The sequence below is a fragment of the Amblyraja radiata genome, unplaced genomic scaffold (genome assembly GCF_010909765.2).
Source record: "Amblyraja radiata isolate CabotCenter1 unplaced genomic scaffold, sAmbRad1.1.pri S117, whole genome shotgun sequence".
In the NCBI taxonomy this organism is placed as follows: Eukaryota; Metazoa; Chordata; class Chondrichthyes; order Rajiformes; family Rajidae; genus Amblyraja; species Amblyraja radiata.
In genome coordinates this window covers 56,545-128,633 of record NW_022630103.1, presented here as the reverse complement: position 1 = coordinate 128,633, position 72,089 = coordinate 56,545, and the positions used below count along the sequence as shown (strand labels likewise).

Here is a 72,089-nt window from a genome sequence, read left to right as displayed (position 1 = left end):
TAGTCACCTGCCTCCAACCCGACAAACAACCATCCACCATTACCCTCTGGTAATATACGGCTCTGGTGAGACCACATCTGGAGTATTGTGTACAGTTTTGGTCCCCTAATTTAAGGAAGGACATCCTTGTGATTGAGGCAGTGCAGCGTAGGTTCACGAGATTGATCCCTGGGATAACAGGACTGTCATATGAGGAAAGATTGAGAAGACTAGGCTTGTATTCACTGGAGTTTAGAAGGATGAGGGGGAATCTTATAGAAACATATAAAATTATAAAAGGACTGGGCAAGCTAGATGCAGGAAAAATGTTCCCAATGTTGGGCGAGTCCAGAACTAGGGACCACAGTCTTAGAATAAAGTGGAGGTCATTTAAGACTGAGGTGAGAAAAAACGTTTTCACCCAGAGAGTTGTGAATTTATGGAATTCCCTGCCACAGAAGGCAGTGGAGGCCAAGTCACTGGATGGATTTAAGAGAGAGTTAGATAGAGCTCTAGAGGCTAGTGGACTCAAGGGATATGGGGAGAAGGCAGGCACGGGCTATTGATAGGGGACGATCAGCCATGATCACAATGTATGGCAGTGCTGGCTCGAAGGGCCGAATGGCTCCTCCTGCACCTATTTTCTATGTTTCTATGTTTCTATCCCAGAAAAGATCCAAATTGTCTAAACTTCTGAAACTCTGACTCTTCAGTCGGGCATTCATTTTAACTGTTCATGCATTAACGTTGCATATACCAAAGTACTGTGAAAAGCTTGGTTGGAGCAAAGGTGGAGATACAGAGTGCAGAATATAGTTCGCAGCATAGTAGCGCATCAGTTCCTCAGACAAAGTGCAATGTCCTTGATGAGGTAGACGTAAATAGGTAAAAAGGTAAATTGGGAGAACAGGAATACATCCCTATCATCTGAAGGGCCCGACCCGAAATGTCACCCAGTCCTTCTCTCCAGAGATGCTGCCTGTCCCGCTGAGTTACTCCAGCATTTTGTGACTACCCTAGCTTCTGAGATGTTCGTTCACGAATTTCACAAGAGTGTGGAAGAAATGGCCCTCGAATCAGGTGCGAATTCCTCGATTCACTCAAGCTCTCTGGATTACCACCACACAAATTGTAGTTGAAAAAAGGATCTCCAATCATATTAATGAGAAACTTGGAGCCGCCTAACGATGCAATGGAACGAGGATGATTGTGGAAGAGCTGCACAATAATCTGATCGTTGCAAGAATCAACATAGGAGCCTTCAAAGATGACATTGTTCTCATTCCTAGGGTAGCACTCATTTTGACAGAAGGTGAAGACATTCCCCTTCAGCGGACCCAATTCCCCATTCAATCAAGTTTTGCTAATGACAATCCATAAAGCACAAGGACAAACAATGCAGAAGGTGTTGATCTACCTCGACAAGCATAGAAAACTATATGTTGCTCTTAGCCAAGGAAAGATGAAGGGAAATGTCAAAGTTTTCCTGAAGGATGGAACATTGACCAAGAATGTTGTCATTAAAAACGTGCTTCGTTGAATGATGACTTCTGAGATAAATTCTCAGAATTCCTTTCTTAAAATGTGTCCGCTGAATTTCTCTATATCAAAATTGTCTCTTTTTATCAACAGAAAATAGTCATAATGGAATATTGAGGTTGAAGGGTGATCTTATAGAGATGTAGAACATCAGAGGAGGAGCCATCTTGGTGAACGGCTGCTAGCCAGCAGCTGTCCGTTTTAATTCATTTTTTTAATAGTTTTTAGTGAGTCCTGTTTTTTGTTTGTAGGGGATATGGACTTTTTAATGTGGGGGGTAGGAGTAAACTTTATTTCTAGGTCCCTACCTGGTCGGTGTGGCAGCCTTTTCTCCGGGCTGCCCGTCAACCCGTCCTCGTGGCCTACCAGCGGGCTTGGAGCGCCGTTTCCTGGCGGGGACCGCCCAGCACCTCGGCCTCGGTGGCGGCACAGCGCTGGAGCGGAGTGGAGCGGAGCGGGCGATGCCTTGACTGAGTCGCCGCGCTGGAGCGACGCGCTGGAGCTCTGGTGAGCTGGACCGCCGAGAGCAACATCTCCGGGCTGCGGGTCTGCGGAGCGGAGAGGCGGCGTGCGGAGAGGCGGCAGTGCGGAGAGGCGGCGCCGACTTTATCATCGGGAGCCCAGGAGCACCAAACCGGCGCGGCCTTGTCGGCTCCGGAAGCCGCGGTCTCCAGCTTGGAAGCGGCCATTCCAGGTGGCCCAGCCACTGAGAGGACTCTCCCAACGTCGGGGCAAGACCACCCGGTGAGAACGGCCAGGAACATCGGGCCTCCGTAGAGGCAATTGCGGTGGCCTCAATAGGCCTGACTTTGGGGTGAACTTGGGGTGGGGACTGGACATTGTGCCTTCCCCCACAGTGCTATCCACTGTGGGGGGATGATTTTTTTGTCTAATTGTAATCCTGTAAGTCTGTGTCCTAGATGGCTGCCGTGAAGAGAGAGTGGACGCTGGCGCGCTTTGGCTGCCGCTGCTCTCTCTTCACACTGTGTTTTTGATTTTCTGTTTTTGGATTGAAATCTGTTTTTAATTTGTGTCTCTGTGATGTCTTTATTACTTATTTTATTCCGATTATATGTTTTTATTCCGATTAATCTATGTAAGGTGTCCTTGAGATGTCTGAAAGGCGCCCATTAAATAAAATTTATTATTATTATTATTATTATCAAGAGGCAGTGAGCAGCAGAACACAACAAGAGACACAACAAGAAAGAACTTAATAATTCTCCTCTTTAACATTTAAATTGTTCTTATATTTTAATAGTCATTCACATTTTAAACTTTAATAAATCCTTTTAGCACTATTGATGCCTGTGTGTTCTTCATCACAATGCTCTGTGGGAGAGCCACTAAGAGTGCATGGGGGAGGTTGTGGGGAGATGCACTGAATGTGTGGGTGGGAGGGGAATGGTAAGGAACAGAGTGTGGGGGGGGGGGGGGCGAAGGTAGGTGGGGTGACTGACCGAACTGCCAGCGTACCAGGCGTGAGTGGCTGCACTTCCAGCCCACGAGCCATGAGTTAGTCAACTGCCAGCCCACCAGCCTTAAGTGACTGAACTGCCAGTCCAATAATCCATTCAGTCACCCTCACCGCCTTCTCTCTCTCACACAGTCTGTCACCTGTTTTGGGCATAATTTCTGGCAGTTTCTCAGCTGCCAGCCTGCCAGGTCTGAGTGATTGTACTGCCAGGCCTCAGTGACTGAGCTGCCAGCCCAAAAATACATTCGGCCCACAAACTCCATACTAGCCCTTTGGAAACCAGTACCTTCAGCCCACAACACTCATACTAGCACAACAAATTTCAATTATCAGCAGAGGCTGGCGTGATTTAAGTCGTCTTCCTTGAAGCTGGGGGTGGACAATCAGTGATCTGATAGACGTACAGAAAACTATGAGAAGTAGCGTCGATGGCAAAAATAGTTTTCTCCATAGTAGAGATGGCTAACACCAGGGGGCATCGATTTAATGCGGAGACCTTGAGGTTTACAGGGTGATCTTTCAGGAAGAATCTTTCAGTAGTGATGGCTGCAGTCTGGGACACGCTGCCTGAGGTGCTGTTGGAGGCAGGTACTCTGTCACAACATTGTAGGGGCACCTGGATGTCCATTCGAACTGTAAATGGATAGTAGGCGACAGACCAAGTGCTCAGAAATGGGATTAGTGCAGAGAAAATAACAGGTGGTATACGGGTCAAAAGCTTATTTCTGCGCAGAATCTGATTCTGGACTCTGATATTCTGACAACTTTTGCGGCAACTTAAATCATTTGTTTCCAAAAAGAGTGCTGATTTATCGGACAATTCCTGCATCCGCCCACCTGTGATGGTGATGTCCCTGTAGATGTCAACTCTCTGGGCTCAGCCCCTTCCCTATTCCCACTTCCGTGTCAACCTCACTTCATGCATCAGGTGCACACGCACTGTCAGGGCAACATAGATATGCCACAGAAGGCTCACAAACCTTTTTGTTCCTTTGATGTAGAGGCCACTGAATCACCTCCCCAGTCACCACCTTCAGCCATGATGTTAACAGGTGATCACAAACTCTGTAGCTCTGGGATAAACAATATTAATAGAGCCATCAGGTGACAATTGAATGTGAAGGACATTGCCTTGTGAACCAACAAACAGCATTACAGTGCAGCGGAGATGTGGAAAACACCCCATCCAAACAAGATGGTATCCCCTGTAAATTAACAAACAATCAAAACAGGAGTAGACCACCAAGTCTGCCCTGTCATCCATAACACTTTGTCTGGTCTATCTAAGGCAGCAATTCATCATTTGTGCCAGATCCCTGAAACTTTCAAACATCCTGATCTCTGTATCGCTATTCCAGACCAAACCGGCCAATCCCCAACATCCACCTCACCTGTTTGGAGGCTTCAACTCACAGAGAAAGAGGAAAAATACACACTGTGGGGAATTAGTCACACTCTGTTCTGGCCCTATTCTTATCACAACCCTGCCATCCAGGGCAAAAGCTTCCACACCACGATGTTACCCATTGCCAAATTCCCCACTAACTGGAACGGGAAATAAACCATTTCATGGGCCAACTGCAAACGTCCCAACTCTGCTGGAAACTGTAGTCCCCACTACACCCATGGCACATTCCACCACATCCCTGGAGTTCCCATTCCAGAATAGAAGGATTATATCCCAGGCCTGGACTCTGCTGGGTCTCCATAATGTCAGTTATCCGACTGCAGTCTCACCATCAGTCCCACTTCACAGGAGAATCATCCGTCTCATTTCTACAGGACACTGCCCAAACCCGCCTAAAAGGGTCATCGGACAGCATTATCAGGAGGGAGCTGGAGACGTCAGGTGCGAGGAGTGGCCCAGTAGGAACTGGGTTCATGCCTACATCGCATTCAAGGTAGGTGGAGTTGCCCCACGGGACACAAAGATGGGTGAGGAGATGGAGGTCAGTTCACAGGAACTGCACCAGGACATCGAGCTCGCGGGCGGATCGGATTTGGTCTTTGAAAATGACGATGCCTACATGTGTCATATGTGCTTTAAGAATTTCACTGTACAGTTACATATTGGACTACTGAACTGTTGAACAAACATCTGTTCCTCTCAGCACTCAGCTCTCCAACTGATTCATCCTCAACAAACAGGGATTATCCTTTGCTATCTTGCAGACATTCTCTATTATCATAGCTGAAAGATACAATTCTGCATTAAATGGTACTACTTCTGGTCCTGAACTATCCAAATTGTGGACAGGTGATCTCTACCTTTAATTAACCTCTAGCATCTAAAACAAATGTATTTGGTTATCTTACTACTGTGCGGGATCGGGCCAAGCACAAATCATTACTATTTTTCCTACAGTAATAAAGACAAATTGCATTTACTTCATTGATGAAAATAGTAAATACTGAAAACAGTGGAAAGTGCAATGGTGGATGATCCATTATAACAACTGGGAATGTGATCAAATGCTGCTCAATCTGCTGTGTGTTTCCAGCATGGCAACATTTTATCTTATTCCTCAGATCTTCTGGAATAGCAATGTTTCTTTAAATTTCCATGCCCCAAAAAAGTTGCAAAAGTCACGTGTTATCCTGGTCAATAGATTTGTTCCACTCATATACCCGACAGACAGTCCCAACTCGTTAGTTCTCATTTCATTATTCAAATATGTACAAAATGCCTTCCATGCTACAAATCCTCAAAGTATATTTTCCTATTGTTACCATTCTGCTGCACCGTCTCCTGGGATCACTCTCTCCGCTGTGACCAGGGGGTGATAAAACCGAGCAACACTCCTTTACTCTGGCAACAGAGCAAGTTGATCGCCAAAAATAAATGAAAACGGAGAAAACAAGTTCTGATGCCTGAATCTCATTATAAAAAATACCGTGAACGTTGGGCCATTTAGTAACTGAAACAAAGTCCAACATTTGCTTTACAACTTTACAGATCTGTGTCCTTGTGCAACATGAATCTACACAAACACATCCAATGACAAAATACAACAGCAGCAGCTGTTGCTGAATATTTCCGCTTCAAACTATCACTGGGACACATGTAGTCACAACAATAACTTCAATGTCCCCACAGACAAGAGGGAATCAAATTCAATGGCCAAATATAACCCAAGTCTCTCCCCAACAAAATACTCACCGATGGCAATCTGCTGTCGCCGCTCCCCGGGCCCTGAGTATCCCCGGCCGGACAGTGGGGTGGGGTGGGGTCCCTCCCTCCCCTCCCCTCCCCTCACCTCCCCTCCCCTCCCCTCCCTCCACCTCCCCTCCCCTCCCCTCCCCTCCCCTCCCCTCCCTCCCCACCCGCCGCTGCAACCAAAGATCCTATAGGATCTTTGGCTGCAACAGGAAGGAAGCACCGCCCATCCGGTGACTTTCCAGACTCTGCACATGCGTACTGCGGCCAGTGCGTCATAAGGGGATGCTCCAAATCTGAAATAAAAGCCCACAGATGCTGTAAACCTGAAATCAAACACACAGTCAAGTCACGAATGGGAGGCAGAAAAGGGAAGCACTCGGACACAAGAGGAGAAAGAAAAAAAAGGAAACAAACAGAGAATAAGAGACGAGGGGTTTCTTAAATGTGCATATTTTAATGCTAGGAGCATTGTAAGAAAGGTGGATGAGCTTAGAGTCTGGATAGACACCTGGAAGTATGATGTTGTGGCGATCAGTGAAACATGGTTGCAGGATTTTGTTGCTTCAGGTGTGATAGAATTGGAGGGGCAAGAGGTGGAGGTGTTGCATTGCTAGTCAGGGAAGATATTACAGCAGTGCTTTGGCAGGATAGATTGGAGGGCTCGTCTAGGGAGGCTATTTGGGTGGAACTGAGAAGTGGGAAAGGTGTAGCAACACTTATAGGGGTGTATTATAGACCGCCAAATGGGGAACGAGAATTGGAAGAGCAAATATGTAAGGAGATAGCAGATATTAGTAGTAAGCACAAGGTAGTGATTGTGGGAGATTTCAACTTTCCACACATAGACTGGGAAACACATTCTGTAAATGGGCTGGATGGTTTGGAGTTTGTAAAATGTGTGCAGGATAGTTTTTTACAGCAATACATAGAGGTACCTACTAGAGGAGGGGCAGTGCTGGACCTCCTGTTAGGAAATGAGACGGGACAGGTGGCGGAGGTACACTTCGGGTCCAGTGATCACAATACCATTAGTTTCAATATAATTATGGAGAAGGTCAGAACTGGACCTAGGGTTGAGATTTTTGATTGGAGAAAGGCTAACTTTGATGAGATGCGAGATGATTTAAAAGGAGTGAACTGGGACATTTTGTTTTATGAGAAAGATGTAGAAGAGAAATGGAGGACATTTAAAGGGGAAATTTTAAGAGTACAGAATCTTTATGTTCCTGTTCGGTTGAAAGGAAACAGTAAAAATTGGAAAGAGCCCTGGTTTTCAAGGGAAATTGGACATCTTGTTCGGAAAAAGAGGGAGATCTACAATAATTATAGGCAGCATGAAGTAAATGAGGTGCTTGAGGAGTATAAGGAATGTAAAAAGAATCTTAAGAAAAAAATTAGAAAAGCTAAAAGAAGACATGAGGTTGCTTTGGCAAGTACGGTGAAAGTAAATCCAAAGGGTTTCTACAGCTATATTAATAGCAAAAGGATGACAAGGGATAAAATTGGTCCATTGGAGAGACAGAGTGGACAGCTATTTGCAGAGCCAAAAGAGATGGGGGAGATAATGAACAATTTCTTTTCTTCGGTATTCACCAAGGAGAAGGATATTGAATTATGTGAGGTAAGGGAAACTAGTAGAGTAGCTATGGATACTATGAGTTTCAAAGTAAAAGAAGTACTGACACTTTTAAAAAATATAAAAGTGGATAAGTCTCCAGGTACTGACAGGATATTCCCTAGGACATTGAGGGAAGTTAGTGTAGAAATAGCCAGGGCTATGACAGAAATATTTCAAATGTCATTAGAAACGGGAATAGTCCCCGAGGATTGGCGTACTGCGCATGTTGTTCCATTGTTTAAAAAGGGTTCTAAGAGTAAACCTAGCAATTATAGACCTGTTAGTTTAACTTCAGTGGTGGGCAAATTAATCGAAAAGATACTTAGAGATAATATATATAAGCATCTGGATAAACAGGGTCTGATTAGGAACAGTCAACGTGGATTTGTGCCTGGAAGGTCATGTTTGACTAATTTTCTTGAATTTTTTGAAGAGGTTACTAGGGAAATTGACGAGGGTAAAGCAGTGGATGTTGTCTATATGGACTTTAGTAAGGCCTTTGACAAGGTTCCTCATGGAAGGTTGGTTAAGAAGGTTCAACTGTTGGGTATAAATGCAGGAATAGCAAGATGGATTCAACAGTGGCTGAATGGGAGAAGCCAGAGGGTAATGGTGGATGGCTGTTTGTCGGGTTGGAGGCAGGTGACTAGTGGGGTGCCTCAGGGATCTGTGTTGGGTCCTTTGTTGTTTGTCATGTACATCAATGATCTGGATGAAGGGGTGGTAAATTGGATTAGTAAGTATGCAGATGATACCAAGATAGGGGGTGTTGTGGATAATGAAGAGGATTTCCAAAGTCTACAGAGTGATTTAGGCCATTTGGAAAAATGGGCTGAAAGAGGGCAGATGGAGTTTAATGCTGATAAATGTGAGGTGCTACACCTTGGCAGGACAAATCAAAATAGGACGTACATGGTAAATGGCAGGGAATTGAAGAATACAGTTGAACAGAGGGATCTGGGAATAACCGTGCATAGTTCCTTGAAGGTGGAATCTCATATAGATAGGGTGGTAAAGAAAGCTTTTGGTATGCTAGCCTTTATAAATCAGAGTATTGAGTATAGAAGCTGGGATGTAATGTTAAAATTGTACAAGGCATTGGTGAGACCAAATCTGGAGTATGGTGTACAATTTTGGTCGCCCAATTATAGGAAGGATGTCAACAAAATAGAGAGAGTACAGAGGAGATTTACTAGAATGTTGCCTGGGTTTCAACAACTAAGTTACAGAGATAGGTTGAATAAGTTAGGTCTTTATTCTCTGGAGCGCAGAAGGTTAAGGGGGGACTTGATAGAGGTCTTTAAAATGATGAGAGGGATAGACAGAGTTGACGTGGACAAGCTTTTCCCTTTGAGAATAGGGAAGATTCAAACAAGAGGACATGACTTCAGAATTAAGGGACAGAAGTTTAGGGGTAACATGAGGGGGAACTTCTTTACTCAAAGAGTGGTAGCTGTGTGGAATGAGCTTCCAGTGGAAGTGGTTGCGGCAGGTTCGTTGGTATCATTTAAAAATAAGTTGGATAGGCATATGGATGAGAAGGGAATGGAGGGTTATGGTATGAGTGCAGGCAGGAGGGACTAAGGGAAAAAAGTTGATCGGCACGGACTTGTAGGGCCGAGATGGCCTGTTTCCGTGCTGTAATTGTTATATGGTTATATGGTTATGTCAAGTCAAGTTTATTTGTCACATACACATACGAGATGTGCAGTGAAATGAAAGTGGCAATGCTCGCGGACTTTTGTGCAAAAGACAAACAACCAAACAACCAAACAAACTATAAACACAATCATAACACATATATTCTTTTATATAATAAATAATGGAAGGAAAAACGTTCAGTAGAGTTAGTCCCTGGTGAGATAGGCGTTTACAGTCCGAATGGCCTCTGGGAAGAAACTCCTTCTCAAGCTCTCCGTTCTCACCGCATGGCAATGGATGCATTTGCCTGACCGTAGCAGCTGGAACAGTCCGTTGCAGGGGTGGAAGGGGTCTCCCATGATTTTATTTGCTCTGGAGTTGCACCTCCTGTTGTATAGTTCCTGCAGGGGGGCGAGTGAAGTTCCCATAGTGCGTTCGGCCGAACGCACTACTCTCTGCAGAGCCTTCTTGTCCTTGGCAGAGCAATTCCCAAACCAGATGGTAATCAGATACTGTAAATCTGAAATCACACCCACAGATGCTGTAAATCTGAAATCAAACCAGCAACCAAAACTGAGTCACGTGACGGTGGTAAAGAAAGCAAGCTCAATGCTTCCATTTATTTCAAGAGGGTTTGGATACCAAAACAGAGATGTAACGTTGAGGCTCTATAAGGTGATGGTAAGGCCGCATTTAGAATATTGTGAGCAATTTTGGGCACCGTATATGAGGAAGGATGTGCTCGCTCTGGAGAGGTTCCAGAGGAGCAGGGCTGGCCTTAGGAGGTGCGGGGCCCAATTGGGAACAATTTTCATAGAAATAGAAATAAATAATTTAAAATGAGTCACGTGTCATGAATAATATAACAGTCAGTCGGCTTTAAAAAAATCTTCAACGGCGCATGCACAGATTGTTCTCTCTGTAAAAATAAAAATAAATAAAGTAACAATTCAAATTGCCCAAGGCTTTCACATCTCCTTCTTTCTGAATTACTGAATGGGTGGGGGGTGGAGGGTGACGGCAGGTGGAAAGAAGGTGGGAAAATCCAAAGATCCTATAGCAAGCAAGATAGATCACTCGACGAAAAATACGTAGTACGGTCATGGGCAGATTCATGGGCAATTTTCGGCCACATTTCCGTAACCGGCTTCTGTCTCCACACCAAAGATCCCATAGCGGAGCAAAGATACTAGTGCGGAGACGGAAGCCGGGTTACGGAAACATCCTCGTAGAAATAAAAGTTATTTGGTAAAAATCTTCTCCTCATTTTCAGAATTATAATTTATTACGTAGTAATAACTTGTTTATTACTTGTTTATTGTTTATTACTTGTTTATTACCAAGATAGGGGGTGTTGTGGATAATGAAGAGGATTTCCAAAGTCTACAGAGTGATTTAGGCCATTTGGAAAAATGGGCTGAAAGATGGCAGATGGAGTTTAATGCTGATAAATGTGAGGTGTTACACCTTGGCAGGACAAATCAAAATAGGACGTACATGATAAATGGTAGGGAATTGAAGAATACAGTTGAACAGAGGGATCTGGGAATAACCGTGCATAGTTCCTTGAAGGTGGAATCTCATATAGATAGGGTGGTAAAGAAAGCTTTTGGTATGCTAGCCTTTATAAATCAGAGCATTGAGTATAGAAGCTGGGATGTAATGTTAAAATTGTACAAGGCATTGGTGAGACCAAATCTGGAAGGTGTACAATTTTTGTCGCCCAATTATAGGAAGGATGTCAACAAAATAGAGAGAGTACAGAGGAGATTTACTAGAATGTTGCCTGGATTTCAACAACTAAGTTACAGAGATAGGTTGAATAAGTTAGGTCTTTATTCTCTGGAGCGCAGAAGGTTAAGGGGGGACTTGATAGAGGTCTTTAAAATGATGAGAGGGATAGACAGAGTTGATGTGATCAAGCTTTTCCCTTTGAGAATAGGGAAGATTCAAACCAGAGGACATGACTTCAGAATTAAAGGACAGAAGTTTAGGGGTAACATGAGGGGGAACTTCTTTACTCAGAGAGTGGTAGCGGTGTGGAATGAGCTTCCAGTGGAAGTGGTGGCGGCAGGTTCGTTGGTATCATTTAAGAATAAATTGGATAGGCATATGGATGAGAAGGGAATGGAGGGTTATGGTATGAGTGCAGGCAGGTGGGACTAAGGGAAAAAAAAATTGTTCGGCGCGGACTTGTAGGGCCGAGATGGCCTGTTTCCGTGCTGTAATTGTTATATGGTTATATGGTTATATGGTTATTACAGTCTTCCTGATATAGTAGTGGCCAGAGAATCTGGGGTGACGGAGGAACTGAAGGAAATCCACATTAAGCAGGAAACGGTGTTGGATAGACTGATGGGACTGAAGGCTGATAAATCCCCAGGGCATTGTTGGTCTGCATCCCAGGGTACTTAAAGAAGTGGCTCTAGAAATTGTTGATGCATTGGTGATAATTTTCCAATGTTCTATAGAATCAGGATCAGTTCCTGTGGATTGGTGGGTAGCTAATGTTATTCCACTTTTTAAGAAAGGCGGGAGAGAGAAAACAGAGAATTATAGACCAGTTAGCCTGACATCGATGGTGGAGAAGTTGCTGGAGTCAATTATAAAAGATGAGACAGCTCAACATTTGGATAGCAGGAACAGGATCGGTCCGAGTCAGCATGGATTTACGAAGGGTAATTCATGCCTGACTAATCTTCTGGAATTTTTTGAAGATGTAACTAGGAAAATGGACAAGGGAGAGCCAGTGGATGTAGTGTATCTGGACTTTCAGAAAGCATTTGATAAGGTCCCACATAGGAGGTTAGTGGGCAAAATTAGGGTACATGGTATTGAGGGGTAGAGTGCTGACATGGATAGAGAAGTGGTTGGCAGACGGGAAACAAAGAGTAGGGATTAACGGGTCCCTTTCAGAATGGCAGGCAGGGACTAGTGGGGTACCGCAAGGCTCGGTGCTGGGACCGCAGCTATTTACAATATACATCAATGATTTGGATGAAGGGATTCAAAGTAACATTAGCAAATTTGCAGATGACACAAAGCTGGGTGGCAGTGTGAACTGTGAGGAGGATGCTATGAGAATGCAGGGTGACTTGGACAGGTTGGGGGAGTGGGCAGATGCATGGCAGATGAGGTTTAATGCGGATAAATGTGAGGTTATCCACTTTGGTAGCAAAAACAGGATGGCAGATTACTATCTAAATGGCATCGTTGGGAAAAGGGGACCTGGGGGGTCCTTGTTCATCAGTCTATGAAAGTAAGCATGCAGCTACAGCAAGCAGTGAAGAAAGCGAATGGCATGTTGGCCTTTATAACAAGAGGAATCGAATATAGGTGCAAAGAGGTCCTTCTGCAGTTGTACAGAGCCCTAGTGAGACCACACCTGGAGTATTGTGTACAGTTTTGGTCCCCTAATTTGAGGAAGAACATTCGTGCTATTGAGGGAGAGCAGCGTAGGTTTACGATGTTAATTCTCGGGATGGCGGGACTGTCATATGCTGAGAGAATGGAGCAGTTGGGCTTGTACACTCTGGAGTTTAGAAGGATGAGAGGGTATCTCATTGAAACATATAAGATTGTTAAGGGTTTGGACAGGCTGGAGGCAGGAAACATGTTCCCGATGTTGGGGGAGTCCAGAACTAGGGGCCACAGTTTAAGAATAAGGAATAAGCCATTTAGAACGGAGACAAGGAAACACTTTTTCTCATAGAGAGTGGTAAGTCTGTGGAATTCTCTGCCTCAGAGTGTGGTAGAGGCGGGTTCTCTGGATGCTTTCAAGAGAGAGCTAAATAGGGCTCTTAAAAATAGCAGAATCAGGGGATATGGGGAGAAGTCAGGTACGGGGTACTGATTGGGAATGATCAGCCATGATCACATGGAATGGTGGTGCTGGCTCAAAGGGCCGAATGGCCTACTCCTGCACCTATTGTCTATTGTCTATTCCCCCGCAACATTAATTACACTGCGAGTTGGGTCGGGTTACAGAAATGGATGAAGAAAAAGGTCCACGTTCCGCTCCGTTGCGTACCACGTGTCAGCCCATTGCATTTAGAAGGAGTGGTCTATCTTGCTTGCTATAGGATTTTTAGGGAAAACGGGAGCACACATGAATCAGTTGTCATGTTATTGAATGACTATACTAGTTCAAGGGACCAATTGGGGGGATGAGGTCCTTTCACAGCGTGTGGGGTGTCTAGCCAGGGATAAAGTTGCGGGGAGAGTAGGAACGTTGAGAAGGAGGGGATCGGGTTCATGCCAGTAACCCTCTCACCTACCGCTGCTGCGGCGCTCCGGGCGCGGAGCCACCGCATTGTGGCCGGGGAGGGAAGCAGCTCGCGTGGCTACGAGCGGCCGCCATCACCGGACAGCAGAACCGACTGCCATCTCAGCGCCTTCTGCCGGTCCGCTCACCTCTGGCAGTGCTCTCCATCTGAACAGTGAGGGGACCAGCTCAAGAGCAAAGATCATAGAGCGGAGTGGGTCAGCGGGTGATGGATAACATCACAGCGGGCGGTGGAGCTTACTCCTGTGTCAGCGCGAACAAGGGATCAATTGGGGTTACTCACACTGACACATGGAGTAAGCTCCACATCGCCCGCTGACCCGTTCTTGAACTGGATGCCGGCATGATCCCCGACCGCCTCCTACTCAACGCTCCGGCCCTCCCCGCAACTTTACCCCTAGACAGACTACCCGCACGCTGTGAAAGAAACTCTCTCTCCCCCCCCCCCCCCCCCCCCCCCCCCCCCCCCCCCCAGCAGCGCTGTTCTTTTACAGCCGCTTCCCATCAGCTACTAGCAATGAGGGATAGAATTGGCTGTCCATCAGTACAGCAACATCGTTTTTGATGTTGCTGTACTGAGAGATAACGAAGTCTATCTTTCTTGGGTAACAACCTAACCTTCGGCCTCCAAGATACAGGTACATTTTCTAGCAATGTTACAAAATTTTGAGATTTTAAAAATCAAGTCTGCAATTTATCCCATCAGATAAAGCATAAAAAGAAGTTTAAAGGTACACAAAAAGCTGGAGAAACTCAGCGGGTGCAGCAGCATCTATGGAGCGAAGGAAATAGGCAATGTTTCGGGCCGAAACCCTTCTTTAGTCTGAAGAAGGGTTTCGGCCCGAAACGTTGCCTATTTCCTTCGCTCCATAGATGCTGCTGCACCTGCTGAGTTTCTCCAGCTTTTTTGTGTACCTTCGATTTTCCAGCATCTGCAGTTCCTTCTTAAATAAAAAGAAGTTTAATTTTTACACCTAATTCACTTTGATATCTTCAGTATTAAAAAAGTTATGGCCATTTTCATACTCGGAAATTAGCATCTTGTTTCTCCATTGACTTAACACCAAAGCTGTGATCGAGGACAGTCAAAAGCCCATAACTTTCTTAAAAATTAAGAGAACTGAATGAACTTTTCAGTTATTATAGATTGAAGCATTCTGAAACAAATATAAAACATCTTACTTGGATGACCTGAAATTAAAGCATATCATTAGTTAATTACCTAATTGTAGCTAATTACAAATTTGACCGTTGTGACGGAAAAAGTAATAAACACCCAGACTGCCTTGAAGATTTTAAAATGTGATATTGTCAAGATCAGAACTTTAATATTATTGTATTATATGCTGTAAGTTCGTAACAGATAGGTAAATAAATTACAATTTCTAGCAATAGACCAGGTCTTTATGGAGAAGATCAGTTGCTAGCTGGTACATTGGCATATCATAATCAGTAGCATCATCATGCTCCTCAGATTGTAACCAATAAGCAACTCTGTACACCTTGTTTTATCTCAACTTTTCAATTTTGGCATTGTAAACACAAGTTTTTGCTCTTCAAACCATGCATGACATGCCTTTCTGCCCACTACTTTCCCATTATGAATGTCCTGTAGATTCAATCTCTTAAGAAAAGGATAATTTAAAAGAATAGCCTAAGTATTCAAATAACAAACTAATCCCATTCACACAAGAATTCACAATATAACACGATTTTTAAATCTCATTGTCATGAATATATATGCTAGATGGAAGGAATTTAATGTATAATTCCCATAAATTAATCTAGAAACATCCACTCAATAAAACATCCACTCAATATAATCAAAATAATCTGTAGAACCTGCAATGTGAGGATAGACAAAAGCTGCAGTAACTCAGCAGGACAGGCAGCGCTGTGACTCTGGAGAGAAGACCCTTCTTCAGACTGAACTGAACTCTCGTCGGTGAGAGTACTTGTGATTGTCTGAAGAAGGGTCTCGACCAGAAAGGCAACCCTCTCCCCAGAGCCCCTGTAAAACCTGCAATGTGGTGTTACATATATATTGCAATCAGTGATGGGATTGGGTTTTAGGAACTAGGGGTAAGCTAAGGTCCGTGAGGCTGAGGTTGGGAAGGAAGGAGGGGGCGAGGTGGGGGGTAGACGCTATAAGCCCCCCATGAGAAATTTTAAAATTTGGCAAATTTGTATTTCCGTACAATATACGGAAAATTAACGCGGGGGCCCCCCTTAGGCGCTGGTCCCAATTGGGAGAAATCGGTCCAATCGGCTTAAGGCCAGCCCTGCAGAGGAGTTTTACAAGAATGATCCCAGGAATTAGTAGGTTGACCTATGGTGAGCGTTTGTCGACACTGCCCCTGTACCTGCTGGAGTTTAGAAGAATGAGGGGGGGGGACCTCATTGAAACATACAGAATAGTGAAAGGCTTGGATAGAGTGGATATGGAGAGCAGGTCCGGTGCTAGGAATTGCGGGGCCCAATTAGAAAACTGATGGCGGGGCCCCTACTCTCAGGGCCGGCCTTAGGATGTGCGGGGCCCAAATGGGAACAATTTTGGTGAACCACAGATTCCCAGCCAAGGTGTGTCAGCCCAGTTATTTAGTATATATTATGAAATTGTACACTAGGTGCTATGGATTATACACTGTGTGAATCTCTCCTGCTCCCTCCCGTTTGCCTGTCAGTAGCTCCGCTGGCTTCCAACCTTTACCGTAGCTGCTATTTACCATTAAACTGCATTATGTGATTGGACACAATGCCCCTTGGAGACAGCGGCTGATTGGACGGGAGGAGACCTATTTGTTGATTGGACGGGAGGAGACCTATTTGTTGATTGGACGGGAATTTTAAAGCAAGCTGGTTGGTGATTGGATGCAACCCCCTTAGAGACAGCGATTGATTGGCCGCCAAATAAAATTGTCAAATCTGTAACAAAAATCGCGGGTCGGTGCGAACTCAGTGGACTATCTGGTTGTATCTCCAAACTAAACTGGTTGTATCAACCAGACTATCTGGTTGTATCTCCAAACTAATCTGGTTGTATCAACCAGACTATCTGGTTGTATCTCCAAACTAAACTGGTTGTATCAACCAGACTATCTGGTTGTATTAACCAGACTATCTGGTTGTATCTCCAAACTAATCTGGTTGTATCAACCAGACTATCTGGTTGTATCTCCAAACTAAACTGGTTGTATCAACCAGACTATCTGGTTGTATCTCCAAACTAAACTGGTTGTATCAACCAGACTATCTGGTTGTATTAACCAGACTATCTGGTTGTATCTCCAAACTAATCTGGTTGTATCAACCAGACTATCTGGTTGTATCTCCAAACTAATCTGGTTGTATCAACCAGCCTATCTGGTTGTATCTCCAAACTAATCTGGTTGTATCAACCAGACTATCTGGTTGTATCTCCAAACTAAACAGTATAATATGCAGGTACATTCATTTAAAATTCAGTGATTATTTCACATGATTTCTCACTGTGTAAAGCTCAATATCTGGCCAATTTCTGTTTAACACGTTTGGTCTGCCGTGAGCATTTTTCTCTCACAAAATAGTTCACATCTAGCAAACCGATCAACGAACCAGACAGCAGTTGGACGCAGTCATAGAACCATAGACAATAGGTGCAGGAGTAGACCATTTGGCCCTTCGAGCCTGCACAGCCATTCAATATGATCATGGCTGATCATCCAACTCAGTATCCTGTACCTGCCTTCCCTCCATACCCCCTGATTCCTTTAGCCACAAGGGCTACATCTAACTCCCTCTTAAATATAGCCAACGAACTGGCCTCAACTACATTCTGTGCCAGAGAATTCCAGAGATTCACCACTCTCTGTGTAAAAAATGTTTTTCTCATCTCAGTCCTAAAAGATTTCCCCTTTATCCTTAAACTGTGACCCCTTGTTCTGGACTTCCCCAACATCGGGAACAATCTTCCTGCATCTAGCCTGTCCAACTCCTTAAGAATTTTGTAAGTTTCTATAAGATCCCCCTCAATCTTCTAAATTTTAGCGAGTACAAGCCGGGTCTATCCAGTCTTTCTTCATATGAAAGTCCTGCCATCCCAGGAATCAGTCTGGTGAACCTTCTCTGTACTCCCTCTATGGCAAGAATGTCTTTCCTCAGATTAAGAGATCAAAACTGTACGCAATACTCCAGGTGCGGTCTCACCAAGACCCTGTACAACTGCAGTAGAACCTCCCTGCTCCTATACTCAAATCATTTTGCTATGAATGCTAACATACCATTCGCTTTCTTCACGGCCTGCTGCACCTGCATGCCTACTTTCAATGACTGGTGTACCATGACACCCAGGTCTCGTTGCACCTCCCCTTTGCCTAATCGGCCACCATTCAGATAAAAGTCTACTTTCCTGTTTTTGCCACCAAAGTGGGTAACCTCACATTTATCCACATTATACTGCATCTGCCATGCATTTGCCCACTCTCCCAGCCTATCCAAGTCACCTTGCAGTCTCCTAGTTTAAACAGTTTAGAGATGTTTAGAGGGCTTCAGATGGGTTCAGAAGTGTTGTAGAGGGAAATAGGGGGGAATAGACGGGGTTTAGAGGTGTTCAGAGTGTCCCAGAGGGGTTTAGAGACGTTATAAGCCCCCCCGTGAGAAATTGTATTTCTCTGAAATTGAAGATAGACATAAAGCTGGAGTAACTCAGCAGGACAGGCAGCGCAGCGACTCTGGAGAGAAGACCCTTCTTCAGACTGAATTGAACTCTCGTCGGTGAGAGTACTTGTGATTGTCTGGAGACGGGTCTCGACCAGAAACGCAACCCTCTCCCCAGAGCCGCTGCCCGTCCCGCTGAGCCACCTTCAACTTCAGAGCCAAACAAAAAACACAGAGTGCTGGAGGAACTCAGCGGTCAAGGCGGCTGCCTCACCCGCTGAGTTTCTCCAGCATTTTTGTCTACCGCTAAACGTCAATGATTCCGGGAATGCTGAGGAGACAGGGTGATAGAGAGGGAGTGGGAGAGCTAGAGAGAGACGAGATGGGGAGCGGGAGGGAGGGAGGGGGAGAGCAAAAGACAGAGAGACACAACGTGGGTCGGTAGGTGAATGACTAACCTACACACCAGGAAGAAGCCCCTTCCGTGGCCCTCACTCATGATGGTGAGTTTAAAGAAATTCTCAACGTGTCATCGATCTACATTCCTCAGTAAATGTAATTGTGTTTTAAACAAGTATTATTGACGCCGCGTGAATTTTATACAAAGGAACACGGCGTCATTAATACTCATTCAAAACACAATAACATTCACTGAGGAATGTGGATGGTTGCAGATTGATATAACAACTTGTTAACTACTTCATGTTAAGAAGTGCTAACAGTACTAGTTAACAAATCGTTTGTGTCTGATGGCCGTGCAGCGGTTGTTATACATGGTCGTTTAAAAAAATAATCCGCATGGCGAATTAAAAAATATAAACTTTATTTAACAAAGAGAATTCGTATTTCCGTACGAAATACGGAACATTAGTGCGGGGCCCCCATTAGGCGCGGGGCCCAATTGGGGGCAATCGGTCAAATCGGCTTAAAGCCGGCCCTGATGGAGAGTGTATTTCCACTAGTGGGAGAGTCTCAGGACTAGAGGTCATAGCCTCAGAATTAAAGGGCGTTCTTTTTTTTAAAGAGATGAGGAGACATTTTTTTGGTCAGTGTGTGTTGAATCTGTGGAATTCTTTGCCACAGGATGTGGAGGCCAAGCCAGTGGATATTTTCAAGGCAGAGATAGATGGATTCTTGATTAGTACAGGTGTCAGAAGTAATGGGGAGAAGGTAGGAGAATGGGGTTAGGACAGAGAGATAGATCAGCCATGATTGAATTGCAGAGTAGACTTGAATGGCCTAATTCTGCTCCTATCCTTATGATGTGCCCGGTGGAGTGGGTCTCCAAACTGATCCAGTAACTTAGCTCCTCTCTCCACACACGCCTCTCGCCCTCAGTAATGGTTAATCATTGTTGTGTGCAGAGAGTGAAGCATTTTGTTTTGCATGTTGTCCAGGCAGATCTAACCATGATACAGCAATTGCAATGTTTGCTTTCACCCTGCCAGACGTCAGTGCATTCACTAAATCCACTCAGTTCCATTTTCACAGAATATTAAGTTGTGCTGCATCTATAGCACAAAATCAGCAATAAAATCATTTAAATCTTCCAAAATTGCATTCTATAATTAAAACAGTTTCCCCTTTTCTTCAGTTAATCACAATCACAATAATGCTTTATTAGCCAAGTATGTTTTGCAACATAAGAGTTATTTGCCAAGTCAGTCATACAAATAAAAAGCAACGGAACACACAAAATACATTTTAACATAAACATCCACCACAGTGACTCCACATTCCTCACTGTGATGGAAGGCAAAATTGTTTTTAAATCTCTTCCCTTCTATGCTCTCCCGCGGTCGGGGGCCTTGATCCCGCCGTTCACGGGGCAGTCTTGACTCCCATAGCAGGCGGTGTTTGGGCCTTCTGTATCGGGGCAATCAGCTCCTGCATCAGATGTCAGCTCCCCCGCGCCGGCGATCGGACCCCAGGTCGGGGCTGGTGGAGCCTCTGCGTTGTTGGAGCTTCCCGACTCGGCCTCTCCCGAGACTGCGAACTCTTGATGGTAAGTCTGCAGGCCGCAGTTGGTGCACTCCCAGGCAAGGGATCGGCTCTGATGTTATGTCTACACCCCGCGGTGGGGATCAGGTTAGTCCGTGGAGGCCTCCAGCTCCATCGATGGCAGGCCGCAGAGCGACCGGAGATGCGACCCAAAAATTAATCGCATCTCCGGCAAGGTAAGAAACTCAAAAAAAGGCTCCCCCGACCCCCTCCCCCTCTCCCCACATAAAACATTGACAAATTTGTTTATCCAAATATGTGTAAAATATAAGGCAACAAACTCGTCAGAGTCACTCAGACCAGACTGTTGAAAGTCCTCCACATAATCCTCAGGAGACTCCTGCCTCAGCTAAGATAAACCAAACATAGCTGAGTCCACCAACAACATGACACGTGGGACTCACCCAGACCTATCCCATACTGTCAAAGTTGTCCATGCCCAGTGTAGAATTTTACCTGGAAGGCCAGAACTGTCCTTTTGCACACGATTTCAAAGCTAATAGAACTGTGGATACTGGTCCCAACGTTCTCACTGACGCCTCAGCCAGAACTGTCTGAATACTACTGGATTCTGTCCACCAGCCAATCTATAAAGACCACATCTGGAGAACTGAGTGTAGAGATTCACATTGGACTCTGGGTAGAGAAGGTTTACTGCACCAATTCCAGGGATGAAATGGCTGATGGAAGAAGAAGCGCCAAAACTCACAAATTTACAAGAAAGAGATGATTTATTGAAATACGATTCGGAGGAAGACCCAACTTGAATGCAATGAGGAATTTACTCCTTGTGCAGGTATAATTTCATGATCATCATTTCAGAACCATGCAGAAATTCTTCTTTGCTTCTTGCTCTGACAGAGAGCTATGGGGCAAGGGACAATGAATATATTGAAGCCAGTGACGCCAAGCATTTAATCAGCAAAAGAAGCAAGGGAATTAGAAAGTGATGCAGGGATCAAATCTGGATCATTCTTGACCTTAGTGAAGGGCAGAGCAAGGTCAAGGGGCCAGTTTAGCCTCCTGCACCTGGGTTATACATTGAATAGCGAGATACCTAGCAGCAGTGGTGATCAAATGTATCAGGATAACAAGTCCATAGCTCTCTGAAAGTGGCAACACAAGTACAATGGGAAAGACGTTGTGTGGTCTGCTTGTATCATCGGATGGAGCATTAAATACAAGGGTCAGGGAGTCATCTGGCAACGGCCTGTGTGATATTGGTTCGCCCGTATTTGGAGCATTGTGTGCCGTTCTGGCTGCCTGTTACAGGAAGGATGTGGTGAATTTGGAGAGGTTGCAGAAGCAGTTGACCAGAATGTTGCCTGGATTAGAGTGTATCATCTGGAGGGAGAGTTTGGACAAAATTGCAGGGCTGCCAACTCTCACGCTTTCGGCGTGAGACTCGCCTCACTGGAGCAATTTCTCACGCGCTCACGCTTGAGACCGAGTTCTCACGCTGAGTTCAGTCCTGCTCAATTTGTCCCTTAGCGCCGCGTGCCAGGGATCTGTGCGGTCTTGGGAAGCGCGTCAGTTGGCGACTATGAGTGACGTTGCGCCTCTTCTCTTTCTTGGTTGGATGTGCAGCCGCTGACAACATGTAGCAGCCGGAGATGGAACTAACCAGGTGAATCAGTTGTAAAACCTGGGGGGGGGGGGGGGGGTGTTTCGGAATGGCCATGGATTATTAATTAAGTATAAATACGAGAAGTCCTCAGTAGTGTGTTTAGATCTTTTGCAAACTGTTCCCAATATGCAATATACGGGTAAACAAAAATGCTGGAGAAAGTCAGCGGGTGCAGCAGCACCTATGGAGCGAAGGAAATAGGTAACGTTACGGGCCGAAACCCTTCTTCAGACTGATAGGGGGTGGCGGGGAGAAGGAAGGAAAGAGGAAGAGGAGGAGCCCGAGGGCTGTGAGATGGGAGGAGACAGCTCGTGGGCTAAGGAAGGGGAGGAGACAGCAAGGGCTAACAAAATTGGGAGAATTCAATGTTCATGCCCTCCGGATGCAGGCTCCCCAAGCGGAATATGAGGTGCTGTTCCTCCAATTTCCTGTGTTGCTCACTCTGGCAATGGAGGAGACCCAGGACAGAGAGGTCAGATTGGGAATGGGAGGGGGAGTTGAAGTCCTGAGCCACCGGGAGGGCAGGTAGGTTCTTGCGGACCGAGCGGAGGGAGTTTGGAGGCTCGGTCGGGCAACATGAACATTGAATTCTCCCAATTTTGTTAGCCCTTGCACTATTTCCTTCGCTCCATAGATGCTGCTGCACCCGCTGAGTTTCTCCAGCATTTTTGAGTACCTTCGATTTTCCCGCATCTGCAGTTCCTTCTTGAATGCAATATACGGGTTTTCGGCCCGTAACCCGAAAAACCACGTGGTTTTTTTACAATTCGTTTTTGCGGGGTCGGGGCAGGCGAGCCGACCTGAGAACTGCGGCCAGTCCCTGGGATGCGAGCTGATCTGGGAACGGCAGCCAGTCACTGGGCACGCAGAATGCCAACTTAATCATCATGGACAAATTGTGCCAGTCATGTACATGTTGCATAACTGACTATACAGATCTGAATGGGCTTAAAATTACCATTTAAGACAAATTGCTCCCATTTTCCACATTTTGAATCTTGAGATCAATATCCCTATGCTCTGTTATTTAACAGCGTTAAAGTACTTATGAGGTAGTCAGGAAAGGGAACATGTTTTTTGTTAGTTTGCTTTAATTTGTTAGTTGACTGCCATAATTTCTGAAATGGTCTTAAAGTAACTTAATTGTTATAAAGCAGTAATAAGTGATTTTTCTCCAAATAGTTTGAACTTGCATAAAATGTTTGTATTATTATTAGTGTGTATGAACAGTGAACAGGGCTGCCAACTCTCACGTTTGAGCGTGAGAATCACGCCCTCAAGCAAACTCTCACGCCCTCACACTGATCAGAAATTTCTCACGCTCTGTGGTGAGAAATTCTGTGATCAACAAAAATTTAAAAACTCGGATAAACTGCATGGTCCGCGGGTGTTGGAGAGCCCGGGCCGAGGGAGGGATGGAAGCCGTGGGCGGATACAGATGCGGGGAGCCGGGGCTGGTGAATTTGCGGTGCTGACGAGGGGGTGGAGAGGGTAGGAGAGAATGGGAGAGGGGGAAGAGAGAGGGGTGGTAAAAGAGAGAGGGCGAAGAGGGAGAGAGGGGGAAGGAGATACATGGAGGAAAGAGAGAGAAATAGGGGGGCAAAGAGAAAGAGGAGATAGAGACAGAGGAGAAAGTGAGAGGGAGAGAGAGCCAGGGAGGAGGGTGAGGTGGGAGGGAGATATAGGGAGAGAGAGAGAGGAAAGAGAGATGAGGAGAGAGAGAGAGGGGGGGGAAGGGTGGAGAGGAGAGACGGAGCGAGAGAGAGGGGTGTGTGGAGAGGGAGAGAGGGGGAGGATTAGAGAGGGAGGGAGAAAAGAGAGAGAGAGGGGCAGTGAGAGTGGGACACAAGGGGGCGAGAGAGGAGAGAGAGAGAGGGGGAGGGAGATGAAGAGGGTGGAGAGAGAGAGAAGAAAGAGAGGGGGGAAAGAGGGGAGAGAGGAGTTCAGGGAAAGAGAGGGGAGAGGAGGGAGAGGGGGGAAGAGGAGAGAGGGGATGAGAGAGAGGGGGGGCAAGTGAGGTGGATATCGGGTCCGTAGATGTGAGAGGGGGGGAGAGAGAGAGTGGGGAGAGAGAGGGGGGAGGAGAAGAGAGATGGAAGGGGGAGAGAGTGAGTTGAGGCGTTCAGAACCATGGGTCACAGTTTAAGAATAAGGGGGGGCCAGTTAGGACTGAGATGAGAACAAACTTTCTTCACGCAGAGAGTTGTGAATCTGGAATTATCTGCCACAGAAGGCAGTGCAGGCCAATTCACTGGATGTATTCAAGAGAGAGTTACATTTAATTCTTGGGGCTAACAACATCAAGGGATATGGGGAAAAAACAGGAAAGATGTGCTGATTTTAGATGAATAGCCATGATCATATTGAATGGCAGTGCTGGCTCGAAGGGCCGATGGCCTCTTCCTGCACCTATTTTCTATGTTTCTATGCTTGAGTATATGGCAATAAAACTTGATCACTTGATTTTGAATCATTCATGCATGGTGGAGGTATAATGTAGTCATAGAGTGATACAGTGTGAAAACAGGCCCTTCGGCGCAACTTGCCCACACCCACCAACATGTCCCAGCTACGCTACCTGCTTTTGGTCCCTACCTCCAAACCTGTCCTATCCATGTAGCAGTCTAACTTTTTCTTAAATTTTGGGATGGTCCCTGCCTCAACTACCTCCTCTGGCAGCTTGTTCCATACACCCATCACCCTTTGTGTGGATAAAGTTACCCCTTAAAAAGATACCTCTTAAAAATACTTCATACAAAAAACATTGAAATAATACTTCTACAGTGCAGTAAAAAATGATTTTATTAAATCAAATTTCAAAAAGTTCCTACCCTTGGAGGGGGGACATCCTTCTTCCACACCCTCTCCCCACTCGGTTGCTCCACTCCCTCACCGGGTACCCCCAAGGCCAATGGTCAGTGATCGCACAGCCTCCCCCCTTTCAAAAACGCTCCAATCCAATTTAAAGCATATATATTGTATTCAAGTGTCAGTTAAAAGACTCGCTGCAGTATGCACCATATTGCACAATTCCAATGGGAGGGGGACACCTCCCTCCTCTCCTCCCTCCTCTCCTCCCTCCTCTCCTCCCCCCCCCCCCGGTCGCTATGCTCCCTCGGACTTGGTCTCTCGCAATTTCTCACTCCCAACTCTCACCCAATGTTGGCAGCCCTGAAATTGGATTATTTTCTTTGGAACGTCGAAGGCTAAGGGGAGGGTATATAAAATGATGAGAATTATACATAACGTGGACAGTCAGAACCTTTGTCCCAGGATGGAAATGAGAGACTCGAGGGCATAGTTTAAAGGTGAAAGCGGGTTGGGGGTGGGGATTGAACCTGCCGCACTGAGTGAGGTGGGGGTGGGGATTGAACCTGCCGCACTGAGTGAGGGCGGGGTGAGGGTGGGGATTGAACCTGCCGCACTGAGTGAGGTGGAGGCGGGGCGGGGGTGGGGATTGAACCTGCCGCACTGAGTGAGTGAGGCGGGGCGGGGTGGGGATTGAACCTGCCGCACTGGTGAGCGGGGTGGGTTGGGGGAGGGGTCGGGGCGCGGGCACCGGCTGAGCTGAGCCTGGATTCAGGGCGCTGAAGATACAGGGCGGTGCCGCGCCGATGGGCCCCGCCCCCATCCGCTGTCAATCACCGGGCTACATCGTCTCGCTCTCCTCCTCCTGCCGCGTCACCGCCCGGAGGCGCGCCCTTTGCGTGCACGCGTCACGCAGGCGTTGCCCGGCTCGCGCGGGGACGGTTTAACGGCCGCGCGCGCGCGCCGCCACCGGTCACCTGACCCTCCAACCGTCAGCGCAGGTCGCGCCCGCCCCGCGGTTCCCATTGGCTGCCGGCGGTGTCAGTCACTGGTCTCAGCCAATGGCGGAAGCGGGCCCGTCGCGGGGGCGTGTCCTGCGCAGGTCCCGCCCCCCGGACAACGGGTCCAATCCCGCGCGCAGGCGCAGCGCGTCTCCGTTGCTCTGTACCTGTATCTTTGCCTATAGGGAGGTTTCACGGCAGTCGGGGTCACGACCCATGACCCGTACTGTTGCTAGGCTACTCCAACTGGATTACACGCGATGAACTGCAGGTAGGCACTTACCATCAAAGATCATAGAGGATCCTAAACTCTCCCACTGGTGGAAACATCCTCTCGACATCCACTATGTCCAGGCCTTTCACTATTTGATGGGGTGTGGAGGGTGCAGAGAGGGTTCATGAGGATGGGGACGGGGTTTGTAGGGTGCAGAGAGGGATTGGGAGAGAGGGGAGAGGGTGCAAATGGGTTCGGAAGGGATGTGGAGAGTGCACAGAGGGTTTGGGAGAGGGGGTGGGATGTGGAGGATGGAGAGAGGGTTCAGTAGGGTGGGGATTGGGTGTGGGAGGGTGAAAAGAGGGTTCAGTGGGGTGGAGATTGGGTGTGGAGGGTGAGGGATGGTGAGGATTGGGGGTGTAGAGGGTGTCAAGAGGGTTCAGGGGGGGGTGACGATGGGGTGGAGGGTGAAGAGAGGGTTCAGGAGGGTGAGGATGGGGTGTGGAGAGTGTCTAGAGGGCTCAGCAGGGTAGGGACAGGGTGGGTGGGTGACAGCATGATGCCAGATCGGGTGACTGTGGGAAATGTGAGGCCATCCTCGCCAGCAGATAATTAAGCAGCAATGCTGTATTCTGTGAATGTTTTTTGTACTATTATACAATTAACATGATGCCTTGCTGCAGCAGCACCAAGAATATTAGATAACATTTATTGACGTAAATAAAGAATAATATTGCAACAAGTTTCATCAGACTGGTGTTACCGTGTGTAGCGAAACCGGTGCTCAGCCTCTGTTCTTTAGTGTTTAGAGGAATGAGGGGTGACCTGAATGAAATGTCCATAGATTGGATGTATGCCGGGTGTTATGTTATGCTGCATGTAAGTATTTAATTGTTCCATTGTACATGTGAGAATTTAACACTCTTGACCTGTTTTTTAGGAAAAGGGGAGATGCAACGAGACCTGGGTGTCATGGTACACCAGTCATTGAAAGTAGGAATGCAGGTGCAGCAGGTAGTGAAGAAAGCAAATGGTAAGTTAGCATTCATAGCAAAAGGATATGAGTATAAGAGCAGGGGAATTCTCCTGCAGTTGTACAGGGTCTTGGTGAGACCACACCTGGAGTATTGCGTACAGTTTTGGTCTCCTAATCTGAGGAAAGACATTCCTGCCATAGAGGGAGTACAGAGAAGGTTCACCAGACTGATTCCTGGGCTGGCAGGACTTTCATATGAAGAAAGACTGGATAGACACGGCTTGTACACGCTAGAATTTAGAAGATTGAGGGGGGATCTTATAGAAACGTACAAAATTCTTAACGGGTTGGACAGGCTAGATGCAGGAAGATTATTCCCGATGTTGGGGAAGTCCAGAACTAGGGGTCACAGTTTAAGGATAAAAGGGAAGTCTTTTAGGACCGCGATGAGAAAATCATTTTTTACACAGAGAGTGGTGAATCTGTGGAATTCTCTGCCACAGAAGGTAGTTGAGGCCAGTTCATTGGCTATATTTAAGAGGGAGTTAGATGTGGCCCTTGTGGCTAAAGGGATCAGGGGGTATGGAGAGAAGGCAGGTACAGGATACTGAGTTGGATGATCAGCCATGATCATATTGAATGGAGGTGCAGGAGTAGGCCATTCGGACCTTCGAGCCTGCACCGCCATTCAATATGATTATGGCTGATCATCCAACTCAGTATCCCGTACCTGCCTTCTCTCCATACCCTCTGATCCCTTTAGCCACAAGGGCCACATCTAACGCTCTCTTAAATATAGCCAATGAACTGCCCTCAACTACCCTCTGTGGCAGAGAGTTCCAGAGATTCACCACTCTCTGTGTGAAAAAAGTTTTTCTCATCTCGGTTTTAAAGGATTTCCCCCTTATCCTTAAGCTGTGACCCCTTGTCCTGGACCTCCCCTACATCGGTAACAATCTTCCTGCATCTAGCCTGTCCAATCCGTTAAGAATTTTGTAATGTTCTATAAGATCCCCTCTCAATCTCCTAAATTCTAGAGAGTACAAACCAAGTCTATCCAGTCTTTCTTCATAAGACAGTCCTGACATCCCAGGAATCAGCCTGGTGAACATTCTCTGCACTCCCTCTATGGCAATAATGTCCTTCCTCAGATTTGGAGACCAAAACTGTACGCAATACTCCAGGTGTGGTCTCACCAAGACCCTGTACAACTGCAGTAGAACCTCCGTGCTCCTATACTCAAATCCTTTTGCTATGAAAGTTAAAATACCATTCGCTTTCTTCACTGCCTGCTGCACCTGCATGCCTACTTTCAATGACTGGTGTACCATGACACCCAGGTCTCGCTGCATCTCCCCTTTTCCTAAGCGGCCACCATTTAGATAATAGTCTGCTTTCCTGTTTTTGCCACCAAAATGGATAACCTCACGTTTATCCACATTATACTGCATCTGCCAAACATTTGCCCACTCACCCAGCCTATCCAAGTCACCTTGCAGTCTCCAAGCATCCTCCTCACAGCTAACACTGCCCCCCAGCTTAGTGTCATCCGCAAACTTGGAGATATTGCCTTCAATTCCTTCATCCAGATCATTAATATATATTGTAAATAGCTGGGGTCCCAGCACTGAGCCTTGCGGTACTCCACTAGTCACTGCCCGCCATTGTGAAAAGGACCCGTTTACTCCTACTCTTTGCTTCCTGTTTGCCAGCCAGTTCTCTATCCACATCAATACTGAACCCCCAATGCCGTGTGCTTTAAGTTTGTATACTAATCTCTTATGTGGGACCTTGTCAAAAGCCTTCTGGAAGTCCAGATACACCACATCCACTGCTTCTCCCGTATCCACGGCACTAGTTACATCCTCGAAAAATTCTATAAGATTCGTCAGACATGATTTACCTTTCGTAAATCCATGCTGACTTTGTCCAATGATTTCACCACTTTCCAAATGTGCTGCTATCCCATCTTTAATAACTGACTCTAGCAGTTTCCCCACTACCGATGTTAGACTAACTGGTCTGTAATTCCCCGTTTTCTCTCTCCCTCCCTTCTTAAAAAGTGGGGTTACGTTTGCTACCCGCCAATCTTCAGGAACTACTCCAGAATCTAAAGAGTTTTGAAAGATTATTACTAATGCATCCACTATTTCTGGAGCTACTTCCTTAAGTACTCTGGGATGCAGCCTATCTGGCCCTGGGGATTGAAGGGCCGAATGGCCTACTCCTGCACCTATTTTCTATGTTTCTATGTTTCCCCTGAGTGAAAAGTCCTGATCCAGGGGTCAGAATCTGTGACTGGGGTGGTGGTCGGTGTGTTTCTGGGGTGGCTTGTTTCTGACTCTGGGGAACGGTGGAACAATGGCTGCCCAACTCCACCCAGTGTAAATGTGCTTGGGGTTCCTGTCTTCATCACTCAGTCTACCAGTGGTACCTCCATCCTCCAGGTACCGTTGGTCATTTGCGGTTTCAATACATTGAGGACAGAGGAAGCCAGTTATTCGACCCACAGTGTCTTAGCTGGTTGTACAAGAGTTCATCGGTCAGATCCCACCTTCTGGTAAACCGTCTTCAAGCACACATTTTAATGTATACGTTTCTTCAAAGGTAATTTTGGCTGAGTTCCAGATCTGTACTGATCCTATGGTGGGAGAAACGTTTCACCAGGTCTACAATCTTTCAGCTAATTCCTGTATCACCGTGCTACCCTGTATTCGACCAAATTGCTCAGGGAAACTGGTCCTCCTCCTTTCGTCCCTCATCTCATTACTCTATACATCTCAATTAATGCTCTCGTGAAATTTAGTCTTTCCAATAATTTATCAAAGGTCCAAATACAGTTAATGTTCCAAACTTATTCCAATTAACCACCTAACAGCCCGTGACTTTGCCAATTTTAACCTTTCTTGGAATTAGAAATGTGTGGTAAATGTTTGAGTTGTGTTTACGTGTCAGAACAGCATTTGTTTTATTTGAGTAGAAGGTGTGAGCAGCCAATTCCACCCATGACATGTGACATGTTCTGTTTTGGGGAGAGAGTTCACCATTTGGACTCATCGATATTTTAAATTAGAGGTGGTGTGCAACCTAAATGGGAACTTGAGGTTGTGTTTTCCGGTTTGATTTCAAACCTGCAGCAGCTGCGGGTTTGTTTATTTTCCTTCACGGTGACGGACTTGGTTCCACCCCGCCATGACGATGCAGTGCGCATATGCACAGTCTGGAACATCACCGGATGGGCGGAGCTTCCTTCCTGCCGACCGACCTGTTGCAGCCAAAGATCTTGGCTATAAGATCTTTGGTTGCAGCGGCGACGGGTTGTGGCCGCGGCGGGAGAGAAGTGGAGACGAGAGAGGGAGACCACGGGCTGGGGAGCGAGGAGAGGAGACTCCAATGTCCAGGCCGGGGGAGTGGAGTCCGGCTGTCCGGGCGGGTGGGTGGGGAGACTCCGGGCCGGGGAGCGACGACAGCAGATTGACATCCATCGGTGAGTATTTTGTCCGCCGCTCCCCAGTGGACGGGTCCATTGAAGTTAATAGGGGTGAAGCCATAGGCGGCCATCTTAACTACTGGCAGTCTCCCATTGAAGTCAATAGGAATGAAGTCCTAGGCAGCCATCTTAACTACTTGCAGTCTCCCATTGAAGTCGATGGCAGTGAAGCCTAGGCGGCCACCTTAGCTACTGGCAGTCCGGGCGGGGAGACTCCAGGGCCCTGTGGGGAGCGGGGCCCCACTGTCCGGGCGGGCGGGGAGACTCAGGGCCGGGGAGCGAGGACAGCAGATTGGCATTCAATCGGTGAGTATTTTGTCCGCCGCTCCCCAGTGGACGGCTCTAATCTTGGGGAAAGACTGGTTAAATTCCCCATTGAATGTGATTTGTTCTTGTCTGTCAGCAGCACATTGAATTTATTGTTGTGAGTAAATGTGTCCCAGTGATAGTTTGAAACAGAAGCATTTTGAGCCAGAGCTGCTGCGTTTTGTAATTTGATGTGTTGGTGTAGATTCATGCTGCACATCTATCACACATGTGAGATATATTGTTTGTCCTCACAATCACTACTCAGAGACCAAATCGTGGAAACAAGAAATGCTTTATTTGCGAGTCTGCAGAATCGGGTGCCTCTCCAAGTTGAGACACCCCGAGCAAAGGAAAAACGTCTATTTTTATACAATTCAGTATACAGTCTTTATTGATCGGACGCCTCCCCTTCTGACCCCTTCCAATCAGGGTACCGAGGTTCACAATCTTCCAACCCTCCCCTCCGTGCGTCATCAATCATTCCCTCTCCTCCCACATCATACATCGCATGTACATTTAAATTAGGTTCTTTGTCATGAGGGGTGTAAAGTTAATATTCATTTAACTTATTAAGCATGCGCAGTATCTGTTGGCCTAACCTACTTAATTGCCTTTGACCTAAAGAATAGCTTCTGTGTTGTCAGCTACATTCCTTACCTCAATTTGTTATTCTCCAATGTTATCAACAGCTCTGAAGGTTTGACTGTTTGTTCGAATCACAAGGTTGGTGATTCCAACTACTCAGCCCATCACAAGGTCGGTGACTCCAATTACTCGGCCCCTGACAATGATGGTGGTTTAATCATCTTATCCCTCACAATCCTCCCTTTTTCTTTGCTACGCATCCTGTATTAAACCCCATTCCTAGACTTCCTGCTGTTCCAAAGCTAATAACATTCTTTTATCTCTCTTTCCTCTGGGTCCTCTCTCGGACTCATTATCATTATCTTCTGGACGCCCCCTTTCTCCCCCATGGGGACTTCAACTGCCTGCATTTGGCATACTTCTAGTTATAAGAACCCTGAGACATGGTATACAACAGGGGATAATGATCAATGCAGCTAATGCCCATAAAATCACCAGTCCCACCGCTTTCCACCAGGCTCCTCCTAAGATGTAATCCCACCATCCTGCTCCCATGATTGTGTTCCATCTCTGTACCGGGACATGTGCTATTTTTCTGATTCCTTCTGATATATCCATTACTGCTTGCCCGTTGTCATCTATGTTTAGGCAGCAATTAGAGAGGTTGAATTTTCCGCATACTCCTCCCTCTTCGGCTAGTAAGTAGTCTAAGGCCAAACGGTTTTGGTATATCGCTGTTCTCATCTGTGTCTGCTGCTTTGCCAACATCTCTAGTGCAGATGCAGTCTGGTTAGCAATTACTTCCAGCACTGCCTGTAGTCTTATGATCCGATTTAACATATACACTGGGGTCCGGTAGCCCCAGGATCCGTCCTGTGCCCAAGTGGCTGGTCCATAATATGAGATGATTCTTGCAGGTGGCCACTCATCATTTTCCCATTTTCCGATGTCCATTCCTCTCTTCGTTCGGTGTAGATCGTCAAAGATGGGTGTTCATAGCGACCGCCCCTCCTCAGTGGTCAAAAAAAAAATCCCGGTTGTATCAGTCCAATTAAACAAGTCCCACTCCATTTTTCTGGCAATACCGAGTATGCCTTGTGTCCGCATATCCATAGCAGTCCTTCAGGGGCCGGTCCACTAGAGGTAACATTGTCCCATATGTCCTGCAACACTGGGATTCCCTGGTAAGGGTTGTTCCCGGTGCAATTCCATAATCCAGTCGATTCGCTTCCATGAATCTTCATCCAGATAGTACAGTTTCCTTCATCCTTTACAGTGGGATACCATTGAGGTTCCTCTGGCCACCACACTCGGGATTGATTTGGCCACTGGGTGATGATGCGCTGGCAGGGGCTGCTGCCTACTAGGATGGCATCCTTTGCCCAGGGCCTGGCGATACACTCAGTTCCAACCGAGGTGTGTGTCAGGACCCATTCCTGGGGACTTCGATCTCTTCCCACCGTCAAATTCCACTTTATCAGGTTCCATACCTCAATGATAGATCCTCTCCATGGCCACCGTCAGCTCATCAACGGTCCTCCACAAACCCAACAGTTAGTCGCATTCAGGGTTCTGGCTATCCGGAGGGCCAAGTCCACAAACAGGTTTCTCCCCAGGATCTCAATCTGCTGCTTTATTTCATCATACATAGTCTGGTGCAGTTGAGGCTGGGAAGGTGGGGGAGGTTTGTTGACTACTGCTTCTGCTAACTTCCCTATCACTACCTCCTTAATCAGGTGTCCTAGATATTTAACCTCCTGTTCTACAAATTGTAGTTTATTTTTGGACACTCTCAATCCATTTTCCCCTAAAAAGTTTAAGAGGGTTATGGTTGCATCCCTTACTGGCTCTTCTTCTCCGCCTGATAGTAACAAATCATCTACGTACTGCAATAATTGTGTCCCATAGGTCCTGGGAACATCCTCTAATACTTGTTCTAATATTTGCCCGAACAGGTTCGGGGATTCAGTAAATCCCTGAGGGAGCACAGTCCATCGATACTGTTGCTTCCTCAGTGTGTCTGGGTTTTCCCACTCGAATGCAAAGAGGTCTCTACTTTCCTCAGCCAGGGGGCAGCTCCAAAAGGCGTCTTTCAGATCTACCACACTGAACCACCTATGGTTAGGGGGTATACGTCCCATTATGGTATAAGGATTTGGGACTACCGGGTGTCGAGCCCTAACGACCCTATTCAATTCTCTTAGGTCCTGGACCAGTCGGAACGTTCCGTCAGTCTTTCTTACAGGGAGTATTGGCGTGTTGTAGGGGGACATACAACTCTCCAATACTCCATCCTTCAGTAAGTTTTCTATAATTGGCTGCAGCCCTTTCCTTCCTTCCATTGAAATCGGATACTGTCTTACTTGTACTACCTCACTTCCTTCTCGCAAGGCTATCCTCAGAGGTGGTATTCTTAGCCCTCCCCTATTTCCCTCTCTTGCCCACACCTGTGAGACTATTCTTTCTTCATCTTCGGTCGTCAATTTATATAGTTGTACTATAATCTGTCCACCTACGGGAGCTGTGCCCATTCCTAATTGAACTTGTAAGTCCCTTCCCATCAGATTTATTCCTGCCTGGGGCACCAGGATTAAGTCTTCCATGGCCTCTCGATTTTCATATCTTACCATTACTCCTTCTATCTCGGGAGCTGTCATTACCTTTCCCCCTACTCCAGAGATTTTGACTTGCTTTTCCCCTAATCCCATTCCCTCCGGTATCCTGGTTACACTTGATCTTTCCGCCCCTGAGTCCACCATAAATACCGTGTCTTCTCCTTGGGGATCTAATTTTAAGTTTACCAAGGGTTCCCGTGTATTTCCTACACACCCAAGGAGGCGGAACCCCTGACCCCCCTATTCCTCCATCAGTGTGTACGATTGTACTTCATGCCTTATCTTTGGACATTCTCTTTTAAAGTGTCCTTCTTTGTGACAATGATAACACCGGGATGGCCCGGTGCGCCATCCCCCTGATCCTTGTTCTTTATTTCCCGGGGGACCCCAATCTTGGTCCCTCCATTCACCCCTTCCTCTTTCTCTTCTTTGAAAGTTTGGGGTCCCTGGTTCTCGCCCCCCCTCACTGGGAGGAGCAGATGCCTTGACCACGGGGGTTCTTTGGGTTGGGTTCCAACGCCACTTATTTCTCAATCCGACAACTCTTCGGATGTCTCAATAAGCCAGACGCACAACCTCACCCCCCCCCCCCCCCCCCCCCCCTCACCCCATCCGTGCAACATCCGCCCCAATGGACTATCAGGCGGAATGTGCGGCTCTTCACCAGTTTGAGCCTTTTTCCCCCGGCCCCTTACTTTGCCCGTTCCGGTTACCCATCCCCGTCAGACCTTTTCCCGTCCAACAGAACCCAATCGCCCGAGTAATACTTAATAGTCAATATTCTTACCCGAGTCCTGTGCACAGGAATTGCTCGATTGATTGATCCCTTTCACCGGATTCCCTCTTGTTTCCAGAGTCTCTTGTCCGAATATCACTCGCTCAAACCGCTGACGGCAAGCAAGGAGATCAGAGACTGCTGAAATCAGCAGGGTGCACCTTCCCTTCCTTTCGTGCCTCCGTCAAGCGGCCGGAGTGGCGATCGCGGACGAGCCCCCAACTTGTGAGATATATTGTTTGTGCTCACAATCACTACTCAGAGACTAAATCGTGGAAACAAGAAATGCTTTATTTGCGAGTCTGCAGAATCGGGTGCCTCTCCAAGTTGAGACACCCCGAGCAAAGGAAAAACGTCTATTTTATACAATTCAGTATACAGTCTTTATTGATCGGACGCCTCCCCTTCTGACCCCTTCCAATCAGGGTACCGAGGTTCACAATCTTCCAACCCTCCCCTCCGTGCGTCATCAATCATTCCCTCTCATCCCACATCATACATCGCATGTACATTTAAATTAGGTTCTTTGTCATGAGGGGCGTAAAGTTAATATTCATTTAACTTATTAAGCATGCGCAGTATCTGTTGGCCTAACCTACTTAATTGCCTTTGACCTAAAGAATAGCTAGTGTTGTCAGCTACATTCCTTACCTCATCTTGATATTCTACAATGTTATCAACAGCTCTGAAGGACAGTAACAGTTTGTTCGAATCACAAGGTTGGTGATTCCAACTTCTCGGCCCATCACAAGGTCGGTGACTTCAATTCCTCAGCCCATCACAAGGTCGGTGACTTCAATTACTCGGCCCCTCGCAATGATGGTGGTTTAATCATCTTATCCCTCACACACACTTGTATAAAGTAGCAACCAACACTTGATGTGTTGAATGAGCTGAGCAGTCTGCTGGAGTCAAAGCAAATGTCCCAGGTGTTTTACACTTATTAAATGGCTGCATTTTCAGGGAATTATTTCATAATGAAACCGTCAGCTTGTTATTTCCGCTTTCAGTTATTTTTACTGATAAAACGTCCTCAATTAAAAGTTGCACCTTTTTTCGCCCTGTGGTCACAGATAAGACTGGTTCTGATTCTAGTTGATTAGTGTGATCTGGGAATAACCGTGCATAGTTCCTTGAAGGTGGAATCTCATATAGATAGGGTGGTAAAGAAAGCTTTTGGTATGCTAGCCTTTATAAATCAGAGCATTGAGTATAGAAGCTGGGATGTAATGTTAATGTAATGTAATGTTAAATTTGTACAAGGCAATTGGTGAGACCAAATCTGGAGTATGGTGTATAATTTTGGTCGCCCAATTATAGGAAGGATGTCAACAAAATAGAGAGAGTACAGAGGAGATTTACTAGAATGTTGCCTGGGTTTCAACAACTAAGTTACAGAGATAGGTTGAATAAGTTAGGTCTTTATTCTCTGGAGCGCAGAAGGTTAAGGGGGGACTTGATAGAGGTCTTTAAAATGATGAGAGGGATAGACAGAGTTGATGTGATCAAGCTTTTCCCTTTGAGAATAGGGAAGATTCAAACAAGAGGACATGACTTCAGAATTAAGGGACAGAAGTTTAGGGGTAACATGAGGGGGAACTTCTTTACTCAGAGAGTGGTAGCGGTGTGGAATGAGCTTCCAGTGGAAGTGGTGGCGGCAGGTTCGTTGGTATCATTTAAAAATAAATTGGATAGGCATATGGATGAGAAGGGAATGGAGGGTTATGGTATGAGTGCAGGCAGGTGGGACTAAGGGAAAAAAGTTGTTCGGCACGGACTTGTAGGGCCGAGATGGCCTGTTTCCGTGCTGTAATTGTTATATGGTTATTATATGGTGTGCAAACAGCTCATCAGTGGTTATCGGGCGCAGGTCTGAGTGAGTAGAGTAGCGATTACATTTTGAAGTGGGTCTTTTTCACCAAGTTGAGCAGATCTAGTTGCTCAATCCCATTTTTAAGTGACATCGGGGCGGCACGTGTGTTGGATGGTAACATATTCCATTCCCTTATTGTCCTTGGGTAAAGGTAACAAAGTTTATTGAAATTGATCCAGTTGATGATGTAGGGACCATTATTTTGGCTTGTTTCATGGCAGTTGGTGCTCTGGGATGACGGGAGATTTCATGGTGTGATTTTGTGAATCTCATTTCATTATTCAATTGAGTTGGGACTATTGGGTATGTGAGTGGAAATATGAAATTTACACAAATATTTTGACCACTGTAAAATGACGTGTGACTTTCACAACCGTTTTTTTGGGCATGGAATTTTTTTTTAAATATTGCTTTTCCAGAAGATCTGAATGAAAAAGAGAAACTTGCTGGAAACACTCAGCAGTTTGAGCAGCATTTGATTACAGTCCCATTTCTGATAATGGATCATCCAACATTGCACTTCCACTGTTTTCTGCATTCACTAATTTAATCAATAAAGTAAATACACATTGTCTTTATTACACTGGTAACAAATGGTAGTCATTTGTACTTGGCCAGATCACACACAACGTTAAGATAAACAAATATGTTTGATTTAGATGCTAGAGTTTGTTTAAAGGTAGAGAGAGATCACCTGTCCACAGCTGGGATAGTTCAGGACCAGAAGTAGTGCCATTTAATGCAGAATTGTATCTTTCAGCTATAATAGAGAAGGTACACAAAAATGCTGGAGAAACTCAGCGGGTGCAGCAGCATCTATGGAGCGAGGGAAATAGGCGACGTTTTGGGCCGAAACCCTTCTTCAGACTGATTATTATCATTGATAAATGATAATAGAGAATGTCTGCAAGATAGCAAAGGATAATCCCTGTTTGTTGAGGATGAATCAGTTGGAGAGCTGAGTACTGAGAGGAACAGGTGTTTGTTCAACAGTTCAGTAGTTCAATATGTAACTGTACAGTGAAATTCTTAAAGCACATATTACACATGGAGGCATCGCCACTTTGTAAGTCCAAATCCGATCCGCCCGCGAGCTCGATGTCCTGGTGCAGATCCTGTGAACTGACCTCCCTCTCCTCACCCATCTTTGTGTCCCGTGGGGCGCCTCCACCTACCTTGAAGGGCTGTAGGCATGAACCCAGTTCACCCTCCTACTGGGCCACTCCTCGCACCTGACGTCTCCAGCTCTCTCCCGGTAACGCCGTCCAATGAACCTTTGGGTGGGTTTGGGCGGCGTCCTGTAGAGATGAGACGGATGATTCTCCTGTGAAGTGGGACTGGTGGTGGTACTGCAGACAGATACCTGACATCATGGAGACCCTGCAGAGTCCAGGCCTGGGATATAATCCTTCTATTCTGGAATGGGAATTCCAGGGATGTGGTGGAATGTGCCATGGGAGCAGTGGGGACTACAGTTTCCAGCAGAGTTGGGATGCTTGTAGTTTATTTCCCGTTCCATCTAGTGGGGAATTTGGCAATGGGTAACATGATGGTGTGGAAGCTTTTGCCCTGAATGGCAAGGTTGTGGTAAGAATAGGGTCAGCAGTGTGACTGTAATTCCCCATCACTGCGTAGTGTTCCTCTTTCTCTGTGAGTTGAAGCCTCCAAACAGGTGAGGTGTGGATGTTGGAGATTGACAGTGTTTGGTCTGGAATAGCGATACGGAGATCAGGATGTTTGAAAGTTTCAGGGATCTGGCACAAATGATGAATTGCTGCCTTAGATAGATCAGACAAAGTGTTATGGATGACTGGGAAGACATGAAGAGCTAGGTGGTCTACTCCTGCTTTTATTGTTTGTTAATTTACAGGGGATACCATCTTGTTTGGATGGGGTGTTTTCCACATCTCCGTTGCACTGTAATGCTGTTTGTTGGTTCACAAGGCAATGTCCTTCACATTCAATTGTCACCTGATGGCTCTATTAATATTGTTTATTCCAGAGCTACAGAGTTTGTGATCACCTGTCGACATCATGGCTGAAGGTGGTGACTGGGGAGGTGATTCAGTGGCCTCTACATCAAAGGAACAAAAAGGTTTGTGAGCCTTCTGTGGCATATATATGTTACCCTGACAGTGCGTGTGCAACTGATGCAAGAAATTAGGCTTACACGGAAGTGGGAATAGGGAAGGGGCTGAGCCCAGAGTTGACATCTACAGGGACAGCACCGTCACAGGTGGGCGAATGCAGGAATTGTCTGATAAATCAGTTCACTTTTTGGAAACAAATGATCTGAGTTGCTGCAAAAGTTAAGTCAGCATATCAGAGGTCAGAATCAGATTCTGCACAGAAATGAGCCTTTGACCCGTAGACCACCTGTCAATTTCTCCACACTAATCCCATTTCTGAGCACCTGGTCTGTCGCCTACTATCAATGTACAGTTTGAAAGGACCTCCTACAATGTTGTGACAGAGTACCTGTCTCCAACACCACCTCAGGCAGCGTGTCCCAGACTGCAGCCATCACTGCTGAAAGATTCTTCCTGAAAGATCATCTTCTAAATCTCAAGGTCCCTGCATTAAATCGATGTCCCCTGGTGTTAGCCATCTCTACTGTGGAGAAAACTATTTCTGCCATTGACCCTATTTTTCTCATAGTATTCTGTACTTCTGGATCACTGCCTGTCCGCCCCAGTTTCAAGGAAGACGACTTAAATCACTCCAGTCTGCTGATAATTGAAATATTCTGTCCACAGCTGGGATAGTTCAGGACCAGAAGTAGTACCATTTAATAGAGAATTGTATCTTTCAGCTATGATAATAGAGAATGTCTGCAAGATAGCAAAGAATTATTCCCTGTTTGTTGAGGATGAATCAGTTGGAGAGCTGAGTGCTGAGAGGAACTGATGTTTGTTCAACAGTTCAGTAGTTCAATATGTAACTGCACAGTGAAATTCTTAAAGCACATATTACACATGCAGGCATTGCCATTTTCAAAGACCAAATCCGATCCGCCCGCGAACTCGATCTCCTGGTGCAGCTCCTGTGAACAGACCTCCCTCTCCTCACCCATCTTTGTGTCCCATGGGGCACCTCCACCTACTTTGAAGGGTTATAGGCATGAACCCAGTTCCCCCTCCTACTGGGCCACTCCTCGCACCTGACGTCTCCAGCTCTCTCCCGGTAACGTACGAACGAACCTTTGGACGGGTTTGGGCAGCGTCCTGTAGAGATGAGACGGATGATTCTCCTGTGAAGTGGGACTGGTGGTGGTACTGCAGACAGGTGCCTGACATCATGGAGACCCTGGAGTCCAGGCCTGGGATATAATCCTATTCTGGAATGGAAACCCCAGGGATGTGCCATAGGGACAGTGGGGCCTACAGTTTCCAGTAGAGTTGGGATATTTGCAGTTGGCCCATGAAATGGTTTATTTCCACTTCCAGCTAGTGAGTATCATGGTGGTGTGGAAGCTTTCATCCTGGGTGGCAGGGTTGTGTTTGGAAGAGTGCCAGCAGAGTGTGGCGGTAATTCCCCATTCAAGGGTGTTTCCTCCCTTTCTCTGTGAGTTGACGCCTCCAGTCAGATGAGGCGTGGATGTTGTGCATTGACCTTGCTTGTTCTGGAATAATGATATGGTGATCAGGGGATTTGAAAGCTTCAAGGATTTGGCACAGATGATGAATTGGGTCTTTGGGTAGATAAGCTTAAAGGCATTTGGAATACAGGGCAGACACGAGGTGCCAGGTGGTCTATCCATGCGCTTGTTATTTGGTTCTTGAGTTACAGAGGTATACCATTCGTTTGTGTTTTCAATGGGGTGTTTTTCCCATCTCCTCTATGTTGCTGGTGTTTGATGCTTCTGTTCCAGGAAATATTCTACATGGAGATCTTGCAATTTTGTGCACATCCTTCAATCATGATTTAAAAATAGCCACACAAATCTTTCTTTATAGTTACAATGATTGTCATTTTTGAAGTAATGTTAATAATAAATGCTTCATTGATCCCCTCAGGGAAATTCTGATGTCCAAGAGCCAACAACCAACAAACCCACATATTCAGAACGAAAGCAGACAAAAAATACATAAAATACAATATGGACAATACCTGAAAGCAATAAATACTTAAAAAGACCCAATAATTAACTATTAAACATGCAAAGCATTCCCATGCAGCCTAGCGGTCAGTATTATAAAATCTAATGGCTGCAGGGGTGAAGGAGCTCCTGAACCGCTCCGTGCTACAGCGCAGAGAGAGGAGCCGTGTGCTCTTTTGACCCTCCAGAATTTCATGGAAGGGGTGCCCGGAGTTGTCGAGAATGGCCTGCAACTTGCTCCTCATACACCTCACGAGCACATCCACCACAGAGTCCACCCTTCCCCCCCCCCCCCCCCCCCCCAGCACGGTGCTAGCTCTTTTTACCAGTTTGACCAGTTTTACCTTCTTGCTGTTTTTAACACTGATGTTGTTGCCCCAGCAGACAACAGCGTAGAAAATGACACTTGCAACCACAGCATAGTAAAATAGGCACAGCAAGTCATTGCACGCATTGAAGGATCTGAGCCTTCTGACGAAAAAGAGACTGCTCTGTCCTTTTTAGTGGAGGACATCGGTGTTGACAGACCAGTCCAGTTTGTTATCAAGGTGCACTCCCAGATATTTATATGTCTGCACCACCTCAATGTCAGCCCCTGCAGTGTTAACCGGTTGAAGGGGGAGCTTGGACCTGCCAAAGTTAACAACCATCTCTTTGGACTTGATAGTATTCAGGATGAGACAGTTCTCTTTACTGCAGACACAGAAAGCACTGGTCAAGTCCCTGTATTCCTCCTCATGTCCGTTCCTTACACATGCCACAATCGCTGTGTCATCTGAATATTTCTGTATGTGGCATGTGTCAGACTTATATTTCAAGTCTGCAGTATACAGGGTGAAGAGAAAACCATTCCCTGTGGGGCTCAAACATTACACACCACTGTCCCGGAAACACAGTCCCCCGGCTTAACAAACTGTGGTTGACCCATCGGGTAGTTGTATATCCAGGAGATAAAGGTGGAATCCACCCCCATCTTCTCAAGCTTGTCTTTCAAAATCAGGGGTTGGAGTATGTTACAGTGGGGCATTCTGAAACCTTGGGGAGATGCTGTATGTAATAGGTTTTGCAAGCAGCTGAATATAGAGGTAAAAGATTGTAATAACAGGTAATGTGGGTGGAACATATCTTTAAAAATAGTTTTTTTGTTATAGCAGGACATCTGCTGCAGTGAGTTAATATTGTTAATTCATATACAGCTGTAGATGTTTGAAATCTGAAATACAAACATACAATTCTGGATATACTCAGCAGGTCAGATAGCATCTGTGGACAGTCCCAATTCTGACCTTTGGTCTTCCACCGTATCTGACCAGATGCTGCCGGATGAACGAAGTTTCCTGCATTTTCATTATTGAATGCATTTTGTGATTTTTTTTTTTTTAATGCTGTGTGAAACATGGCAAACAATCGCACAAGATGCCAAACAATAATGTGAAAGCAGCCAGATAATATGTTCATCTATCTGGTTGTCAAAGCATACACTGCCAGAAGACTAAGGAAGTTGGGCATGCCTCCAATGACTTTACCTAACTTATCCTGATGCACTATAGACAGTGTCCTAGTGGAATGCATCACAACTTGAGTGTGGCAAATACTCTGCTACGATCCATAAGAAATGACAGTTGTTCATGACCCTGTCACCCAAATCAATCTTCACACCTCTCCCAATTGACTCCACCTATGATGCACGCTGCTTTGGAAAAGCAGCCAACGTAATAACCATATAACAATTACAGCACGGAAACAGGCCATCTCGACCCTTCTAGTCCGTGCCGAACACATAATCTCCCCTAGTCCCATATACCTGCGCTCAGACCATAACCCTCCATTCCTTTCCCATCCATATAACTATCCAATTTATTTTTAAATGATAAAAACGAACCTGCCTCCACCACCTTCACTGGAAGCTCATTCCACACAGCTACCACTCTCTGAGTAAAGAAGTCCCCCCTCATGTTACCCCTGAACTTCAGTCCCTTAATTCTCAAGTCATGTCCCCTTGTTTGAATCTTCCCTACTCTCAGTGGGAAAAGCTTTTCTAAGTCAACTCTGTCTATCCCTCTCATCATTTAAAAAACCTCTATCAAGTCCCCCCTTAACCTTCTGCGCTCCAAAGAATAAAGCCCTAACTTGTTCAACCTTTCTCTGTAACTTAGTTGCTGAAACCCAGGCAACATTCTAGTAAATCTCCTCTGTACTCTCTCTATTTTGTTGATGGAGGACCTCTCACACCCACGTCGTTCCGTCTCCTCCCATCGAAACCTCAAAAGCTGTAAAGCATGTATGACAAGATTACCTAACATAGTGTGATCAGGCTATTAAATATGCACCTTGTATGCTGAGGAGGTAATCCCGATTTCCCAATCTACCTTATTGTGGCCATTGCACTTTCTATATCAGCATATTGTCAGGTTGGGAGGAGTTCCCCCGCCACGGGTACCATGTAATCCCGTGCTACCTGCTCCATGGTTGGATAGTCGGCGACTAAACCGTCTCCTCCACCTGGTTTGCCAAGTGAGGAGGGGGCTGTAGACCCCCAGCAGGACCAAAAACAAGACCTGTCAAAGGGCCGATGAGCTCCGAGCGAGCCAACGGCCATCCACACTTCAGTAGAAGTTGCGATCACTGTCGTACATGGCATTGTAAGGAATGATGATAAAGCACACACACCAAGATCCTATACTTCCAGCGGCGGAAGTCCGCAGGAGCAGGAGGACGGTGATGTGTGATAATATCAATGGTTAATAGGTGCAGAGTAGGCCATTCGGCCATTCAATGTGATCATTGTGCTCATCTTCAATGAGTACCCCGTTCCTGCCTTCTCCCCATATCCCCTGACTCCGCTATTTTTAAGAGCCCTATCTAGCTTCCAGAGAACCTGCCTCCACTGCCCTCTGAGGCAGATAATTCCACAGACACTGTCTGAGGGGCGGGGGTGGAGTGAAGGACCCCACTGTCCAGGGCGTGAGAGCAGGGTAGAGACCCTGTTGTCGGGGCGGGGATAGTGACCCTGCTGTCGGGTCGAGGGACCGCATCATCCAGGGCAGGGGAGGGGGGAAAGAGACCGTGCTGGGCCGGCGAGGATAGGGACCTCGCTGCCCGGGGCGGTGTTGCGGCAGAGGACCGTGGAGTGGGACCTCGCTGGCTGGGGCGGGAGGCCGGGGAGAGTGCCCCCCCCCCTACAACAGCAGATTCCATTCGATGAGTAGGTTTCTGCCGGTCCCCAGTGGACGGGTCTGATCTTGGGGAGTGACTCCGGTTAAGTTAATCCAGCATTTTGTGTCTATCTGCGATTTAAACCAGCATCTGCAGTTCTTTCCTACACGGTTGACAGCATGTGTGGTGTCTTCAGCCGAAAGTGTTAGACTACGCCAGATATAAATGCCCCAACAATGTGACTGGATCAGATTGCCTGACCTGCAGCACACACGGGGAGAGGGAATAGGGGATCAACAGAAGGGCGAGAGACCTGAGCCGGAGAGAGTACAGGAATGATTGGGAAGGTCTGTCTGCATTAGGGTCATTTGATGGGTATAAAGACTGCCTGGGAGCAGCTACTAGAGGGGAACGAACATGTGATGATTAGAGGTTTTCAAAAGCGAGAGACATGTTCAGACTCAGTGACAGTTAGCTGAAGAAGCAAAGAAGTTAAGTTTTGTGAGCATTGGTGAACAAAGTATTTTATAGGTCTGATGAGGGAAAATAAGAGAACGTTTGTCAGGGATGGGAAGCTACTCCCAGCGAGTCATTTGAGGTTTAATGAGGAAATGAGAGAGAACCAAGGAATTAGGAAGGTTATAAGAGACCTGAACCCGAAAGGGTTGATTGTTGTTGGGGAGAGAACGCAGGAAAAGTGGTGGGCGACCAGCACGGGAAAGTTCAATGGTGGTGAGGGTCAATGGAGGTGGTTGATTGTCAGATGGTTGGAGATGAAACTAGGACTGAAATGAGACTAAAGAGAAAACGAGTCAAAGGTCTTCTAATGCGACACAATGTTTGCATGGCCGTCCGAAGGGGGGGGGGGGTGCGTTAGGTGCAACCCCACCCCCCTTTCTCCCCCCCCCCCCTAAAAAAAAATCACAAAAAAATTAAATAAAATAAAACGGAAAAACAAAAAAATCGGGGGGAAAAAAATCAACGTTTCCACTTTGGAAACGGCCAGTTCTCTGTTCTCCCGTCGGGGCCCAAACCATCTTACTCTCACACCACCCCAGCTGGGCCCATGCCACCCCCGCTGACCTCGGCTGGGTCCACGCCACCCCCGCTGGGTCCACGCCACCCTCGATGACCCCCGCTGGGCCCATACCACTCACGCTGGGTCCACGCCACCCCCACTGACCTCTGCTGGATCCACGCCACCCTCGCTGGCCCCACGCCACCCCTGCTGGGCCCACACCACCCCCGCTGGGCACACGCCACCCTCGCTGACCCCTGCTGGGCCCACACCACCCCCGCTGAGTCCACGCTACCCCCGCTGGCCCCACGCCACCTTCACCCCCCCTCCAGCTGGGCCCGCACCACCTTCATCTTCGCCCCCCCACCCGCGCAAGAAAGAGGGGGGATGTGAGAGGGGGGAGGGGGAGAGAGAGAGGGGAAGGGACGGGAGAGGAGAGAGAGAGAGATGGGGGAGGGGAGAGGGAAAGGGGGATTATCTTTAGTGAGATTGCAAAATTAAGGTAGGTTTTAGAGCTATTATATTTTCTCCATATGAATAATGTTAAACAATATCAAATAATATCAAACAATTGGAACTGCTTTCTTTTCCTTGATAACAATACTGAAAAATATGAATTCCATAGTTTGTGACATAAATACACATTTTAATGGGATCATTATATACAGATGTAACATTTCAATTTTGGGATCGGGGGGAGGGGGGGGGGGTTGGGGGCAAATATGCGTCAAACCGATAGCCTAAGAGTTAAAAGATAGCCTAATCAATAAAGAGCTGAGAAGAGGAATCAGAGCTGCCAAGGAAAGATACTCTGAGAAGTTGAGGAGCAAGTCCTCAGCTAATGGCTCTTCTTCAGTTTGGAAGGGCATGCAAGAAATCACCAGCTATAAGAGGAAAGCCCCCCGCTCTTTGGACAATCATCAGCTGACGAATGACCTGAATGAGATTTACTGCAGCTTTGAAAATCAGAAACGTAACCCTGGTACCACCTCCGCAACAAACACAGCCAGACCCCAGTCTGCAAAGAATGGACCCTGCACCCTCTCCTTCCCATTCACCACTTCACACCTACTTAAGACAAGACTCCAGTATGAAAAGAGTGGACATTTCCCACCCCAAGCAACACTTCACACCCACTCACAGCCTGACCTCAGTCTGCAAAGACTGGGCCCTTCTACACCCACCCCACTCCAATCACCACTTCACACCCAATTACTCATTTTTAATCAGTCTCTGCCTGCTTCAAAGTCTCCACTATTGTCCCTGTATCCAAAAAGGTAAGGATTATTGGTCTTATCGACTACAGGCTTGTCGCACTGACCTCTGTAGTCATGAAGACCGTTGAAAGGCTTGTGCTGGCCAAGCTGAAAAATATTACAATCCCTCTGCTGGACCAATCCCTCTGCATTTTGCATATTGGGCCAATGTGGATGATGCAGTCAATCTGGGCCTGCACTTTATCCTCCAGCACCTAGACCACCAGGGAACCAATACGAGGATTTTGTTTTATTGATTTTAGCTCTGCATTCAACACCATTGTGCCAGAGCTACTACGCTCCAAACCTTCTGAGTTGACTGTGCCTGAACCCCTCTGTCGGTGGATCACCAGCTTTCTGACAGACAGGAAGCAGCATGTGAGGCGGGAAAGCATATCTCGGACCCGCAAACGCTCAGCATAGGAGCACCGCAAGATGCGTACTCTCCCCTCTCCTCTACTGTCGCCACACCAATGTTGCAGTTGCATAAGAAGTTGGTGAGGCCACATTCAGAGTATTGTGTTCCGTTCTGGGCACTATGTTATAGGAAATATGTCATTAAACTGGAAAGGGTACAGTGAAGATTTATGAGGATGTTGCCAGGACTAGAGAGCCAGAGCTATAGGGAGAGGTTGAGGAGGCTGGGAGGATGAGGGATGATCTAATAGAGGTGTATAAAATCATGATTTGAATAGATATGGTTGAGTCTTTTGCCCAGAGTAAGTGAATCGAGGAGCAGAGGACATAAGATTAAGGTGAAGGGTAAAAGATTTAATAGGAATCTGTGGGGTATGTTTTTCACACAAAGGGTGGTAGGTGTTGGGAACAAGCTGCCAGAGGAGGTAGTTGAGGCAGGGACTATCGCAACATTTAAGAAACAGTTAGACAGGTACATGGATAGGACAGGTTCGGAGGGATATGGATCAAACGTGGGCAGGTGGGACTAGTGCAGATGGGACATGCTGGGCCGAAGGGCCTGTTTCCACACTATCACTCTATGACTATCTTTCCCTCTCAAACCCATTCTCCTGCCTTCTCCCCATTGCCTCTGACACCCGTATCAATCAAGAATCTATCAATCTCCTGAAAAATGTCCATTGACTTGACCTCCACAGCTGTCTGTGGCAATGAATTCCACAGTTCACCACCCTCTGACTTAAGAAATTCCTGCTCATCTCCTTCCTAAAGGAATGTCTTTTAATTCTGAGGCTGTGGTCACTGGTCCTAGACTCTCCCACTAGTGGAAACATCCTCTCCACATCCACTCCATCCAGGATTTTACCAGGCTGGGACAGACAACAACAGCTTCACAGCGTGTCCCAAAGCTTGTGTCCTGTCCTGCATCACCCAAGGCAGCAGAGACGTTATAGGAGAGGGCAAGCATCGTAACAATGTAGATCACGATGGTTTGGGTAACATTCAGGAATGTCTATGCACGTCACATCATGAATATTACTGAAGAACGGTCTTGACCCGAAATATAATCTATACCTTTTCTCCAGAGATGCTGCCTGACCCACTGAGTTACTCCAACACTCTGTGACATGTCACCTATCCATGTTATCCAGAGATGCTGCCTGCCCCTCTGAGTTACTTCAGCACTCTGTGACATGTCACCTATCCATGTTCTCCACAGATGCTGCCTGACTCGCTGAGTAACTCCAGCACTCTGTGAAACGTCGCCTATTCATATTCTCTGCAGATGCTGCCTGACCCACTGAGTTACTCCAGCACTTTGTGACTATTTTCCCTTCATCCATCTGCCCAAGCCCCCTCTCCCCCCTCCTTTCCCATGTTCCTTTCCACCCATAAACCTTTCTCCGCCTTTACATTTCACTCCTCTTTCAAATCTGCTCTAGTTATCTACATTCATTTTTCTTCTTCACTATTTAGTCATAGAATGATGCAGTGTGGAAACAGGCCCTTCAGCCCAACTTGCCCACACCGACCGACATGTCCCATCTAAACTAGTCCCACTCACACGCGTTTGGCCCATCTAAATCTGTCCTATCCATGTACGTGTCCAAATGTTTCTTAAACATTAGGATAGTCCCTACTTCATCTGGCAGCTCGTTACATACACCCAGCACCCTATGTGTGAAAAAGCTACCTCTCAGGTTCCTGTTAATTTCTGAAATATTGGTCATAAATTTGGTGCATAAATGCTCCAAAATAAGGCTCAGAATGCATTAGGGAGCACCTAAAACCCCTGAGCTTCCAGGACCCTTAAGCGGGCCCTGGACCTTGGCATCGAGGGACTTCACGCTTCGCGTTCGTGATGTGCGCAGTGCGCACATTATTTCACCTTAAGTTGTTTGTAATCCTGTCATGCCACCCCCCTTTTTGAAAAGCTTCGTACGGGCCTGGTTTGAATGACGTGAAATGTAAAGCTAGTGGAGAGATTTGGGTGGAATGGTTGGGGAAATTTGCGGATGGTGAATAGGTTATGTATAGGAATAAGGAGAGAAGGGGAAATACTAGGAAGTATTGAAAGAGGTTGGAGAATTCTATCTAAACTAGTACACTGCAGTACAAGAACAGACCCTTCGGCCGGCGCTGTCTGTGCCCAACATGATGCCAGATTAAACTAATCTGCTCACGTGAAGTTTGCAGCATAATGTAGAACTAGTGTGAATGGGTGATCGATCGTCTCCGTGGAGTCGATAAACTGAATACTTTCAAATCTTAGAAATCAATATTCCCTGTATATCCTTGGCCCTATCTTAAAGCCCTTCAATGCCATTCTCTCACCAGCATCCACCACCAGCCTTGACAGGGAGATGCCATTTGGATTCTGCAAAGTTCTTCCGCTCTCATTTTAAATCTGCCATCTAGTTCTTGGTTCCATTCCCCTTTAAAAAAAGACTTTGAGCACAGAGGGAGCTGGAAATATGGAATGTGTTGCCAGTTGAGGTGCGTACAATAACATGATTTTAGTGACATTTGGGCAGGTACATGGGCAAGAAATGTTTGAAGTGATAATGGCAAACAGGGCTTGCTCAGATAGGGCAGGTTGGTCGACACGTCTGGACGAAACATCTGTGCGGTGTGACTGTGATTCTGCCACATAGCGAGAGAGAAATAATCTGAAAACATCTACATTAGAAAGAAAGATGAAAACAAACCATTTAAATACAATTGCATTATATCGTCTTGCATCTATCATTACAATTCCAGGATGCAAGACGTGTTTGAAGTAACAAAGCCAAATGGAAAATAATACGTGGCCATTTTGTACGTATATCAAAAAAGGTAGATAGAGCACAGTTATCTACAGCACAGGAAAGGTCTTTTCGGTCCACAATGTCCATGCGGACCGATGCCAAATGAAACTCATCTCCACTGCCGTCACACAATCCATATTTCACCATTATCTGCGTATCAAAAAACTTAAATACCACTATCGTATATGTCCCAACCACCACACCTGGCAGTTTCATACCATTTCAAGCAAGGTGAAACCACCATAAAACCACACAAAACACCACACTCACAGTTCATTAGACATTCAGTGTGTTCAGTTGATTCACAACTCAGACAGAGTTGTGACCTCTCCCTCCCCCACCATGCAGAGACTAAGCCACACCCACACTTTCGTATTTTATAATTCCTCCCCTTCCACCAGAAAAGGTGTGGCCTTCCTGGCGTGATTGACAGGAGAGAGATTCTCAGCATTTTTTAAACACATAACACTTTTATTTTTCATTGATGGGAAGATCCTCTGCACCTGATCAGCGGAGGGGGACTGAGTAAGATGGGCAAAAATCACAGCCGTAAGTGGTAGCGTTTTACCTATATATTACGAAATCTCTGTTCTTGACCGCTTTTGGCCTTCTGTGTTGCGATTTCCGAGAGAACGTCGCCACCTACGGCCGTCATTTTTGGCCACCTCGCTCAGAGCCCCCCTCCGCCACATGTGTGCCGAGGATTTTTCCCGTCGATGAAAAATGACAGAGATATTAATGTTTTTACAGAATTCCCCATTCTCTCTGCTGCCCCTGCTGGAGAGAGGGGGGGGACTATAAAACCAGGAAGTGGAGTGCCTCAATCAGTCTCTGCAAGTGGTGTGCCGCAATCAGTCTCTGCAAGTGGTGTGCCTCAATCAGAGCTCTGAATAACACTGAACAAATGTCTCCACAGCTGTGAGTACCCATAGTGTGGTTTGAAAATGAAAATATGGTTAGTTTGAGGGAAAAAAGCACTGCCTGCAAATGGTTGTTTGGGTTGAAGTAAAAAGGCACCCTCTCTCTCTCTCCCCTCCTCTCTCCCCACCTCTCTCTCTCCCTATCCCTCTCTCTTTCTCTCTCTCTCTCTCCCCCCCTGTCTCTCTCCCTTTCTCTCTCTCTCTCTCCCCCCCTCCTCTTTCCTCTCCCCCCCCCCACCTCTCCTCTCCCTCTCCGCATCCCTCTCCTCTCCTCTCCCCTCCCCCCCCCCTCTCTCTCTCCCCTCTTTTTCTCCCCTCCATCCCCTCCCCCACCAACCCTCCCCTAAACTGCCCCCTCCCCTCCACACACCCCTACCTCCTTCCCTCCACCCTCCCTCCCCCTCCCTGCTCCCCGCCTCTCCCCTCCCCTCACCTCCCCCCCTCTCAGCACACCCTCTCACTCCCCTCCTCTCCTCCTCTCTCCCCTCCCCTCCCTCTCCTCTCCCCTCCATCCCCTCCCCCACCCTCCATCCCTCCCTAACCCCCTCCCCTCCACACCCCCTACCCTCTTTCCTCCACCCTCCCCCTCCCTCCCCGCTCCCCACCTCACCCCCCTCTCAGCACCCCCTCTCTCTCCCCCTCACTCTCACCCTCTCTCCTCCCCTCCTCCCCCACCTTTCCCCCCTCACCCACCCTCCCTCCCCTCCACCCCCCATCCCTCTTGCCCCTCTCTGTGTCTCTGTCTCTCTCTCTGCCCCTTCTCTCTCTGCCCTCACTCTCTAACCCCGCCCCCCCCTCCCTCTCTAGATGTGACTGCGTTGGGGGCTATGCGTCAGTAGATAGGGTGGTTATGGGGTAAAAGGAGCAAATTAATAATATTAATATAATATTAAGGGGGTAATTAGCGGGGGGGGGGGGGTAGTTAGTGTGTGTGACGCTGCATGCTGCCTCCCCCTGAAGTTGTCAAGTTCAGACAAACAACCCTTTAACCATATAATAACCATATAACAATTACAGCACGGAAACAGGCCATCTCGACCCCTCTAGTCCGTGCCGAACACATAATCTCCCCTAGTCCCATATACCTGCGCTCAGACCATAACCCTCCATTCCTTTCCCATCCATATAACTATCCAATTTATTTTTAAATGATAAAAACGAACCTGCCTCCACCACCTTCACTGGAAGCTCATTCCACACAGCTACCACTCTCTGAGTAAAGAAGTTCCCCCTCATGTTACCCCTAAACTTCAGTCCCTTAATTCTCAAGTCATGTCCCCTTGTTTGAATCTTCCCTACTCTCAGTGGGAAAAGCTTTTCCACGTCAACTCGGTCTATCCCTCTCATCATTTTAAAAACCTCTATCAAGTCCCCCCTTAACCTTCTGCGCTCCAAAGAATAAAGCCCTAACTTGTTCAACCTTTCTCTGTAACTTAGTTGCTGAAACCCAGGCAACATTCTAGTAAATCTCCTCTGTACTCTCTCTATTTTGTTGACATCCTTCCTATAATTAGGCGACCAAAATTGTACACCATACTCCAGAATTGGCCTCACCAATGCCTTGTACAATTTTAACATTACATCCCAACTTCTATACTCAATGCTCTGATTTATAAAGGCCAGCACACCAAAAGCTTTCTTTACCACCCTATCTACATGAGATTCCACTTTCATGGAACTGTGCACAGTTATTCCCAGATCCCTCTGTTCACCTACATTCTTCAATTCCCTACCATTTACCATGTACGTCCTATTTTGATTTGTCCTGCCAAGATGTAGCACCTCACACTTATCAGCATTAAACTCCATCTGCCATCTTTCAGCCCACTCTTCCAACTGGCATAAACCTCTCTGTAGACTTTGAAACTCTTCTTCATTACCCGCAACCCCACCTATCTTAGTATCATCTGCATACTTACTAATCCAATTTACCACACCATCGTCCAGATCATTGATGTACATGACAAACAACAGTGGACCCAACACAGATCCCTGTGGCACCCCACTCGTCACTGGCCTCCAACCTGACAAACAACCATCCACCATTACTCTCTGGCATCTCCCATTCAGCCACTGTTGAATCCATCTTGCTACTCCACCATTAATACCCAACCATTGAACCTTCTTAACTTTGCGGTGCCTTTTCACTTCAACCCAAAACCCGCCCAAAGAGCCCTTTGCAGTGCCTTTTCACTTCAACCCAAAAAACCCCCAAACAAGCCTTTGCAGTGCCTTTTCACTTCAACCCAAACCCCCCCTCTCCAAACAACCCTTTGCAGTACCTTTTCACTTCAACCCAAAACCCGCCCCAACAACCCTTTGCAGTGCCTTTTCACTTCAACCCAAAATCCCCCCAAACAACCCTTTGCAGTGGCTTTTCACTTCAACCCAAACAACCATTTGCAGCGCATTTTTACTTCAACCCAAACAACCATTTGCAGTGCATTTTTACTTCAACCCAAACAACCATTTGCAGTGCAATTTTACTTCAACCCAAACAACCATTTGCAGTGCATTTTTACATCAACCCAAACAACCATCTGCAGTGCATTTTTTACTTCAAATTCAGAGCTCAGAGAGACGTGACCCTCTGGCTTCCTCCATCTTGCAGAGACTGAGTGAGGCACACCACTTCCTGGTTTTATAGTCCCTCCCTCCAGCAGGGGCAGCAGAGAGAATGGCAAATTAAAAAAAAACATTAATATCTCTCTGATTTTTCATTGATGGGAAAAACCCTCTGGTCCAGGAAGGCGGAGGGGGCTCTGAGCGAGGTGGCCAAAAATGACGGCCGTAGGTGGTGGCGTTCTCTCGGAAATCACAGCACAGTGAGCCAAAAGCGGTCAAGATCAGACTTTTAGTAATATACTAGACTAAGTGGGACCCGTTGGGTCCCAGCATCACACGGGAGGGCTGGACACCCTACACAATATTCCACCTCTCCACCAATTCCAATATTGAGGTGGGGGATGTCAGTGGAGGAGAAGGGGCAGTGAGCGATTTACTCATGACCTGTGGACTCACTCACTGCCTTGGGATTAACTCATGCCCTTTAGACTGACTGACTCTCACGGCTTGTGGACTGACTGATGCCCGACTTCTGGAGTCATGTCCGACTTTTGTAAACTGAAAACGGTAACATCTACATTGAGGAACAGCTTCTTCCTGACAGCCATCACGCTATTAAACATAACAAATAAGCTCTGAACTACGAAATACTATATTATTTCACACACGCATATATATTCACATGCACTCACACACATATGCACACACACACACATATATTCATACACACACATATTCACTCACACACACATATTCACTCAGACACACACACACGTACACACACATATTCACACACACACACATATACACACGCACATATTCACACACACACACAGACTCATTCACGCACACACAAACTCAATGACACACACATTCACACAAAGACCCACACACACATAGACTCACACACACACACACAAACACACGGTCTCACTCATTCACACACTCAAACAGACTCAATTACACACACATACACAGACTCATCCCCCTCCTCAAGACGCTGCCCTATGGGCGGTAAATGTCGTGCAGCCAAGGGCAGCTTCAGGCGGGGGTTGTCGTGAACTGATGAGAAGGGGGTGGGGTGTCCTCATGCAGGGGATGTGGACGGCTTCAGTAGGGGGTGCGTCCTATAGCATGGCAGAGAGCAGCGTCTTGAGGTGGGGGATGTCAGTGGAGGAGGGGGGGCAGTGAGCGATTTACTCATGACCTGGACTCACTCACTGCCTTGGGATTAACTCATGGCCTTTGGACTGACTCACAGCTTGTGGATTGACTGATGCCCGACTTCTGGAGTCACGTTCGACTTTTGTAAACTGAAAACAGTAACATCTACATTGAGGAACAGCTTCTACCTGACAGCCATCACGCTATTAAACATAACAAATAAGCTCTGAACTACGAAATACTATATTATTTCACACGCATTTATATTCACATGCACGCACACACACTCACACACTCATATTCACACACACACATATATAATCATGCACACGTACACACACATATATTCACACACACACACACATGCCCATATTCACACACACACGCACACATATTCTCACACACACACACACACACAGATATACACACGTATTCACACGCACACATTCTCATACACATATTTACACACACAGACTCATTCACGCACACACAAACTCAATGACACACACATTCACATAAAGACCCACACACACAGACTCATACACACACACACGGACTCACTAACTCACTCACACACACACACACACACGCACACACGGACTCAATCACACACACACACACATATATATATATTCACACACACACATATAGACACACACATTCATATATATCCACGCACACATATATCCACGCACACACATATATTCACGCACATGTCAAAGACAACACAGACATCATGCTTTAGTTACCTGAAAACGGTTGCAACCATTTTAAAACCCAAGAGAAACAAATTTGCAAACGCTTTATAACAATAACAAATGCTTTTTATTTTCAATACACATTTCAAAGACAATATAGATAGACAAATTTACAAATGCATTTCATGTTCAATACACATTTCAAAGACAATATAGATAGACAAATTTACAAATGCATTTCATGTTCAATACACATTTCAAAGACAATATAGATAGACAAATTTACAAATGCATTTCATGTTCAATACACATTTCAAAGACAATATAGATAAACAAATTTACAAATGCATTTCATGTTCAATACACATTTCAAAGACAATATAGATAGACAAATTTGCAAACTCTTTCCAACAAAATGCCAAGAAACTTCAGACCATGGTGAATGGTGAACAACATACATATCAATTGGCTGAAAAAGCATATGGAGGGGACTCACCTTGGAGTAGAGCTGCAGCTCAGAGAGCCGTGACCCTTTCACTTCGTGGTCCGGAAGAAAGTGATTGAAGCAGGACACTTCCGGGTTTTATAGTCCCTCCCTCCCGTGCAGCCAGCGGGGGCAGCAGAGAGAATGGGGAATGTTGTAAAAACATTAATATCTCTGTCATATTTCATCGACGGGAAAATTCCTCGGCACACATGCGGCGGAGGGGGGCTCTGAGCGAAGTGGCCAAAAATGACGGCCGTAGGTGGTGGCGTTCTCTCGGAAATCGCAGCACAGATCGCCAAAATCGGTCAAGAACAGAGTTTTAGTAATATAGATAGTTTACCTGATTTGATTAGATAGCATACAAACAAAATATTTTCACTTTTCTTTAGAACATGTGACAATAATAAGTGTCAGCACAGTAATGCAGCTGGTAGAACCGCTGCCTCACGGTGCCGGTGACTCTGGTTCAATTCTAACCACGGCCACTGTTTGTGTGGCGTTTGCATGTTTTTCTTATGACGGCGTGTGTTTCCTCCCACATCCCTATGGCATGCTGGCATAAACGTCAATTGCCCTCTGTAAATGTGTCCCTAATATGCAAAACGCCAGATAACATAAAACTAGTGTGAGCGGGTGATCGATTGATGATTGGCATGGACTCGCTGGGCCGAAGGGCCTGTTTGCATACTGTGCCTCTGAACTCTGAATGCTAAAGATAAAGCTAAAATGTAAGAATAAGTCGAGTTTAATGTTGCAACGGTGTATTCTGTCAAAAGATGTCTACATTGTGTCCATCCAGAATCAAGAAGAGAATGCACCCGTGGGATTGAACAGTGGGAGGGACAATTGTTGTGAGTTAGCGCATTGTTTAGATGCCGCAGGGAATAAGTTACAGCAACAGCCTGGGGACCATTGTCAGGGCAAGCCGAGGATCGAGGTCTCCCTCCGTGCAATGTGCTGGTAGACAGCGGCGCGTGGCCTGACAGCAACCTGCTGATCGGAGCGCCTCATCTACGTCATGTGGTCTGCCTTTTAGCAGAGTGGGGTGGAGACACTCCAAGTGCAGCTACCGGTGGAGGAAAACAGACAACCCTTGATAATTCCATTATTTTTTATTCATCACAGCTCCTCCAATGTCTTCGATGACGGAGCTCCTGGAATGGTGGGATGATTGGCAGCTGCTCGATTTGACAAATCATTATCGCCAGAGGCTGGAAGAGGCGATTCAAGATGCATTGGAGAATGTCGTCTTCGTTCTAGCATACGAGAGATATTTCAGTGAGCAAGATTACAAGGTAGGGAGATGAATGGATGAGTGGGTTACTTCAGCTGATACTCAAATGTTTTCATGCACAAATATTGTGGGCCGAAGGGTCCATTCTTGTGCTGTACTGCTCTCTATAATTACAGCTCAGTTCGGCGCAGTCACAAAAAATATCCCGTACAGTGGTGGTGAGTTTCTCAAACACGTCGTTATATTCAGGATGTGGTGCAATACACTGACACAACCCAAAGTGTTTCAATGATTCACATCGCTAGCAAATTTTCAAAACACTCGCGACACAATAGTTCTATGCGCATTTTACATTTTTGGGATAAATAATAGATGATCAACTTCGCTTTGCAGTCTTACATCCTTGTTTTTCCCCAGAGTCATTTTTAATCTCTGCTCAATGGATACAATTAAAGCCCTTCTGTTATTTCCTGTTGAGTCTTATTAACCTCAGCCTGGTTTACAAACTCCTATATTTATCGTTACTCTGGTCAGCTATGCTTTACAATGTAAACACTTTCTGAATCAATAATTGCCTTTCCCAGTATCACCCAGTGTAATTTACCTTCTATATGTTGACATTTTTCCCCAACATGCTTCCTTAGTATGTAAACTCTTCGGTTAAACATGTTACTAACTTACTCTTATGAATTTCAGAATGTCTTACATCAACCACTGGGCCATTTCGTTTAAGATCTATTGTTAGCAAGATGATAGGCAAAATAATCAAAAAAATAATTATTATTTGAGAAAGCAGTAAGTAATCAGACCATGGCAACATGCTTTAATGAAGGCAAATCAGGTCTGACAAATGTATTTGAGTTGGTTAAAGGTTTAACCCACAGGGTACACAGAGGGAACTGCATTTGCAGCAATCTTAAGCAAAAAAACAAAGTGCTGGATGAACCCAGCAGCCCTGGCAAATTCTGTGGAAGGAAACAGACAGACTACATTTCCGGTTTGGACCCTTCTTCAGAGTAGATTGTGGGGAAGCTGTGGCGTTCACAGGATCTTCGAATGGCATTTGATAATGAGCCCTGTAAAATGCAAGTGACGGGATCTTAGTTTAGTTTAGTTTGTTGTTGTCACGTGTACTGGGGTAGAGTGAAAATCTTTTTGTTTTGTGCTACTCGAACAACAAAAAGATTATTCACGATTACAATCAAGTTGTCCACAGTGTAGAGGTCCAATGATCAAGGTTACAAGAATTATTGCAAAATTGAGTATAGAAGCAGGGAGGTTCTACTGCAGTTGTACAGGGTCTTGGTGAGACCACACCTGGAGTATTGCATACAGTTTTGGTCTCCTAATCTGAGGAAAGACATTCTTGCCATAGAGGGAGTACAGAGAAGGTTCACCAGACTGATTCCTGGGATGTCAGGACTTTCATATGAAGAAAGACTGGATAGACTCGGCTTGTACTCGCTAGAAATTAGAAGATTGAGGGGGATCTTACAGAAACGTTAAAAATTCTTAAGGGGTTGGACAGGCTAGATGCAGGACGATTGTTCCCGATGTTGGGGAAGTCCAGAACAAGGGGCCACAGTTTAAGGATAAGGGGGAAATCTTTTAGGACCGAGATGAGAAAAACAATTTTCACACAGAGAATGGTGAATCTCTGGAATTCTCTGCTACAGAAGGTAGTTGAGGCCAGTTCATTGGCTATATTTAAGAGGGAGTTAGATGTGGCCCTTGTGGCTAAAGGGGTATGGAGAGAAGGCAGGTACAGGATACTGAGTTGGATGATCAGCCATGATCATATTGAATGGCGGTGCAGGCTCGAAGGGCCGAATGGCCTACTCCTGCACCTATTTTCTGTTTCTCTAAAGACCCATATATTCCAATTAAAGATAGTTCAAGTTCTCCAATGAGGTTGCTAGAATGTCTGGAAAGGTGCTAGAAAGACTCGAACTGGTGAGAGGACGGTACAGTTGTTTGATAATAGCTGGATAATAGCTTGAAACTGAAATGGCAATGGAAATGAAATGCAAATGAGATGAGTTGTTTGGCCTGTCTGAAACCACTCATATCGGCCCACAAGGCCCCTGTTAGCCGAGAAACCACCCCTTTTGCCCAAAAGGCCCGTGCCTGCCAGGAAATGTTCAGAAAAAGTGCCTTTCACTAAGATTTCACTCACATTGTTTTTATTAAACAGTTCCTTCAGGCCTGTACTAGCCCAGGAGAAGTCCCTTCGGCCCATCAGTGAGTAGTCCCCCTCAAGTATTAACCCTCACCCCAGTATTTTTCTCCCTCCCTTCATTGGCTCCCTGTGAGATCCAGGCCAGGATACACTTTCCTCCCTCATTGCTGTGATCTGCAGAAATAGATGAAAAATGTCTAAAATTGATTCTCCACCTCTCCCCCTTCTCTCACAGAGTCCTCTGTTTTGGGCAGAATTTCTGGCAGTTTCCGAGCTGCCAGCCCACCAAGCCTGAGTGACTTGAACTGCCAGCCCACCAGGCCTGAGTGACTGAGCTGCCAGCCCAAGAATCCATTCGGCCCACAATGTCCAAACTAGCCCTCTGCAAACCAGTCCCTTTGGCCCACAACACCCATACTAGCGCTCCAGAAAGGCCCCCTCCCACTGGCCATCAACATTGGAATTGGTGGAGAGGTGGAATGTTGCGTTGGGGGACCAGCCCTCCCATGTGAACATGGGACCCAATGGGTCCCACTTAGTCTGGTATACAAATATAATTGACAAACGCAAGTGCAATACATAGAGTGGGGGGGGGGGGGGGGGGGGGTTACTCACAGTGTAGAATATTGTTCTTAGCATTGTAGCATACCAGGTTCATTGACAGATCTCGGAGTAAACCCACGCAGGACACAGGGAGAACGTACAAACTCCGTACAGCCAGAACCCGTAATGAGATCGGACCCGGGTCCCTGGTGCTGCATTCACTGTAAGGCAGCAACTCTACCGCTGCGTCATCGTGACCACCTTCTAGCGCTTTGTTTTATTTGATTAAAGAGAATGCATTTTCTCTTACAGTACATTGCAGTAGTGAGGTATGCGCATGTGTTAATCGATGAAAGACGCAAAACGCTGGAGCAACTTAGCGGGTCAGGCAGGATACCTCTGGAGGAATGAATTAGGTGAAGTTTCGGGTTGAGATCCTTCTTCAGATTGATAGTCAGGGGAGAGGAAAACATCTGTCCCTGTGCCGTTTCTCCAGAGATGCTGCCTGACCCGCTGAGATGCTCCAGCATGTTGTGACTATCTTCGGCATCAACCAGCATCTGCAGTTCCTTCCCCCACTTTTAATTGATGAAGTCGGATGGTGCAGAACGTCCTATTCTCCATTCATCACACGCCCGCATTGTGCTTCGCAGTGGCTTGAGAGGTCATTTTGAACAGTGTGAGACTGAAGAATTTGATCCCATTGATACTCCAGGAAATTGTCGACAATCTCTAATTCCCAATACTGTTGTGAGACTGTAATGCTCTCAGTTACGAAGACCCAGCCGGCCTCTACATTCACTGCTCCATATGTCTGGGAAGTCCATCCCTGAGCAATTCCTTGCTTTCATATTTGATGTGACTCTGTCCCGCTCCTTCACAATATCTTCCTTATTAATCTTGTTGTTCAGTTGGAAATGATACAGGCTTGATTAACCAGCATGCCCAGGCCTACTTCTTGAGTTATATGGAGAGGTTAGGTAGGCTGGGATATTTTTTTCTTTGGTGTGCAAGTGAATGAGGGGTGACTTTACTGAGGTGTGCAAGATAAAGAGATGCTGGGATAAAGAGAACACAGTCTTGTTTTCCAGGATAAAGGGTCCACAAACTGGAGGGTGCAGGCTTGAGGAGAGATGGGAGACATTTAGCATCTGGGGACAACAGGTTTACCTGGAGAGCAGTCCATATCTGAAACACAATGCCAGAGGAAGCTGGAAAAGCGGATAACATTAGGGATTTCAAAGTACATTCAGCCAGATGAGTGGATAGGAGGGGCTTACGGGGCTGTAGGCCAAATGCAGGCAAATATCCCTAGCTTACAATTGCCACTTGGTTGGCATGGACAATATGGGCTGAATGGCCTGTCTACCTGTGGTACATTGCTCTATCACTCTACCACTTAAGGCACTGTGACTCCAGTAAATCCATCGACTAGGTTAGCCGAGGGTTCCGTTTCCGTTCAGTACAGCTATATAACTCATTGTCTCTACGCTCTTCACAGCAAGTCATCAAACGCACAAAGAGAGGAAGCCGTGCAGCCGGTTCTAGACTTCTCGTCAACCTGGTGACTGAGAAAGAGCCGCGGGTCCGTAAACTGATATGGAAATGTTTCGTGAAAATGCACCACCTGCTCCCCAAACTGGACGAGTTGCTGAAAGCAATGGGGGAAGAAGGTACAGGACATTTTTCTATATAGAATTTGACCTTTTCGTCAAAATGCAACTCGGACTCATTTCACGAACTGATTCCAACAGGTTCTGATCTGATTGAATCGTTCAAAGCCAGGAAGGCTTCCTGGGAACTACCTGCTCATCTGAAAGGTATTCAATTGCATGCTTTGTTCAGTTTAGTTCAGGGATACAGCATGGAAACATGACATTCTGCCCGCTGCGTACACGCCATCCATCGATCACCCTTCCACGCTAGTCCTATTGTATCCCATGTTTATATCAACTTGCAGCCTAGGGACAATTTGAAGAGGTCCAATTAACCTACGTCTTTGCGGTGTGAGAGGAAAGTGAAGGACTCTGGGGGGGAAAAACCCTCACGGTTACAGGTAGAAGCTGCAAACTCCACAGAAACAGCACCCAAGGTCAGGATCAAACCTGGGTCTCTGGCACTGTGAGGCATCTGGTCTTCCAGGTCTCCCAGCTTTCTCCTACCACCCTCACTTTAAACAGCCTGAAGAGGTTCCTGACATGACATATCTCATATCCTTATTCTCCAGGGATGCTGCCTGACCTGATGAGTTCCTCCAGTACTATCCTAGTTTTCTGTAAATCTGCAGTGTGAATTTGTGATTCTCATACTGAATGTCCCGTGGGCAAATGTATACCATATTCTTTCTTCACCACTATCAACTTTGTCAGCACTTTCAGGGGTTATGGATTTGCACCACAAGGATCAACACTGCTCAGAGCATTGTCAGTAGACAATAGGTGCAGGAGTAGGCCATTTGGCCCTTCGAGCCAACACCGCAATTCACTATGATCATGGCTGATCATCCACAATCAGTATCCCGTTCCTGCCTTCCCCCCCATATTCCCTGACTCCGCTATCTTTAAGAGTCCTATCTAGCTATCTCTTGAAAGCATCCAGAGAACTGGCCTGCATCACCCTCTGAGGCAAACAATTCCACATTCACAACTCTGTGTGAAAAAATGCTTCCTCATCTCCGTTCTAAATGGCTTACCCCTTATTCTTATAAGATTAATGTGGCACCTGGTTCTGGACTCCCTCAACATCGGGAACATGTTTCCTGGCTCTTGCGTGCCCAAACCCTGAATAATCTTATATGTTTCAATAAGATCACCTCTCATCCTTCTAAATTCCAGAGTATACAAGCCCAGCCAATCCATTCTCTCAGCATACGACAGTCCCGTCATCCCAGGAATTAACCTTGTGAACCTACGCTGCACTCCCTCGATGGCAAGAATGTCCTTCCTCAAATTTGGAGACCAAACCTGCACACAATACTCTAGGTGTGGTCTCACTAGGGCCCTATACACCAATGGAAGGACCTCTTTGCTCCTATACTCAACTCCTCTTATTATGAAGGCTAACATGCCATTCGCTTTCTTCACTGCCTGCTGTACCTGTATGGTTACTTTCATTGACTGGTGAATAAAGACCCCCAGATCCCGTTGTACTTCCCCTTTTCCCAACTTGACACCATTTAGATAATAATCTGCCTTCCTGTTTTGCTACCAAAGTGGATAACCTCACATTTATGCACATTAAACTATATCTGCCTTGCATCTGCCCACTCACCCAATCTGTACATTCTCATAGTATCCTCCTCACAGTTCACACTGCCACCCAGCTTTGTGTCATCTGCAAATGTGCTAATGTTACTTGAAATTCCTTTTATCTAAATCATTATGTATATTGTAAACAGCTGCGGTCCCAACACCGAGCCTTGCGGTACCCCACGAGTCAATGCCTGACATTCTGAAAGGGACCCGTTAATCCCTACACTTTGTTTCCTCTCTGCCAACCAATTTTCTATCCATGTCAGCACCCTGATCTATTCCTCTCTTGGTTGTATACACATCTATAAGATCACTCCTCCTCCTCCTGCGCTCAAGGAATAGTCTTGGCCTACTCAAACTCTCCCTATAGCTCAGACGCTAAAGTCCCGGCAACATCCTCGTAATTGTTCTCCATACCCTTTCCTGCTTGATAACACATTTCCTATAACATGTTCCGCAACTCCATCAATTTTGGTTGTGTCGGGAAATTTACGAAGCAGCCTATCTATACTTACGGCCAAGTCATTTTCATATATCATAAACAGCAAAGTTCCGAGCACAGATCACTGCTGACTCCATCAGTCACAGACATCCAGCCAGAATAACTCCCTTCCAACACATCCATCTGTCCTGCATCAGTAAAACAGTTCTGAATACAACCGAACAATTCACCGTGAATCTAATGAATCTTAGTCTTCTAGATCAGCCTACAATGATGGGGTATATTAAATGCTTGTCAAAAGTCCATGTAAAAAACATCCACTGCCCGTCTCATCGATCATCAAACATTACCTCCTCAAAAACACAGTTGTTCATATGACATGACCTATCGTGTACAGAGTCACGCTGACTTTCCCTAATAGTCATATTCTATTCCATGTGCGAGCAAATCATATTCCAACGAACCCTCTCCACTGGCTTCCCAACCACATGTTGTTCACCAGCCTATCATTTCCTGGTTTATCTCTACTTCATTCCTTAAACAAAGGAACAACCCTGGGTATTCTCCAGTCCTCTGTGATTATGGATAGACAGGTCATTGATAGTGTTAAACATTGGAAGTTCAGTATCTAATGAATGACGGCACACCGGACCTGCTTTCCAGGAAACTCTTTCATTCCCGCGTTGCATGCTCTTGAATTTAGAGTTGTAGCGATAGATTTATACTATCACACAGCACGGAAACAGGATCTTCTATCTAATTTGTCCAACCCGACCTAAATGCCCCCATTTAAGCTCTCCCGACCAGCCGCGATTACCCAATATTCTTCTAAACCTTTCCAAGTATATAATTTTTCCAATTTTGTTCTGCTTAGTTGACCAATATGTAACAATAACAATCAGATAACATATAATCAATAACAGTCAACTAATGACCGTAATATTAGAATCCGTGAATACGTTTTTCTTTGCAAGATGAATCTAATTTCAGGACCTCTTGTTTATCTCACGTAATAAAAGATGTTCAGCAGAAGCACATGGAGACACTGAAGGCACAGACTGAAACACTGAGCGTGAACACCATCCTGATGAAGGAGAAGGTTAAGGTTTTCCAGCTGCTTGATCGAAACGCTGAGCTCACAATCATCTCCACTGTTCGAGATCGGACACTGGTGGAACATGAGCTGTTGGCAAGAGGCATAGACCATGAAGAGTGGAGAGAGGAACATCTCGGGGGAGAGTTTGAAAAAATCCGAACTGATCAGTTATTCCAGAGCAAATCCAAATCTGGGAGTTCGTCTGCCGTGGCCGGAGTCCCGGGGATCGGAAAAACAACAATGGTGCAAAAAATTGTTCATGACTGGGCCACGGGAAAAATATACCAACAATTTCAGTTTGTCTTCAGTTTCAAATTCCGGGATTTAAACACGATTAAGGGCAGAGTAAACCTGAGGGAACTGATTCTGGATCAGTATCCTTACTTTGGGAATATCCTGGGAGAGGTCTGGAAGAACCCAAAGGGATTGCTGTTTATATTCGATGGTTTGGATGAATTCAAGGGTAGAATCGATTTTGCTGACAGTCGGAGAGACACAGAACTTAAGCACCAGTGTCCAGATCCCGAGTGGTGGTGTGAAGTGTCTGACATTGTGTACAGTTTAATCCAGCACAAGCTGCTCCCAGGGTGTTCAGTGCTAGTGACCACCCGCCCCACTGCGTTACATTTATTGGAACAGGCGAAGATCAGTGTCTGGGCTGAAATCCTGGGATTTGATGGTGAGGAACGGAAGGAATATTTCACCAGGTATTTTGAAGATCAGTCGGTGGCAGCAGCTGTTTTCAAACACGTGAAGGAGAACGAGATCCTGTACACCATGAGCTACAACCCCTCCTACTGCTGGATCCTCGGCCTGGCACTGGGCCCCTTCTTCACACAAACACACCGGGACCCGCAGCGAGTTCCCAAGACCATCACCCAACTATATTGCTATTATATTTACAACATCCTGAAAAACCACGGCCGTGAGATTGAGAGCCCCCGTGACGTGTTACTGAGGCTTGGTCAGATGGCCTTCACTGGAGTGGCTGAGAAGAACATTGTGTTCACAGATGAAGATTTAACCACATACAATCTGCAGCCATCCCAGTTCCTGTCCGGGTTCCTGATGGAACTTTTGGAGAGAGAGGGTTCAGCCCGGAGCGTGGTGTACACCTTCCCGCACCTCACCATCCAAGAGTTTGTAGCCGCACTTGCACAATTCATGACTCCACATTCCGGGGATATCAAGACACTCCCCTTTGAAGCCCATAGCATGACAGACGGGCGATTTGAAGTATTTCTCCGTTTTGTCGCTGGTCTCTCCTCCCCACGGTCAGCTTGGATCCTGGAGGAGTTTCTGGGTAAATTCCCTCGTGAAACAATCTGCCGAGTGATTGACTGGGTGAAGGAGGAGGTTAAACGCCGGGCTGGAAACACAGAGAGTGAAGCTGGTAAACGGAGCTTCCTGAACACCCTGCACTACCTGTTTGAGTCTCAGAATCCTGCACTGGCTAAGCAGACATTGGGATCTGTGGAAACACTTTCATTCAGTGGACTGGGACTGACCCCGATTGACTGTGCGGTCCTGTCTCATGTCATCGGGTTCTGTGATACAATCAAACACGTCGATCTGTGGAGATGCCGCATTCAGTGTGAAGGTCTCCAGCGGCTGGGACCGGCTCTGCACAAGTGTCAGAACTTGAGGTAACTGTCCATTTGACGCTACCACTGAACTGTAAAATTGTTTCGCTATTTTGTTATTCCGTCCAGCACCCCTTCTAGGGGGCCGAGCGGCCGTCACTGTGCACGGGGCGCACCCCTCCTATTTTACCCACCCTCCCCCGGGTTGCCGGTGGTCGACCCCTTCCCCCTCCGGGTCACCGGTGATCGACCACTTCCCCCGGGTTGCGCGTGTTGCCTGCTGCCGTTCTCTGCACGGGTAACATTTCCCGGTCATCGGGGAATGTGAATAAACGGTGAAAGTCACCAAACACCACAACCACAGACTAACTAGACTATAACTCAATAACTAGACTAAGTGGGACCCGTTGGGTCCCAGCATCACATGGGAGGGCTGGTCACCAACGCAATATTCCACCTCTCCATCAATTCCAATATTGCTCGCCAGTGGGGGGGGGGGGGGGGCTTTCTGTTGCGCTAGTGTTGGTTGTTGTGGGCCGAAGGTACTGGTTTCCAGAGGGCTAGTATAGACATTGTGGGCCGAATGGATTCTTGGGCTGGCAGCCAACTGTTGCAACGATTTTAAAAGCCAGCCAAGGCAAACTATTGGGGAGTAAGCAGCCACCTGACAACCAAAATTCATTGTGTGAACACAAACTTTAAAAAAAAGGCGAGGCAATCAATTGGGCAGCAAGCAGCCACCTGTCAACAAAATTCGTTTTGTGAACACACACTTTCTTGTAATAAAAGGCGAGGCAAACAATTTGGCAGCAAGCAGCCACCTGACAACCAAAATTCATTTCGTGAACACAAACTTTTTTTTTTTAAAAGGCGAGGCAAACAATTGGGCAGCAGCCACTTTATAGCCGCATCGAGGGGACTCACCGTGGAGTAGACGTGCGTTCAGTGTTATTCGCATCTCAGAGTGCCGTGACCCTCTCGCTTCCTGGGTCTGGCAGAGACTGAGTGAGGCACGACATTTCTGGGTTTTATAATTCCTCCCACGTGCCGCCAGCAGGGAGAATGGGGAATTTTGTAAAAACATGAATATCTCTCATTTTTCATCGATGGGAAAAATCCTTTGGTCTCGGAAGGCGGAGGGAGGCTCTGAGCGAGGTGGCCAAAAATGACGGCCTTAGGTCGTGGCGTTCTCTTGGAAATCGCGCCACACTGGGCCAAAAGCGGTCAAGATCAGACTTTTAGTAATATAGATGTGCTGAGGTGTTTCCAGAAATATCTGTTTGTGAGAAGTTATCTATCTCAGCCCTGGGGTTGGCATCAGTTTGTTTCATACTCTGTCTATGTTTAGACTGGGAGACAACGACCTGGGAGATTCCGGAGTGAAACTGGTATCTGCGGCTCTGAGGAACCCGGACTGTAAAATACAGACACTGTGGTAAGTCCCAGACCGTGAGAGATTATGTTTACAGTCACTGGTTGTCTGACACTGAACATTAATGTTATCAGTAATTGTGTCACTGATAAACACTGGGGATTTGCACTGTCTCCTGTCTCTCTGTGTCCCTCACCCTCACTCTCCTTCATCTCCAGGCTGCAACGTGTCGGTCTCACAGATTATGGAGCCGAGGGTCTCGTCTCCGCTCTCCATACAAACCACTCACTGACGGAGCTGAAACTGGCACTCAACTCCCTCACAGACCGATGTGTCCCCGCTCTCCGCTGCCTCATCCTGAATCACCCGAATCTGGAGCAGATCAAGTGAGTGTTTGTGTTAATGTTTAATGTGATAAAATATCAGGAGATCCGCGGGCTTCTTTCTCCTGTGATTTTGTTCTGTAAGTGTTGTTGAAATATTAATCCCAGTCCCTGTTATTGACACTGTTGTTTCATCTGTTTATTTCCTCTTTATTCCTCGACTTGTTTCAGGCTGGGAGAGAATCAGTTCAGTCCGACCGGGAAGAAGGAACTGAGGTCGCTGCAAGAACCCAGACCCAGACTGAGTGTGGATGTGTGAACATCTCTGGTGTAAACGTCACCGCCCTGGGGACCGGAATATTGTTGGCCGATTCCCCGCCCTCCCCATTAAACAGCGACCCTCCCCTTTAAACGGCTGCCCTCCCCGGCGCTTCCCGGGCCAGCCGGGCTGTGAAGTCAAAGGCGACCCTGCCTGCTGTCACGTGACCCGGGTACACGGCACTGCTGCTGATGCCGGATAGCCAGTGCTGCCCTCCAGTGGGGGGTGGGGGAATTGCAGCAAGACCTGCAGGATCCCGGATGTGACTATCATCAGCTGTTGCTGTGGCTTAATGGTGACAACTGTATCCATTTGGCAGAGAAGATTAAAAATGACTCTGAATTCCAGACCAGGGCATCGGAGATGTCCTCATTCATCAGGGAACGGGGTTCCCCTCTTCTACTACAGATGAGGCTCTCACCAAAGTCTCTTCTACATGTCGTAACTCTGCTCTCACTCCCCATCCCCCCACTTGTAACAAGAGCAGAGTCCCCCGTGTCCTCACCTTCCACCCTACCAGCGGTCACATACAACAGATAATCCTCCGACATTTTCGCCACCTCCAACATGATCCCACCACTGGCCACATCTTGCCATCTCCTTTCGGCTTTCCGCAGAGACCATTCCCTCCGTAACTCCTTGGTCAACTCGTTCCATCCCACCCAAACCACCCCCCCCCCTGCCTCTTTCCCTTTCAACTGCAGGAAATGCTACATTTGTCGCTTTGTCTCCCCCCTCCAGTCCATTCAAGGTCCCAAGCAGTCGTTCCAGGTGCAATAGAGGTTCACTTGCACCTCCTCCAACCTCATCGATTACATCCGCTGCTCTAGATGTCAGCCGCTCTATATCAGTGAGACCAAGCGCAGGCTTGGTGATCGTTTCGCCGAACTCCTCCGCTCGGTCTGCAATAACCAACCTGATCTCTCGGTGGCTCAGCACTTCAACTCTCCTCCCCATTCCCAATCCGACCTTTCTGTCCTGGGCCTCCTCCATGGACCGAGTGAGGCCCACCGTAAATTGGAGGAGCAGCACCTCATATTTCACTTGGGCAGTTTACACCCCAGCGGTATGAACATTGAATTCTCCAATTTCAGTTGTCCCTGCTTTCTCCTCCCCTTCCCAGCTCTCCCTCAGCCTCTGATTCTCCGCCTCTTCCTTTTTTCTTTCCGCCCCCCTCCCCCCCACCCTCACATCAATCGGATGAAAGGTCTCGACCCGAAACGTCACCCATTTCGTTCGCTCCATAGATGCTGCCTCACCCGCTGAGTTTCTCCAGCATTTTTGTCTACCTCGTGGAAAGCAAGGATGTAAGACTGCAAAGGGAAGTTGATCACCTATTAATTATGCCAAAAATGTAAAATGCGCATATAACTATTGCTAGCGATGTGAATCATTGAAACGCTTTGGGTTGTGTCAGTGTATTACACCATGTCCTGAATATAATGGCATGTTTGAGAAACTCACCACCACTGTACGGGATATTCTTTGTGACTGCGCTGTAATTATAGAGAGAAGTGTAGATTGGTTACTTCTTACTAACCAATTGTAGTGCTTGTTAGTAGAAGCTCCGCCTACTATGCATTTATATTATCAGAAGTCTGCTTAAGTAACTAGCAAAGATATTAGAACGGAGCAAGATGGACCACTCCTGCAAAATCCAATGGACTGACGTGTAGTACGCAACTGAGCGTAACTTCCGCCATTTCAGTGAACCCGACCCGACTTCAGTTATGCCTCTTGCAGTGTAATCAGCGTTGCGGGGGAACAATTTGTGTTTACTATGTTTATAGTATCTTTGCTTGGACACTATGTCATATTATGTTTATTGGTAATTAGTGTGAGTAGTTGCTAGTTACTGTAACACCATGCAGATGAATGCTGTGAGTGGACTTTAATAAACATGTGTTGTAACTTGACATGCGTACGACTCGACTCATTACAAGCAGTACATCACAAGAATGAACCCTTCGGCCCACAATATTTATGCAAGAAAACATTTGAGTATCGGCTGTAGTAACCCAATCATCCATTCCTCTCCCTACCTTGCTCACTGAAATATCTCTCGTATGCTAGAATGAAGACTACATTCTTAACCGCCTCTTGAATCGCCTCTTCCAGCCTCTGGCGGCAATGATTTGTCAAATCCAGCAGCTGCAAATCATCCCACCTATCCAGGAGCTCCGTCATCGAAGAAATTGGAGGAGCTGTGATGAATAAAAATAACGGTATTATCAAGGGTTGTCTGTTTTCCTCCACTGATAGCTGCACTTGGAGTGTCACCACCCCACTCTGCTAAAAGGCAGAACACATGACGGAGATGATGCGCTCCAATCAGAGGGTTGCTGTCAGGCCATGCGCCGTAGCTACCCGCACACTGCACGGAGGGAGACCGGCTGCGATCCTCGCCTTGCCCTCACAATGGTCCCCAAGCTGTTGCTGTAACCTATTCCCTGCAATCGATCACCCATTCACACTAGTTCTACATTATCCTGCAAACTACACGTGAGCAGATTAGTTTAACCTGGCATCATGTTGGGCACAGACAGCATATGCCGAAGGGTCTGTTCTTGTACTGCGGTGTACTCATTTAGATAGAATTCTCCAACCTCTTTCAATACTTCTTATTCCCTTTCCTTATCCCAATACACAACCTATTCACCATCTGCAATTTTCCCAACCCTTCTGTAGTGGCCATTTGGCTTTATTCTGTGTGTCATTAATTATGGCCATTTGCCGTTAAATTTTAGTCTGTCGGTAATTATGTGGGTGGGATTTATTACGTAGTCAGTGGCGTGTTTGCTGCTGGGCTTCTTGTGCACAACCTGTTTTTTAGCTCGTTTAGTTCAAAGGTTGTTTAGTTCCCACAGCGGGGACCTAATTCGCAACTTTAGAATAGTTTGCCCTCGACATACTCGCAGCATGGTTGACATGAGGTCTTTGTAACTCTCCATGCCCGAGAGCAGTCCCTGCGTACTCGAGGCCTCAGCTAGGTTGCAGCTTTTTTTTGAGCAAGCTGAAAAATGCCCTCGAGTAAAAAAAGGTCGCATGGGAAAAAATCAATATTTTTTTTACTCGTAGGTTTTGTCGAGGTAGGTCGTAGTAGGTCGTAATGCCATAGTAGGTAATCGAAGGTGGTCGAAGGTAAAGCTCGTTGAGAAATAAAAGGAAGGTAAATCGACCGGTAATGTTAAATGCCCGCTAAACTTTATTAAACGTTGTCTGGCTTCTAAAAAGTGTCTCCACTCCTTCTCCTTCCCTTCTCTCCCCTTCCCCCCCCCCCCCCTCTTTCCCCCCCTTTCCGCGCTCTCTAAAGGACTTACCGTAACTGTGCCAGACATATTTTACCTTCCTGTTCATCACGGGTGTGAATTTCAGACAGTGCTCCCCCACATTCCCTGGCCCCCGCCTTTGCGATGTGTTTGTGTGTGTGTGTCTGTGTGCTGATGGTCGATCCGTTCGCAGTTTCATCGCTGATGGTCAATAGACAATAGGTGCATTCGGCTTTGAGGATAGGTCGCAGCGGGAATATAAACAGAAAAGTAAATAACAGCAAAGTTTGAAAAATAAAATAGATAGGAGAAAGCAGTGGGGATTTTAAAATTCAAAAATAAACATTTTTGTAAAAATTAATTGTTCAATGTAAATTAAAGAATAGCAATTTCAATCTAAATCAGCGGATCAAATAAACGCGACGTTTTTAAACAGTTATGCAATAATCTTGTTAAAAAGAATTATCCAAATATAATAAATATTGAAAAAATCGTCTACGTTTGAAAAAAAAGAAAAGCGTTGACCTTTATGAAAAAAGTGTAATTCGAAATAATGAATGTAATCAAAAATAAAAAAGATTTTCAAAACAACAAAAACCCGGCAAAAACGCAGTGTTTTTATGAAGCAGTGTTGTGATAGTCGGTGTAGATTGGTGACTTATTGCGGTAGTGATGAACTAACAACCTCCTGCCCCGCACTGTCTGTCTACTAGATGATTGATTTAAATCTTTTTATTTGAATTTCACAGCAATTTGCATACATACAATGATAACAGACAGTGACAGTCAAGGCATAATTGTGCAACAGTATGTTAGCGACCCTCAAAGCCCTGACCCTTACCCACCTTCAACCCACCCGAATCAGGTCGGAACCAAACGGGGACAAACAACACTCACATCCACACAAATATGGTAAGAAAAACGAAACAAAAAGTACTAAAAAAATTAAAATAAAAATTTTAAAAAAAGGTCGCTAATAACAGTAAATAAGTAAGTCATTAAATAAATAAGTGTGGGGAGGGTGGGGGGGGGGTAAGAGGAGAGCAGCCGCAGTAGAGCAGAACAATGGTGGAGAGCACTCAGTCCTCTTCCGAGTCCGGGGTCAAGTTGAGAGAGTTAACAAGTTCCAAGAAAGGGTTCCATGTATCTAGGAATGTCTTGGTAGAGCCTTCGAGAGAGAACCTAAGTTTTTCAAGCTTTAAATTGTAAAGCACCTCCTTAATCCAGTGGGCGTGTGTCGGGGGACAGGTGAGCCTCCAGCAAGATCAGTAAAATGTTTTTGT

General features: G+C 46.4%; 1 protein-coding gene across 1 annotated transcript; it reads left to right on the top strand.

The window, feature by feature from the left end:
* The first annotated feature begins 38,656 nt into the window (after window positions 1–38,656).
* Window positions 38,657–67,943, top strand: LOC116969171 (protein NLRC3-like). The gene is made up of 9 exons (XM_033016089.1): window positions 38,657–38,703; window positions 56,321–56,490; window positions 60,653–60,824; window positions 60,906–60,971; window positions 63,864–64,285; window positions 64,799–65,586; window positions 66,872–66,958; window positions 67,114–67,281; window positions 67,450–67,943. Exons 2-9 carry the CDS (start codon window positions 56,329–56,331, stop codon window positions 67,535–67,537), a joined length of 1,953 nt encoding a protein of 650 aa, XP_032871980.1. The 5' UTR covers window positions 38,657–38,703; window positions 56,321–56,328; the 3' UTR covers window positions 67,538–67,943.
* The last annotated feature ends 4,146 nt before the right edge of the window (window positions 67,944–72,089 follow it).

Coding starts and splice junctions, on each gene's coding strand:
- LOC116969171 (XM_033016089.1), top strand. CDS start 56,329: ATGTCTTCGATGACGGAGCTCCTGGAATGGTGGGATGATTGGCAGCTG. Junction 56,491..60,652: donor TCAGTGAGCAAGATTACAAG/GTAGGGAGATGA, acceptor CGCTCTTCACAG/CAAGTCATCAAACGCACAAA. Junction 65,587..66,871: donor CACAAGTGTCAGAACTTGAG/GTAACTGTCCAT, acceptor GTCTATGTTTAG/ACTGGGAGACAACGACCTGG.